Below are 66,638 nucleotides of genomic sequence, written 5' to 3'. Positions count from 1 at the left end.
TTTATGAGGCTTGTATAAGACAGTAGCTTGCCGAAAAAGTGTCTGATATTGCCATGTTGTTTGACAGCCAGCCAACCCATAACCAGGTTATGAAGCATAGTGCGGAATATTGCTTTTATAATTCTCGCTATTTTAAACAAGCTCACAGATTCCAGAGAACACTGTCCCAGCTTTCATCTCTCGCCAGTTTGTCTTTGAGTTTTGTCTGAAAACTCTTCAACCCTGATACCATTTACCCAAGGGAAACAGGACAGTCAGGCGTAGTAGTGTAGTGGTAGTAGTAGTAGTAGTATGTGTAGTAGTAGTAGTAGTAGTAGTAAAAGTAGTAGTAGTAATAGCAGTAGTAGTAGTAGTAATAGCAGTAGTAGAAGTAGGACTATTAATAGCAGTAGGACTAATCGCAGTGGCAGCAGTAGTAGTAGTTGTAACAGCAGTAGTAGTAATAGCAGCAGTAGTAGTAGTAGTAGCGATAGCAGTAGTAGCAGTAGTAGTATATACCAATAGTAGTAGCAGTAACAGTAGTAGTAGCACTAGCAGTAGTAGTGGAAGTAGTAGTAATAGCAGTAGTAGTAGTAATAGCAATAGTAGTAACACTAGTAGTGGTAGTAGTTGTAATAGTAGTAGTAGCACTAGCAGTAGTAGTGGAAGTAGTAGTAATAGCAGTAGTAGTAACAGTAGTAGTAGTAGTAATAGTAGTAGTAGTAGTAGAAGCAGTAGTAGTAGTAGCAGTAGTAGTAGTAGTAGTAGTAGTTGTAACAGTAGTAGTAGTAGTAGTAGCAGCAGCAGTAGTAACATTAATAGTAGTAGTAGTATTATTTGTAGCAGTAATACTATAGTACTTTATTGATCCCACAGTGGGAAATTCACTTTCTCACTGAAACTCCAACAGTAAAACAGCTGTGAGTTTCCCAGACTGAGCTGATCACTGATTGGCTGAAAGACAGAGTGATGTCCGGTCTGTCCAGTCAGGTCGTGTTCCAGCTGCAGCTGTGTTCACTCTCACATCCAGAGTGGTATCTCTCTGTCGGTCTCGTCGTGTTCTGTCGGTATCTCTCTGTCGGTATCTCTCTGTCGGTCTCGTCGTGTTCTGTCGGTATCTCTCTGTCGGTATCTCTCTGTCGGTCTCGTCGTGTTCTGTCGGTATCTCTCTGTCGGTCTCGTCGTGCTCTGCAGCCCGTGGGCGGCGGCGGGAGGCGGCGGGAGGCGGCGGGAGGCGGCGGGGGCGAGGAACGCTCAGACCTTGACACGCCGCTCCCAGCCTCCTCCTCTTCTTCTCTTCTCTATTCATCCTGCAGAAACACAATCTTGACGTTTACCGCTGACGCTGAAAGGAAGCTGAAGGTTGACAGACGAGTGCTTACAACACTGCAAAGAGCCGGCCTCCACCATTTCTTTTTTTTTACCAGAGAAGAAAAGCAGAGATTTCACATATAAAGTGTTAATCTTGTGAATGCCAACTTTTTCTTCTACATACACACGCATTCAGTGCACACTCACACACACACACACACACACACATATTATTTGTTAATCTTGTGATAGATGGGTTTTACAGTAATGTGACGGAGGGAGGGCTGAAGCTGGAGTCACATGCCGTACAGCAGCAGTGTGTTGTGTGACAGTGACAGCATGTCAGTGTTAAACTCTCAGCTGCTTTCTTTTCTTTTCTATTCGCAGGTTTTTTTTTCCTTTTCCTTGCACTGTACTGAGATCTTTTCCTGAAGTAAAAGTAGCAATACAACAATGTAAAGATACTCCATTAAGTAAAAGTCCCGCATTCAAAATCTTACTTAAGTAAAAGTACATCAGTATTGGCAGCAAAATGTACTTAGAGTATCAAAGTAAAAGTACTCATTATGCAAACTGTCCCCATTTAGAGAGTTATAATATTTTTCATAAATTATTGGAATATTAATACTGATTTATTGACATACATGTACATGTAAGCAGCATTTTAAAGTTGTCAACGTGAAGCTAATCTTAACAATTTAGCTATACTTTTGGGTAGTCTAATCTATAACAATGCTACTTTATAGTTATAAAGATGATCAAATGTTTTAAATATAAAATATTGATCTGAAAATTAACTAGTAACTATAGCTGTGAAATAAATGTAATGGAGTAAAAAGTACAATATTTCCCTCTAAAATGTAGTGGAGTATATGTACAAAGTAGCATAAAATGGTATAAGTACAGTAAGTAAGAAGTACAAGTACCTTAAAATTGTACTTACTGTAAGTACAGTACATGAGTAAATGTACTTAGTTACTTTCCACCACTGCTCGCTTCGTGCTTCTAATGTGAATTCCCACGTGAATAACATCACATCTTGGCACAGCAAATGTTAACATGTGGTTGTACATATGTTGCTATGCAGAATGGTATGGAACAGTAACACAGATACTACACACACACTGTACTACACAAAAGTAGACAAATGCCTTGTCTACTTCTACTACACATTAGTGATTTCCTACATTGCCCAGAATGCCTTTCAGCAACCTCCAGAGAAGAGGGTTCTAAGAGCAAGAGAGTGAGAGCTTTTCCAGTCTAGAAACAGTGAGAGTTTTCCCTTACTGAAACCCCAACCTGTCTCTCTGCTGCAGTGCATTCTGGTCTCTCTCCTGCTCCTGTGGGTGGAGAAATTGGTCTCTCTCCTCTTCTCCGATGGATCTCTCCCTGTATGATTGTTGAACGTCTGGCCGGTTATCCACAAAGAAGAAAAATACAACAAACTGCTGAATGGATCTAGAAAGACAAAGTAGGCCTATATCACCAATAGCTGTTTTAAGTGTTTTAGAGCAGTGATTCTCAACTTTTTTCATATCAAGAACCTCTAATGTAGTCCACATTAGAGCCACGGACCCCCCTTTGATGAGATTTTGCCTCTCAGCCCCAAATATTTTTATTGCTAGATATGATTTTGTCCAGAATTCCATGACTGTCTGTATTGCAGGTAGAGAAATAACATAGAAACTATGATCAAAACAGTCATTCCTCTACATTCTCTAATTGTGTTAACTTCTTGTAAATTAAATAATGCTGAAGTTTAACAATTCGTCAATTTTCTGGGGACCCCCTGGAAGCCCCTCAAGGACCCCTGGTGGTCCCCGAACCCCACGTTGAGAACCACTGTTTTAGAGGGATTTTTCCTAAATTTTTCCTTCAGACAGACTTTCATTGAGTAACACGGTCACATTAGATGAGATGATACCTGGAGTAGTATCTTCACAGCCTGGTGGAAACCTGAAAACCGCCTCTGTATTAAAATACAGATCACTCTATTCTAGATTCTACTGTAACTCTGTTCTCATTCCACACTGCTGTATTTCATTACAGTGGATTTGTTAGCAGTCTTGTTGTTGTGCTTTGTGGCGCCTCAGAGCTAGCAGCACCATTACTGTGTTTGGAAATATGTTAAGGATGTATGTTAATTCTCTATCAACATCATTTCCCCTGGAGTGAGGGGGGGGGGGGGGGGTTCTACTTCCTGAGGCGAGCTTTGGTGATTCATCGCCATGCAGATGTGATTTGCGATGCATTTATTCATGTTGAAGAAAAAATAGGGGCAGGATATAATCAAACTGGCACCCACTCACTAATTATAAATTAGGGGGTTGAGCTGCTCTTTAGTTCCAATCTGCTCCTCCTCTCAGCTTCAGCTGCTCAACTTAATCCACTTCAAGATAAAGTTCGAGACTTTGTTGTCTTTAGTGCTAAATTTAGCTTGCAGCAAGGAATACAGTACAATACAGTAAGAGCACTGTAGGCGCTGGGGAGTGAAGTGCAGAAAAACCACAGCAAGGAACGCTTAGCTCAAAGATGGAGACTAAATAAGCGAGTGCAGATCTGCACAGAAGCACCGCTTTGATGCGTAATCGATGCTGCTTATTTGATTATGTAGCAACTTTGAGGAAGCAGCTGTTTACTATGCCAATCTACTATTGTGACCAGACGTCCCGGTTTGTCCGGGATTGTCCCGGTTTGTCCGGGATTGTCCCGGTTTCAAGATGGGTGTCCCAAGTCCCGACAAATATCTGTAAAACACTAAAATGTCCCGGTTTTCAACATTCACTACCAAATTGTCCCGGTTTTCACCACAATTAAAATAATAATAATAGTATTATACTTGTTTTCAGTGCTTACATAGCTGTTTATCATGTTGTGTCCCGCTCATTATTACCTAACCCAATCAAAAAACAGAAACAATGCACCACGCATCTGAATTCAACACTGATTTGTCTGTATGTGTGTCAATCAATCAATGTGTCATTTTCAAGGCTGTTGCCTCTGACAAAACAAAGACAAAACATCATTTTTTGTTTGCTGAGCCTCTGTCCATGGTGTTGAAGGTGCATCACTAGGTGTGCTAAGCACTGAAATAATTGTCCCCCATCCTGATGAAAACGCCTGTGGTACATGCATAAGCACATACATGTGTGTGTGCATGAACCTGCACTACACTTCAGGGTTTGTAAATGTGGTCACCCTACAATCTACTATTGTGAAATGTACAAAATTTGTGCACCAACTACTAGCTAAACACTAGCTTTAAACAGCATGATCCTACTTGAGCTATAGAGCAGCAACAACAACCCACACTCATAACCCTAACCCTAACCCATAGCTAGCTAGCAAACATTTCCATCTCCCATTAGATAGCCCAAACTATCCAGTGATCCGACCCGACGCTGTGCTTCATCCTGTCAGCTGTAAAGTCATTTATCACAGTCAAGTGTCAAAGGGCTTTACATACCATCATATACATGTCATACACTACATCATACATATACATCCTATACTAGGTCATACATACATCATATACAGCACATATCATACTACACAGCTATGGGCAATCTTAGAGTCTTCAGTTCACCTGGTCTGCATGTCTTTGAATGTGGGAGGAAACCGGAGGAAACCCACGCAAACACGGACATGCAAAGTCCACACAGACCGGACCAGGGCCGGAGATTCAAACCCACAACCTTCCTGCTGTGAGGAGACGGTACGAACAACTGAGCCAGTAATGAACGCTTAGCACCAAAGATGGAGAACAAATCCCAAAACAGAATAAGGATCTCAAGGATTAGCACTTTAACCAAACCTTTGAGTTTTATTTCTAATGTTTAAGCCTTCCAAACCATTTCTCCTGTTGAAGGAAAGCAGTTATTGGCTGACCAAAAAGGAGCAAGAAGTCTTTGGATGATGTCATCCACTGATCTGTTCAGTCATTGGACGCTCCTCCCCCTCGCTCTCTGCACAGGGGGAGAGGAGCAGAGTGTGAACTTCTAACCTTTCAGTCTGCCATGGAGCTTCTGGTTCTGGTCTGGTTTCCTGCAGCACAGAGAATAATGAGCCAGCCGTGTGTCTGTGAGCATTACTGAGGGAATAAACAGGACATGAAGTCATAGTGATGTGTGTCGTTTCTGATTGACAGCTGTCATTTTGATTGATGTGTATCATATAAGAGCCAGTGTATAGCTGGAGGAGATGCTGACATCACATCAGTAAAAAACATTCGATAAGGCTTCTTTCTTCTTCTTCTATCACTTCATCATTCTACCAAACACTATTCTATTCAAAAACACATGATTGAAGAGAGGATGGGGTGAGGTGGGGGTCCAATGTCGATGATTTTGTTTATCTTATTAATGATGAAGACCTAAGACCGAAAGCTGGGTGAAGCTGCGATGGGAAACAGTGCAATTAAGCAAATTTAAGGAAAACCAAGATTTTAAGCCTCAGTACCAGACCAAAATGACCTTTTAAGATGGATATTTTTTTTTGCAGTATGCTGCAGATTTAATAACACACGTCTCTGCAGAGATGGTTTTTAATAACGCTCTCCCATCTCACCGGTGGGTGGGTGTGAACAGCGCCGGAGAGCCAGGTGACGGGGGAGGAAAAGCGAACGTGGCAGGAAGGGTTTTGTCATTTCTGGAGCCGTTTCCATGACAAGCCGGCAGGAAAACGGCTGTGATGACACGAGTCGAGTTGAGAGGGAAGCTGGTGTCAAGCTGACAGCAAAACCCGAGTGGATTTTACAGGAAAAAAAAAGATAGGAAGTAACAGGTTACTTTATTAAAAAGCAATAGAAAGCAAGAGCCGGAAGCCTTTTCGTCTTTGTTGACACGATGCTGTATGAGCAGCAGGCGGCTCGCTGGGCGCCGGGGGTCACAGGAGCAGCTGGTGACCGGGAGGTTGTCGGTTTGAATCCCCAGACTGTCTCTGCCGTCCCTTGTCTACTGCTGCAGAAGTGCTGTTGGGCAAATTAAGGCAGCCTCCTTTAACTCTGCTCCTAAACTGTGGAACACCCAAAGAATATTATATATCGGCAGGCTCTGAAAGAATGAAAGAAATTCATACATAGGATCAACTTCACTGTTTCTATTTGTCTAAAAAACTAATTTCAAGCATTTAAGCAGAAGCCTTTAGATCAGAACGGCTTTAAGAGAATAAAAAACACAGAACATTCAGTCAGGTGGGTCCAGTTTTTTCAGCTTAGCTTTCAAGTCTTCATTTTCATCAATCAATCAATCAAACTTTATTTATATAGCACATTTCAAACAAGTCAAATGCAATTCAAAGTGCTTTACAAGTGATTGACAAAACATAGGATGTTTAAAAATGGATTTAGAGACTAATGCAAACCAAAACATCCAAAAAAAAAACAAAAAGTTAATTGAATAAGACAACAATAAAAGATGGGTAGTTAAGATAATAAAAGATAAACAAGAAAAGATAATACGAGCAATAAAAATAACAATAAAAATTTAATTATGAAATACTTCACAAAATAAATTGATTACAGTAAAACAGTAAAATGTTAATAAAATAAAATAGAATAAAATAAATAATAATGATCAACAGTGAAATGTTGATAAAACAAAATAGAAAAAATAAATAATTTTATCAGTTTAATTTGATTGTGTCCTTTTAATGCAATTCACTTTGTCTATTTATTTGCATATTCTTATCTTTATATTTTTACTCGATTTGTTTCTTTCAACGCAATGCATCTTGCTTGTTCTTTTATATATATATATATATATATATATATTTTTTTTTTTTTTTTTCTTTTATCTGATTGATTGTAAAGCACTTTGAGCTGCATGTTGTGTATGAAAGGTTCCATACAAGTAAAGGTTATTATTAAAGGAGAACACCAGTCTCATTTAGAGTTAAAGTCTATTTACTTCTGTCTACGACTAGTTTACATTTTGTTTACACATTGTTTTTTAAAATCCAAACTTTACAGTGTCAAACCGAGCTTGAAATGAACTGCTGGATGTGACAGTAAAGTGTTTTGAGGATTATTTCCTGGAGGAGACGATGAAATGAGGAGGAAACACAAACTTTGACCAAACCAAATGAAGACTTGTGATGGATTCTCTCGCTCTGTAGAAGTTATTTTTCATAGTTTTTTCGTTTCAGCGTGCAGCAGCATCCTGTTCCACCTCCTGATCGTTTCACTTTCTGTCTTTTTTTTTACAGGAAGCGCCGGGACTCCCGTCATGTTCAACGAGAACGGCGACGCCCCCGGACGCTACGACATCTTCCAGTACCAGATCAACAACCGCTCCACAGCAGAGTACAAGGTCATCGGCCGCTGGACCAATCAGCTGCATCTGAACGTAAGGAGCGCCGAGCTGTCGGGTCCTGGATGAGGAAACCTTTATTTTGTCAGGATCTGTCAGACGCTGAGTCGGCCGGATGAAACAGATGATTAGTCATTCAATGCAAATATTTTGACAAAGACGTGGGAGCTGAGTGAGATGATGGGGATTTTAACACCGTGATAGAGTGTGATGACGGGGTCAGTAGTCATGATGATGATGTGGAAGCTGATGCTAATGATGGTTTTGATGATGCTGATGATTTTGGATGATGGTGAATGTGAATGTGTTGTATGTCCACTATTTTCTGTGCAGACGTGGAAAACTAAATTTGCCTGGGAACAGTAGACGGTACTGTATGATCTCACACAAATACGTGAAATGAACACAAACTCTGAAACGCCAATTTACGAGCTGTGGAAATTATGTAAAAATAATGTTTATGTTCCAAAGGTCGGCTAACGGTTCAGTTTAGGCAAGAAAAACAGCTTGGTTGAGGTTTGGGAAAGGCTTTGGTCAGTTAGGGTTAGGGATAGTTTAAGAAAAACTTAAAATGATGGAGACGGATGTATTAAAAATGAAATTGTGACAATAGTCGTGTCTCCTTCACATAACTGTAGGGCTGCAACAATTTTTTTTCCTTGTCGATTAATCTGTCGATTATTTTCTCAATTAATGGATTAGTTGTTTGGTCTATAAAATGTCAGAAAATGGTGAAAAATGTGGATCAGTGTTTCCCAAAGCCCAAGATGACGTCCTCAAATGTCTTGTTTTGTCCACAACCCAAAGATATTCAGTTTACTGTCATAGAGGAGGAAAGAAACCAGAAAATATTCACATTTAAGAAGCTGGAATCAGAGAATTTTGACTTATTTTTCTTAAAAAATTACTCAAACCGATTAATCGATTATCAAAATAGTTGCTGATTAATGTAATAGTTGACAACTAATCGATTAATTGATTAATCGATTAATCGTTGCAGCTCTACATAACTGTTTCATAACTGTAACACTTTATGTGCCACCAACACGTAATTTGGTTTTAACGAGTCAAGTTCATGTCACGTATTTTTGGATGATCGCGACAATGATGATGATAATAATGATGATGAATGTAGACCAGCCCGGTTGACCCCCCACCTCCCCTCTGCCCTCCCCCCCCCCCCCAGATGGAGGCCCTGCAGTGGGCCGGCGGTGACCCGTCGGTCCCGGCCTCGGTGTGCAGCTTGCCCTGCCAGACGGGCGAGAGGAAGAAGGTGGTGAAGGGCGTCCCGTGCTGCTGGCACTGCGAGCGCTGCGAGGGGTACCACTTCCAGGCCAGCGAGTTCACCTGCGAGCTCTGTCCCTACGAGCGCCGGCCCGACCGCAACCGCACCGGCTGCCAGCCCATCCCCATCATCAAGCTGGAGTGGCACTCCCCCTGGGCCGTGGTGCCCGTCTTCATCTCCATCCTGGGCATCGTCGCCACCACCTTCGTCATCGTCACCTTCGTGCGCTACAACGACACGCCCATCGTGCGCGCCTCGGGCCGCGAGATGAGCTACGTCCTGCTGACCGGCATCTTCCTGTGCTACGTCATCACCTTCCCCATGATCGCCGCGCCCGACGTCGCCGTCTGCTCCTTCCGCCGCATCTTCCTGGGCCTCGGCATGTGCTTCAGCTACGCCGCGCTGCTCACCAAGACCAACCGCATCCACCGCATCTTCGAGCAGGGGAAGAAGGCGGTGACGGCGCCCCGCTTCATCTCGCCGGCCTCCCAGCTGGTCATCACCTTCTCGCTCATCTCCGTGCAGCTGCTGGGCGTCTTCGTGTGGTTCGCCGCCGACCCGCCGCACACCTTCGTGGACTACGGCGAGCAGCGCACGCAGGACCCCCAGAACGCTCGCGGCGTGCTGAAGTGCGACATCTCCGACCTGTCGCTCATCTGCTCGCTGGGCTACAGCATCCTCTTGATGGTCACATGCACTGTTTACGCCATCAAGACGCGGGGCGTGCCAGAGACCTTCAACGAGGCCAAGCCCATTGGATTTACTATGTACACTACCTGCATCATATGGCTGGCCTTTATACCCATCTTCTTCGGGACGGCGCAGTCGGCGGAGCGGGTGAGTGTGTCTCCTTGATAAATTATGCACGGTGATGTTTTATGTAACATTCATCCCTCAAGGAATGTTTATATATGGAAACATGCTGCACGCTGTCAGCAGGATCCACCGTGTACAGTCCAGCTCTGAGTGGCAGCCTACTGTACATCTTTATGTAATACAGATGGTGCCAGTGTTAGAGGCCTCTGTGCTTTCTGCAGTACAGCTCCAGTGTTCAGGAATTTTAAAAATGTGTTTTCTTTTCAGCCGTTATTATAAAGTGCAAAGACATTTCAGACGCTGCAGCAGCTGCAGGATAGATGCAAGATGGGGACTTTTTGATGGCTATAGTGTATAAACAGATACACATTGGGCCTCATGCAGCAACATTCTCTTAAATTTCTCTTATATTTTCTCTTAATTTTCTGTTAAGAGAAAAAATAAGAGAAGTCAACTCCAAATCTGCTCTTACCCAGGTGCTGAATGATGAATCCCACTTGATCATAAATTGGAGGCGCATGGCCGATTGTTTGTTATTAGCATAGGTAACGCCCCCTAAACACCATATAAGGGCAGGTGTGCCGTGGAGAGGCGCTCTTGGCGATCTGAACCAGCTCAGCAGCCGTTCATCCGTCTCATCAGATAGATCTGATCGTTCTCTGTAAGGTCTGGATGGACAAAGCATCTCAGAGCAGCATGTAAGCCATTCAGAAGCTGAATGCACCCAATATCATCCAAGGGTTTTTATAGTCTTAATTGGGATCAATGGACCAATAGTATTTCTTTAGCCCACAAATTTAATAATCCAATCATTATAATTACTCTAAAACATATAATAATCTAAATTTGATTATATGATATTCATGCGTTTTTTTTTGTTTCCTTGCGTCGGACAAACAATTCATGGACTGTGAAAACGAGATGTTTTTTTCTTATCTTTGTAAGAGTCTCTCAGCCACTCGTAAAATTTTCTGTTACCTAAGAGAAGAGCAAAAATAAGAAAACATTGGTGAATCCCAGAAATCAGTGGGTACTAACAAAATAAGAACAAATCGTGGATACAAAGAAAAATACGAGAAAATTTGTTCATATATCGCTTCCTGCATGAGGCCCAGTGTATGTCTCAAGTCTTTGGCGGACCTGAACTGCATCAGTAAACAATACATGCGTCCGATCACAAGCCAGGCTGCCCCTCCGCGGGCCGACCCAGTTGGTTGTTGAACCTCCTGGACAGTGAAGCCACATGACGACCTGACGCTGCTGTTTCTATCACATGAATCTTACATACTGTGGGGAAAATAGCGGTTAGAAATCTCGGCTCACCCTGTAAGAGCTGGTGAACTGAGAAGTGCGGAGCCCGGGAGCGGCCATTGGGAGAGAAAAAAAGTTATATTGAGTCCATGATTTACTGCACCGTGCGTCACGTTTTAGTTCATTCGTGCGCACGAGATACAATTTGTTCCCTCGATTTCGTTAAACTGCAGTTTAGGAAAAAATGCAACTTAAAAGGAACCTTTTAGGTATTGCAGATAGGCCTAGTAAGGATTTGGTATGTTAATATCCATTGTCTGTTTACACTGAATAGGCAAATCCTCCAAATATTGCAACATATTTAGCCACTTAACCTTCAGGCCATGTAAACACAATCAGGTGCTGCAACACACCCAGGACAGGCCACATTTAAACATGATCACCAATATGTGACTGACTCTTTATAAGCTCGTGAAGAGTGCATGTATTATACATCGAAAGCACCATATCGCTATTTCGAGGACACGTTTTGGCAATTTGTGCACGTAAAGAGGAAATCGAGGGAACGAATTGTATCTTGTGTGCAGGAAAAAATAAAACGAGAGCTTGAATTGCATATTGTGTACGTTACAGTAAATCGTGGCCACGACATAAATTATTTTTCTCCCAATGGCCACTCCCGGGCTCCGTAGAAAACATAGAAACATTACCTGCTAAGAATAACTTTTACAATCTCTTAACATGCTGTGTGATAAAGCGTTAGCATGCGCACCGGACAGAGCGATCTACGGAGCCCCGGAAGTGACATTTTTTGTGCATGCCAGGTCTCTTATTTCTCCACTATTTCAGTTTTGCAAGTGTTTAAACTTTAGGGATGATGATACATCGGTTGGTAGAGAAACACATTTGAGTTTTCTACCAGAGCCAATCCTGGAGGTTTAGATGCTGGCGGCCAATCAGGAGCCTGGATTTTGGACCCTGGGAAGTTACTGTAAAGCTTTCTGGGAGAGCTCTGGGAAACAGTGAATACTTGCTGTGATATTGAGTCGGCTATATTGGCTTCTGACTGGACGACTGTTCAGTGATGCAGCTCAGGTGAGGAAATACCCGCAGCATCAGCGTGGGATTGGCCGGAAACACACACACACACACACACACACACACACACACCAGAGACAAACCAGGTTTAGTTTGATCAGTGTTCTGTCGGTGTGTGGACTTCATGGTGTGTGTGAGAGAGAGAGAGAGAGAGAGAGAGAGAGAGAGAGAGAGCAGTAGAAAGAGATAAGGAGAGTGAATGTGTGTTTGTGAGGTAGGAGTATGGATGTGATTGTGTGTGTGTGTGTGTGTGTGTGTGTGTGTGTGTGTATATGTATATATATATGTGTGTGTGTGGGTTGATCCACAGAAATGACAATATCTGATATATTGATCTGAAATATTGATCGGCTCCTATTGGTTACATCTGACACTGAGGCCTTTAACACACTGGCCGGGATTGATTGCTAATGAATTAGTTTCTAATCAAATCTAATCAGACCCTCGACTGCTCTCCATCCACCCAACAGAAACCTCATCACAGCTGAATCAAACTGAGCTTATTCAACATTTTTTTGGGTTTATTTTGCTGTAACTGAGCTGCCAGATGGAGGATTTTGCTCATTATCTTCTCTAAAGGAAGATCTGGTTAAAATCAGAGGATTTGACACACAGGTGGTGTGAATTACTGAGATTTTTTAATATTTTTTTATGAGTCTCCTTGCTGTGCTACAGTTGAGATACTGATGATATGGAGTGTTGTTTTTTGGGAGAGAGAGAGAGACTTGAAGTGATAATCTGTGAGTTTAATTTTGTCTCCGTCTTTGCTGCGAAGTGTTTCTGCTCTGCACTTCCCACAGATCACCTGTCAATCAAACAGTGTGGGGGGCGGAGCTTGGATTCTCTGTTGCTGTAGTTTGAGTTTCTCTTTTCTCTGTCTGTTCAGCCATGGTGGCTATCGCTGCTCATGCTAACTACCCACCCAGTGAGCACCAACCGGGATTTCAACGTTGATTTCTAGTTGAAAACTGGGTGATATTCGGTCTGAACGTCTCAGACCTCTTTTCTCCCTCTTTTCAACCAGCTAAAATGCGGTTACAACATCAACGTGTCACAAAACACAAATTTATTTAATCATTTGATAATTTGTTCAGTTGTAGCTTGAAAGAGAGATAATATTGATTAGTGTGAATGTATTTCTCCAAAGTCATATGGCACTGGTAGGTGAAATGTGGACTACACGAAGACGTAATTTCAACGCATTTAATGTTTCATTTAAAATGTCATAAATATGGAACTATACAGGCTGTGTGCTGCCAACAAGAAGCTTCAGGACATGGTAATGGGAGCACTTCTATACATTAATGTAAAATAAGAAATTGCGCTTACAGCTATAACGCGCATGAGCAAGTACTGAGGTGGTCCAGCTTCAACTACAACTGACACTGACATAGTTAAGTGGTGTATATACTAAGGGTTATATACTAAAATATTTAATGCAAAATGCAGCACGCTCTGGTAGCCTACTGGTTAAGATGCAAACCTCATAACCGCAACGTCTGCGGTTTGAATCCGGCTGTGGACTTTTGTTGCATGTCTCCCCCCATCTCTCTCTCTCCCTTTATTTTTCCTGTCTTTGAACATTGAACGTTCACATTTAGACCATATTTCACCGGTGTAATATCCCAGTGAAATATGGTCTAAATGTGAACGTTCAATCAACGTCTTCAAATAGTCGGTGAAAAAACTTTCACTTTTGAACCTGTTTTGAACGTCTTTTCACCGGTGACCATAGTCATTTTTTAAACGTCGTTTCAACAGAAAAATGCTCACTGGGCAGTTCTTCTTCTTCTGTTGATTCCAAACAAACCGGAAACGTAAAACGCATCACTTCCTGTGCGGCAGAGGATTTTTCCCAGGAAAGAGCAACCAGACACCGGACCAGATAACACAAAACAACTCTGAGTCTGTGAATTTCACCAAACAAGACCTTGAAAGTCATTGAAAAGTGCTTGAATTTGATGTTCGAGTGAAAGTGGAAACCCTGGAACATATCATGAACATATCAGTCTACATACAGACAGCAGACTAGGCCTGTATCTATATGATATCAGTGATATGAGTGTTTGATGTGGTGCAGGTCAGGCTGGTTTTCAGGGAGCAGAGAAGTGATGAGCTCATGGATCCTCAGATAACCTGATCCACAGTTATTCTGTGAAATCAATACAGGTGGAAACACGAACAAAGCAGCTGGTGAAGGAGAACAGAGCAGCAGGACTGGAACAGACAGTGCAATTAAAACACGCCAAGAAAGAAATATGTTCTCCCTTTTCACCGTGGCACTTCCCATACAAACACGTTTCATAAAAGTCATAAGAGGAACAGCTTTCTATGATTTATATGTTTTGTGTTTATTTATATGACACCTAGAAGTTTAATAGTATGGAAGTGGCAACTTATAAGCTTTTAAGCCGTATATAACTTACAAGATTCACACAACATTCATAGTAGACTTTGGTAAAGTCTCACTTATAGGTGGCTTATGCATTAGCCTATTTGCCACTTGTATATAGTGAGGAACATGCTGTAGCTTGACATATGAAAGGCAAAGAGGATTACTCCCTACAGGAGCATATTATTATAATTATTATTACTGGATGGCATTAAAACTAGCGTCCCACAAAATGAATCATGCCGCCTGACAACATGCTTCACATGGAGCGGACACATGTACATTTTATAGATTTATTTATAATTGATTTAGTTCATGTCATTGTCATGGACTCTAGGTTTACAACACACATCAATGCATCACTGACTATGTTTACATGCAGTCTAATAATCAAATTAATTTCACTATTTCAGACTTATTCCCACACTGCAAAAAATGACAAGTTGTCCAGTTATTTGATCTTGTTTCCAGGCCTATCAGCTTATGTCATGATATATTTTTTAGTCAAATTCTCTCACTGCACTGGCAGATAATCTGCTGGTTTCAGTAAATTTCACTTGATTCATGCCAATATGACTTCTTTCAAGAAGTCATCACAAAACAATGAAGAAAATCTGGAAACAAGAAACTTTCTCCAAGACAATTTAAATGTTTACCAAGTAAATGAAACAAGTTACATTCTCCTGAAAAAAAAGTCAAATTTGCTGAAGCCGGTAAAATTATCTGCCAGTGCAGTGAGATCATTTCACAAAAAAAATCATAAAATAAGCTTGATAAGTCTGGAGACAAGAGAAAATAACTGAACAAGTTTGTCAGTTTTTGCAGTCCAATGTCTGGATCTCATATTATATGAACACCTGATCATTTTAGAATAAACTGATCAACGTTAATCCGGTTGAAAATTATTGAAAAATATTGATTATCCTGCTAACGATCTGCTATCATGTGGCTGCAGTCATGGAAACCTTCAGTCGGCCTTCACATCACACAAACAATCTGAGGGAAGAGAGTTCAGACGGGACGAGGTCTACCTCAGGTGGTTTTTACAGGAGGGAAAACTTACTGACCTGGCAGATTCTGGACGGGACTAAAATTACAGACTTCCTCCTGTAGAAGTAATCCTGTCCAAACAGCTCTTCCTAAACAGACTCAGGTATCACATAAAGCTCGCTGGCGTTTTTTCCCCGGTTTGCTGCAGAATCGACTTTTTCTGAAACATATCTCAGGTCTGTCATAATAACTGAACCAAAGGAAACAGAACTTATTCTGCACACTCATCATATACACCACCAGTCAAAAGTCTGGACACACCACATTTTTCTTTATTTTGACTATTTTAGAATAATAGTAAAGACATCAAAACTATGAAATAACACAAATGGAACCAAAATAAAGTGTTAAACAAATCAAAACTATCTTATATTTTAGATTCTTTAAAGCCCTTTGCCTTTCTTTCTTTCTTTCTTAGGATCCCCATTAGCATCAGCATAAGCATTGGCTATTCTTCCTGGGGTCCACCACACATACAGTCATACACACTTATACACACTATAACCACATAAACACAGCTCATCTCATTGAATTAACAATCAAGTACAAGAGAAACAATATTGTCATCCAGACATCAAGCCAAACACAAAAATTATAAATCAATCACAATTCCACAAGAATTAATAGCAAACTTGTAAATCCTTGTCTGTATGACCTTCTTAAATTATATATTTATCCATCCTGCGCTTTCACACATGTAATTCCAAGAAACCAGGATATTAAAATACATTTCTCATTCTCTGCCAAGGGGATTTCTACTTTCACCCAGGTATACATTTTATTTCCTACACCATTTATTCCCTAGTTTACTCACACACAATTCAATTATGGTTCCTGAAGTATTTGAAGATGCTGTTTTAACAAATTCCACCTGACCATGGCTCTGTACACAACAGGTTTCTGTATCACACTTGTTTTCGCTTTAGGTGGCATGAACCTTCTTTCTGTTGCATATCGTGTTTGATAATTGTGTTTGAGCAAACTGAGAGAATAACCTTTCATATAATATCTTTGGCGATCGTGTCACCATTACATTTCTAACTTTCTAAATTTCTAAGTTTAACTAAGCATAGGAGGATCTCTGACTGACAGTTAGCCAACTCAGACTGTCATGCATGTCTATTGCCTTGATGGAAAGGCAAAGGCTTTGGAAAGAAATTCATACATAGGATCAACTTCACTATTTATATTTGTCTAAGAAACTTAATTTCAAGCATTTAAGCAGAAGTCTTTAGATCAAAATGGCTTTAAGAGAATGAGAAACACAGAACATTCAGTCAGGTGGGTCCAGACTGTTGACTGGTAGTGTAGTTCATCATATAAGGAACAATAAAACATTAAATTAATTTTCTGTTTTTCCCAGATCACACAGCAGAGGGATTGTCTCTACAGATCTGTTTTCTTGCAGATATCTGTGTTGTGTGGGAGCTCGGAGGGTCCAGGCTGTTAATTGCAGACTCGCTGTAAAACACAACAAACACCTCGGGTCTGATTCATTATTCATTGGACCGATGCGTCTGCTCAGCTCTGCGCTAACCGTCCAGCTGTGGTGAACGCTATTGACTTTCCATCAGCCTGCTGTGGAACGGACGCTCCAATCCCGTCCCTACGCTCTGTAAACATATGCAAATAGTGATACGCTTCATATCACCAGACGCAGAAAATCAATAAACAGCTGTAGCCTATGTCAAGTAAAATCTAAAATTCTGATCCAAGCCCAGCTCTCTTTCACGTCTGACTTCATTTATTCGGAGGAAAGCTGCAGCCAAAGTGTTTCTGCTGCTGGAAACTTTGTAAACTGTAAAGCAGTGCTGCCAACACTTTTCCAAGGAAAGTAGCTATTGGCTGCTCAAAAAGTCGCCGGATGACGTCATGCACTAATTTGCATATCAATATATAACCTACAGTCCCCGCTCTTAGCAGTGGAAGGGGGTTGCGCTGTGTTTGGCATGAGCTGTAACCATCACACCTGTTTGGTTTAGACAAACAAGAAGGGGAAATCTGTATCAGCGATGTCAATCTGTCGCAAAAAAATACTTCAGGAATTCAACACATTAATGTTGTTCCCCGTGGTCAGAAAAATTTGGCAGATTTGTCACTAGTCGCTTTTGAGAAATAAAGTTGGCAGGAGTCTGAAAAGTCACTAAATCTGGAGACAAAGTCACCAAGTTGGCGACAGCGGTGTGCAGCCAGGCAGAAATCTGTTTTGTCCGCTGATGATGCATTTTATTTAAAACACACTTTTAATTTAAAGTGTGTAAAATCTCAAGTGCAAGGTCTCAGTGTGGTGCTGGAAAAACGAGTGCAGATCTGCACAGTAGTGCGCCGCTTTGAGGTGTAACCGATGCTGTTGAGATCATTTAGTCGTGTAGCAATTTTGAGGTATTAGCTGTTTACTGTGACAATCTCTCCTGTTGTGAAATGTGCACCGACTACTAACTAAATACAAGCTTTAGACAACATAATACTACTTGAATATATTCATCTTAGAGCAGCAATAACAACCCGCATTCATAAAAACGTAGCGAGCTAGCATTAGCAAGCTAGCAAACATTTCCATCTCCCATTAGATCAATCTCTGAACCCATCGTCTATCGGTCTGACAACAATTAGACTCTGGGGGCGACGGACAATATTTGGGGGTTTCCGGTGTAGCCAGCGGACATCCGGACCAAGACTTCCTCTTCCGTGTGCCGGTCATTGTTTACAGTCCGATTAGCAACTTGAGACACGAGAATGGAGTCGGAGTTGAGAGACGACGTCTGCTGTGCAGATATCTGTTTATAGAGATTAGCCGAAATGTCGTCTGGACCTAAAACACCTACAAAAAGTATCGATGTTTGTGTTTTGTGTGGAGAAACGTTCGACTCTCGTATCTCAAGTTGCTAATCGGACTGTAAACAATGACCGGCGCACGGAAGAGGAAGTCTTGGCCCGGATGTCTGCTGGCTACACCGGAAACCCCCAAATATTGAGATTGCCATTAGATAATCCATACTGTCCATAATATCTCACTGTTACGTTTCTCTGTCCAGTGACCCGACACTGTGCTTCATCCTGTCAAGGCAGCTCATCCTCAGAAAGCAAACAAACCCTCACAAAGTTCACTCACTGAATAAACGCAGAGGGTTTGGGGGGGATGTGGGGGGGGCTTTTCCCTGGAAAGTCTGGAGAAGGGCTTTGAATTCAGTCCTGGAGGAAAACCGGAGCCAATGCAGAGAAGCCAGAAGGACTCTACAGCATTTGCTCAGCACTCTGGTGCCCAAGTCTAACTATTAGTCAACAGACGGGCAGCCAATGATCTTTCCACAAGACGGACTAGCTGTCCAAATCTTAAACGGTCTACAGACCCAATTAATCTTGTTGTTTGGCATTTTAAAAGTTGGTGAGGGAAAAAAATCACAAGTACAAGATTAAGCTGGAGGAAGACAAACATGGAACACCCAGAGAGTTACGGCCGTATCTTTCCCCTAAAAATTAAATCTAAGAATTAACCAAAATGAGTCAAATTCATCAGAAATTTGAATATTAATGATAAAATGTACATAATGATATTGACACATGAAGCAGGGTGCAAGGAACAGACAAGTTATTCATTGTCTTGACAGATTTGGGTTGGTGTTTTGTTTTTAATTTTTTATATTTGAAGAGAGAAGATGGAGTAAATCCCTGGAGGGGAATCCAAATATCTTCCAGACAGACATCGCTTCTTACATTAAATTAGGAGAAGTAGGAATCTCCTCTTCAGGAGCATGTGTGTGTGTGTGTGTTAATTACAAACTAGCAGGCTGGTAGAAGAGAATAGAATGAGAGTCTATGGAGTCGAGTCATGAGGAACCAGCGACTGTAATCAGCTGTTAAACTCTTCCACCGCAGCCAAGCTTTGTTCAAACCCACAGAACTTTATTTTAAATTCTAGTGAAGATCCAAAGGTTTCCAAAGACACCAAACATGTCAGGCTGAATTACAGGGAAATGTGTAGAAAATGATGTAATGGTGCAGCCATAAATAATGCCGTCTTGGATTTGAATATTTCACTCAGTATCAGCAGCTGTAGCTTCAATGAAGCGTTGGAACGAACAGATACAGAATACAGACGTGACGTTTTTGTACAGTATGGGAAAAAATAATTTGATTTTGAAGGTACTTGAGGGGAAATTTAAGCGGAAAGTCAGGGTGCAAGGGGTTAAAAAAAATACTGTTTTTGACACATTTAACGGACAGGTTGTGATTAAAATTCATTTCAATTTTTTGACATTTGGCTGAAATTTGAATATTGAAATTGTTTCCGGCAGCCAAGTGTTGTCAGTACTTCACTGCAGGATTAGGACACTCTTTGGGAACAACTTTCCAGTGCAAACTTGAGTTTTGCCGATTCACTACAAACTTTTGACTTGCGGTGGATTTATTCACAAATACTTTCCACTTTGCACTTTCCTCTCACCATGCAATCCCGACTCCTCCTCTCCCTGGCAGGCTCCTATGATTATTTGACTTTTTTCTTCATTTTTTTTCCAACTATCAACTGAGGAGCTGAGGACTCCATAATGCCATATATCCACTTTTGAAAAAAAAACAATCATTACCTGGAGTTTCATCATCTAGTATCTGTAAAATACAGAGTGTGTAGAGGTGAAGGGGAAGGTGGGGCCGTTATCAGTTTGCAAACCAAGGACTCAAGCTACTACTCTCCCCTAAAAAAGTACCATCATTTGTTCCAGTTTTGTGCTACCAGTACTCTTTCTGAGAGTGTGTGTGTCAAAACTTTTCACAATGATACGTCATTTGGAAACCCAAACTTTTAAATCAGTCATATGTCAGGCATGTGTCTGGCGGCGAGGCGGGGAGTCGATGCGAGTCTCTCGGAGCGGCGGACGAGGCCCGGGCGCCGTCACTCCGCTGATTAGCGCTTCTTCCCATTGATCACATCAAGCTGCGTAATCGCTGGGAAAAACGCCACGGCTCTGTCATTCCAGGAGCAGATGGCTGTCGCATCCGCCGCCGCCGCCGCCGCCGCCGCTGCCGCTCGGCTCAATACCCATGTGGAGGTGGAGGAGGGGGGTGGGGGGAGGGGAGGGGGGGGAAGCTGCACAATTAATAGCAGAGCATCCCAACCCATTACTGTTTTAAACCTCCTCTCCATCATTTCTGAATGGCTGCCACCGCTGCGAGTGGGAGTGACTTGTTCAATCGATTTCCTTTGCGAGCGGCCGGCGTCCGCTGAGCAGGAGCCGCCGCATCCGAACGTTCTCCTCTGACCGGAGAACATGGCGGCGGCGTTATCGGATGGAGACATCGGGATAGCGGCGGCATAGTTATCATCGGTGACTGCTGTCTTCCTGCTCAGTTGAACTGCCTCATCATGCGCTCGTCCAGCCAGACTCTCTCCAGGCTGCCTCCCATGCTGGATGTCTATTTGTGGAGTGAAATGTGCAGTCTGCTGTCTGCTGTCTGCTGTTTGTCATGCGATTTCCCCCTCGTTGTCCCTGAACCATATGTGTTAATATATAACATATATATATATATAATAATATATACTGATATCCAGGGTCTGATTTACCTGCTGCCAAACGCCAAATGACCGTACAGTTTGTCTTTGGTGGATAAATCAATGAGTCAACTTTTAGAGATGATTGATTTGATTTGTATCTTCCAAGAGTCCATCATCATACAAACAACACATATTAAAAACAATTATACATATAAAACATCAACATCAACAACAACAAGAAAGAAAGAGAGAGAGAAAGAGAGAAAAAAGACTGTAACATCTTAACGTCTCGGCTATATTCAGTCTTTGGTCTTTGCCTGTTCTCAAACTTTCCTGTTCTCAAACTAACTGACTGTGAGCCAATCAAATCAGAGCAAAACCCTGGCTCTGTATCAAACAGGCTCCTGATTGGCTGCCTGCTGAGGAAGCGTCTAAACTTCTGTGTCTCCGCTGCCTGGATGCTAACCAGACTAACGGTAATTGAAACATTATTCCCATCTGGCGACACAGAGCAGGTGTGAGGAAAAAAATTAAGATGAAGACAAAAAAAAAATCCATTATGTAAGTGAGTCAGCAAGTTTTAAATGAAATCTGCTGTTGTCTCTGTATTTCACACAGGATCTGATTCTATACAGGGAATAACTGTTGCTCCGGTAGAGGAGATTGGAGAATTGAGAGATTTTTTTCCGCCTATTTACAATTACTGGTAAACGTTTTATTTTCTTCGTTTTATTTCCATCATTCGTTCGTTTCCTCCGACTGGATTTCAGTGTCCCACTTGTTCAAACTGAAAGGTTTGATAAACATAAAGAAAGGGATTCACTTCAAAACAATTCAGCAGCATGACTAGTTTTTTATATATAGTCAGAATTTTGTCATTTCATTTCAGACTGTTCCTCCAGACAATGGCAGTGAATGGAGAGAGAAAGAAAAACACAATTCTCCAGTCTCCTCTACCGGAGCAACAGATCACAGAATCACTGATTTTGAGGTTTTATCATGGAGGAAGAGACACGACCCAAGACTCTAATAGAGCTACACAAACTTTTTCTAAATTTCATGTTCCATCCAATCCAACATGCAGCACTTATTTCAGTAAAACCTGGAGTTGGGGCCAAAAGAGAAAGAAACAGAAGCAAATCCAGGTCTTAGTGTCTGGTGAGCAGTGTTGGGCATGTTACTGAAAAATAGTAATTAGTTACAGTTACTAGTTACTTCTCTCAAAAAGTACTTGAATTACTTTACCAATTACTGCATAATAAAAGTAATTAGTTACCAGGGAAAGTAACTTTTGCGTTACTTTTAAATGTCTGCTTCAATTCTCTTATTACACATAGCTATATTATTTTAGTGTTGCTGTGGCACAGTGTGGGACAAGACAACTGTTAAATTTTATCTATCACTGTACCCATTATCACTATGATGAAAACTAAGTAGTGGAACAATAAAACACAATAGATATGATTTATTGTAGCCTCGACAGGCCTTCAAATCAAGCATTAGCACACTCTTCTGGAAGTGTAAAATTAAATAACAGCTGCTTCTCAGACATTTGTCGAGTTGTTTTGCTCGGTGCTTCAGATGATTAGATTTGCTCGTCTTTGATGTGGATAAAGTTTTCACACCTGCACATAGACCACAGCTCACCACTATATTTTTGTCCTTTATCTCGAGGAGGGAAAAAATAATGTCCGTATTTCCAGGACAGTAAACTGGTGCCTGAACTGTCGGCCATTGTGTGGCTGAGCTACCGGACCGGGAGTCTGTTGATTCACTTGCTCCACCGTAAAGTCGGATGATCATAAACCGGATAATCCTCTGAAGTTGTTTTCACGTAAAGTAACAAGTAACGAGCCCATTTAAATTTCAGTAATTGTAATTGCGTTATTTAATTTGAAAAAGTAATTAGTTACATTACTAGTTACCGCCAAATGTAATGGAATTACAGTAACATGTTATTCCCAACACTGCTGGTGAGGGAGGAGTTCAAAATACAATACAGTTTTAATGCAACATAACTGCTGTTTGGCAGACTGAAGTGCCTCACAGTACCATGAGTGCTTACAGTTTTAGCATTGGAGGCCCCAGTGAGAACTGAACCCCCAGCCTGGCAGTGTTAGTGCCTTGCTCGACCCGCTGAACTGCACAACCCCTCTCTCACACACACACACACACACACACACACACACAAACACTGGCCCGTCTTGTAGAAATCTCTCAAAAGGTGGAACTGGGAAGAAAGTGCAACTAAAAGAAAAATTTGGATTCAGCTCATACCTACTCATCTGTCTCCGTCCTGCACACTGGTAATATGTTCTTTTCATTTGGCCCAGGGCAGCCCCCCCCCCCCCTTTGCCTGGCGGAAAATAAAACCAGAGCTTAAATGACAGCTATGGATGGCAGGCAATAACATTGGTGGTTGGTATTGACTTTTCTCTCGACAAGTTTGAGGAGCATGAGAGAGATAAGCAGCGGAGCAAAGCTAATCGCCGCTGCCTTAGACTTTTCACAGGAGCCGGAGAATAAATTGGTAGGAGCGGGAAAAAAAGGGCATAAACAGCAAAGGCTGTACATCGTTCATCGTCCGGACACACGCCAGCGTCACGCCAGCGTCACGCCAGCTTCACGCCGGAGTCGAGTCGGAGTTAAACGGTGGACGACGACCTGTAAAAATCATCTTCAGGTGTTTGAATGAAGCTGAAGCCGAGCTGAAGCCTGTGCTGCTCCACGGGCTTTGGAAGGTGGCAGAACAGCAGAACAGCATCAGAAAAAAGTGATGATGCTGCACATTTTAGACATTTAGCTGATGCTCCTATCCAAAGCGACTTATAATGAGGTCAACAGTAGAATATGATTGATTGATTCATTTTATTCTGGTGTCATGAACCTGAAACTAAACAGTATCTTTTTCTTGTATCACAAAAAAGACAAGAAATACAACATGTATTAGACATCTAAACTAAGATAAAAAGACAAAAAAAACACTATTTCACTTATACATATAGTACACTTTTCCTTCTATTTCATGCTTCAAATAAGAAATGAGCAAACTCAGATATCTGAGATCTGAACACAAACTGTCTTCATCATTCAACCAAACACACTTCTGGATTCATTTTAGAGATTTGAATAGACGGTGCTGCAATAAACTTCAGGAGCCGGTTGCACAAAACACCTTAAGATAAGATTTTCCTTAAAGTCCGAGTTAAGGTTTCCTTAAAATAAAATCGGTTGCACAAAACACCCTTAAGTCTTCTCCTTAAAGTTTCCTTAAAATGTTCACTTAAGTATTTAAGGTTTTCTCCTTATCTTGGTCTTATACTTAAGGAGTCCCTTAAAGTTAGTTAAACTGTTAGCAGCCTTAGTAAGGAAAAAAACCTCTGGCTCTATCTTAACTGCAACATGGTTGAGTTTATGGCCATAAATGAAGAAGTTGTCGTATTTTTTTTTGACCTCTTGGATGAACCTCTCCACCAGACTTCTTGAATTAATTTTCGTTGCAATTTCCTCCCACATTCGTTGTTTTCTGTTTGCTGTTATTTGCGGATCAAATTAACTTTTTAGTATGTGCTTTTTCTTTTTTCTTTTCCTCCTCTGACCAATTTGGTGTTCTTGGTTCTTGGTCTTCTGCCATTTTTTTTTTTACTATCTATAGGCCAGGTCCCAGATCACAAGCATTTCAAGCAGCCAATAGAAAGGAGGAGGTGAAGGGTCAGAGGAGCTGGGAACAGACATAAAAATAAGCGCTTAAGGGAGGAGTGGAAGACTTTTTTTTTTTGCATATTTCTTGACGTCTGTGTTAGCAGATGAATACTCTCCCTGAGACGTGGGCTGGAGATGGCGATAATAACACAGTTAAGTATATTAATATGATAAAGTGCCTCGCCACGTAAGGTCAGAAAAGTTACATTCCCCAGAGGAGCATTTTTGGAGATGGGGCTCAAACGATGCGGGTGTGAGCCGCATCCTGATCCTCCGCGGGACGGTGCAGCAGAATATCAAAACGCCTGTTCATTATGCGAGAGAGAGACGCCGCCTCTCTCTACCTGCTCTCCTCCCCGGCCTCGCTCCCCCTCCGGCCGGCGCCCTGTGATGTGCTTATTACTCATTCTCTGCCTTCCCTCCGCGTCCCAGCTGCCGGTGCTACTGTAAATGTCAGCGAGCTTCGTGCCCCAGATTCCCGGGCTGACCTAAAAGCCGAGGCGACGGGTTCTTGGCTCCTCGCCGCTCTGAAGCCCAGCCGCCGCCGCCGTTCTGATTAAAGATCTGAGGCTGAGGCTTCTGCCGCCGCCGCTCCAGATCGAGCGAGGCCTTCGCCAGACTCCTCCCGTAGTCCGGCTTTGATCAGGCGGGAAGGGGTTCGCCGGGCCGGGGAGTTCGATTTCAAGAAGTCACGAATTCACGAAGTGAGTGTGAGCCACAGGACGGCTCTCTGTGTTCACCGTCTGATGAAAGGGAACGGAGCGACTTTTATGAAACCACAGTCGGTATAAAATAGTTTAGTTCAGTCTTTTCTGAGATTGATTTAATATTTGATGTCATACAAATCAAAACAGCACCACCGAGAATCAGGGGGGAAAACAGGGGGAAAAGGTGAGTGGGAGGATTTTCTGCCACTCGCACATCCAAAAAAAAAAGGTCAGTGCAGGTGTGTCGGAGGAATAGAATAGAATAGAATAGATTTATTTCGAACATGTTAAAAATATATACAGTACTGTGCAAAAGTCTTAGGCACATGTAAAAGAAAAAAAAGTAAAGCAAACATGCTTTCAAAAATAATTAAATGAAAAGTTTCTAAATATCAAAAAATGTACTATAAAGAGCAGTCTACTGACACACTAATGCAGAAAAAAAATGAATAAACATCTAAGACACAATTTATATAAAAACTCTTGGTGCCTAAGACTTTTGCACAGTACTGAATATATATATACATAAGAAAACAAAACAAGAATCACCAATAAAATTAACAGTAAACATATACAACAAATTCTCAACACACAACATAAATAAATAAATATTACATGTCCGAAATGGAGTAGGAAGAAGTAAAATACTTATTTGGTCCTACCCCAACTCTAAACTTAATCAATAAACTTAGAGTCCAACTATCCATCCCAGTGTCCATCATACACAACTTCAATAATTACTTCTGTGTTCATCGTCTTTATACAAACATGGAGGAGAGCAGAAGAGTTAACAATGGAAGAAACTCCCTCACTCTGCACCTTTTTATTACAGAGTTTCTGGAGTTTCTGGAGTAACGTTTCAAACACCTGGAGTTTCTTCTATTGGTTATAATCATGGCAGTAATAATAAAACAAGTGACATCTTGTTTCACCACCATGAAATAGATTTCTGTAAAAAAAGCTGAAACATTTCCACAAAAGTCCTGTCTGGGCAACATGAGTTTCAGTTGCAGTTGCCAGGAAAATAATAAATAATGATGTCACAACATCCATCCATCATTGTTATCCATCCATTGATCCAACATCCATACTTCCATCATCCACCCAGTTTTTATGCCTAGAGAGCTGCTATATGTAAAGAAACACAGTCCTGCTCCGTTTAATTCAATAGACTGTAGATTGTAGAAAATTATGGCATGATCTAAAGAGCCTGATCTGGGGTCTGTTTTGCCTTCTGGTTTGTGAACAGTCCTGTTCAGCTCAGGTACGCAACACACACAAACTTAGAATAGCAGTGTGATTTAGAGCAGTGGTTCTCAACCTTTTTCATATCAAGGACCCCTAATTTAGTCCACATTTGGGCCCCGGACCCCCCATTTGATAAGACTTTGTCTCTCAAACCCAAATATGAGAATATTTTTATTGTCAGATGTGATTTTGTCCAGAATTCCATGACTGTCTGTATTGCAGGTAGAGAGATAACAGAGAAACTATGACCAAAAAATCATCCGTCATTCTCTAATTGTGTTAACTTCTTGTAAATTAAATAATGGTGAAGTTTAACAATTCATCAATTTGCTGGGGACCCCCTGGAACTCCCTCAAGGACCCCTGGTGGTCCCGGGACCCCACATTGAGAACCACTGATTTAGAGTTTCATTTACTTCTGTCTACGTCTAGTTCTCATTTCCACCAATCACACTTTACTTATTCCAGTGTATTAAACTGTGTACTAACCTGGAAGTCTTGTGAGTTGATTAATGTAACTTGATGAGCAGCTGACAGAGGCAGTGCTGAGTGAAGTGCCATTTCACACTCTCATTCACTGAACTGATGTTATGTTGTGATGCCGATTCAAAGAAAAAACTCACACTCAACATAGACTCGTAAAATTCACATGAAAAGAACCTGAACTCTGAAGCTCCGCCTCCATGTTTCTGACAGGAATCCAGGTAGAGCTGAACAATTAATCGAAATTTTATCGAAATCGCAATATGGCCTACTGCAATTTTCAAATCGCAGGAGGTGCAATATTTGTTAAAGGTGAAATGTGTCAAAATACCATTTTAAAGTAAATATTGTGGTGCTGCAGAGATGTCCTGGCCTACACATCATATTCTACAGACTTAAGAAAACATCTTTGTTTGGTACAGATCCCCGCAAAAATCACACCATAATCATTTTAATATGTTTTTCAATGAAAATTAGAATAATGATGTAAAAATTATCATTCCCCCAAATATCGCAAATCATATCGCAATTGCAATATCAGTCAAAGTAATCGCAATTAGATATTTTTTCAAAATCGTTCAGCCCTAAATCCAGTTCAGATCAGGTTCCTCCTCCAGTAAAGGATTCTGGTCCAACAGCAGGAACTGGACCGGACATTTCCACCTGTTGGTCACATGAAAAGGTTAGCTAACGCCCCATGTGACCCCCGACCTCCACACCCTGACTCTCCACCGTCAAACTACTTCCTGTTTCCAGTCCTGTCTCCTCCAGCTGATCCTTTCCTGCTGGGAGACACATTTCTGTCTCTTTTCCTGCACGGCGCGACATATTTGCATTTTAAGACTTGTGCTCATTCATGATATTTTCCTGACAGAACAGACTCATGGCCTTCCTGCACCAGTCCCTGTTTCCACAAACGCCTCGCCAAACTCTTTCGACCTTGAATCGCACGTATCGCTGGCTTTGTAATAACAGCTTGCGGCGTCACGGCGGCATAAATCACTTCAGAGGTTGTTTTTCTCCGAGGCCCCGCAAATGGCTTTATGCTCCGGTGTCTGCGATACATTTTCATAATGACTCCTTGATGCGTCACCGGAATCGCCTCCTCGCCGCCGTTGTTCGGGCTCTCGGGGGGGAAACTCGCCATCTGTTGCCGGTTTTCCTTCTTCTGCGCGTCTTCCAAACCGAGCGGAGCCCCGCCGAGGATTCCCCGCTGTCAGTTTACCGCTCGATGAGAGGGCCATTAGCCGGGGCCTCGCCCTCGGCTTAGCGTGAGGCGGGGCGGGTTGCCATGGCTACGCGGGGGCGGTCGGCGTCGCGCGTTGGGAGCGTGTGCGCAGGTGTGTTCTGACAGATGCCGAGGGTGACGTGTGGCGAGGAAGTGAGAGGAAACAGAGGTTTGTGCTGCCTGGGTGAGCTCAGCGTGAGGGAGAGGGTTTAGTGTGTGTGTGTGTGTGTGTGTGTGTGTGTGTGTGTGTGTGTGTGGGGGTTTATCTATGAGTGTGTGAGTGTGTATGTGTGTGAATTAATCTGTGAGTATGTGTGTGTGTGTGTGTGTGCATTCATGTGTGTTTGTGTATATGCCTGTGTGTGTGTGTGTGTGTGTGTGTGTGTGTGTGTGTGTGCATCTGTGTAGGTGTGTGCACATGTTTATGTCTGAACGTGCATGTGAGAGTGCTGCATTTGCGTGTGTGTGTGTGTGTGTGTGTGCATTCACGTGTGTTTGTGTATATGCCTATGTCCAAGTGTGTGTGTCTGTGTGTGTGTGTGAGTGTACACTATGTGTGTGTGTGTGTGCATTTGTGATTTATGTAGGTGTGTGCATGTTTGTCTGAATGTAAGAGTGCTGCATTTGCGTGTGTATGCATGTGTGTATGTGTGTGTGTGTGTGTGTGTGTGTGTGTGTGTGTGTGTGTGTGATTTCCCGCAGAAAGCTGATATCTGAGGTGAAACGGTGTTTTCCTGCTGCAGTGAGCAGCAGACGGCAGATCTGACCTGTTCAGGTTTATCAGCAGCATGATGCTACAAGCACAAGTGACACTAGAGGTTCATGCATCATGTCTCTCCAACACAAGGAAATATATCGAACAGCTTTTTCAGAGGCAAAATACCATGGCAACCGTGCCAAGTCCCATGTTGGACCACTGAGTAGTTTGCAGCCACTGTAAGTGAATCAGCCAAATGACCAGTCAAGAGTGTAGATTTGAATGGGAATGAGCATCCTATCAATTCAAATTGTATGGTTTCAGCAGACTATCAGCTTGGTATTTTCAGTTGACGATCAACAAATGTTCAACAAACTATCTGTAATTTATGTCAACTAACTATAAGTTGATTGTCAAGTAAACCTGCTGAATTTTCTGTCAATAGACTGGGTTTAGGCAAATAAAACACTTGGTTAGTTCGGGTTATAGGACAGTTAGACAGTTGACTGAAAACATTCAATATGTAGGAAAGTGTTTCTCCCTGCTGATAGTTAACAGATGACAGATGACAGGTGATGAAGTCTGTTGTTTAGCACTAACCCTTGTTAGTTTATTTTTATTTCTGTGTCACGCCAAACATCTGGCCCATCCCACATGGGATTACAGGATTACAAATTTGTTTATCACATATAAATATCTTTCTTGTCAGCCTATTTTCTTCCATATCAAGTAACCGATTCCATAACTGGGCTATACATATCTTCCAGCGAGCCTCACATGGTTCCCAACCCACTATAGCTAACTTTGGTGCATAGCCTATTTGTGCACACCCAGAAAATATCTTATGGCACTGTTTTGGACTGATTCACACATAGAAGTATTTCGAAGGCCCTGAACCCCAGCAGAGTAATCAAGCACAGGACACACACACGCTTGAAAAAGTTTTGAGTATGTTTGAAAGCTCATATCCTTCAGGTTTTTACTTTTACCAATAATTCCTCCCAAGTCCCTCCCTTGTAGTCTGCTAGTGGGTTGAATGTTACTGTCTGTTGAGACAAACTGACGTGTTGAGAGTGACTGCTGAAATAAAATGTTACGAAATAATAATTGTAAATTTGGTCAAAGTTTAGGGAAGTAACGTTATAGTCATGTGTCTCCAATCCTGCTAACTAGCTAGGCTAGGTAACACTGGCTAAACCAACAGCTGTGACACTTCTTTTGTGTTGCTAGGCGGCAAAGCAGTAGATGTGTTGTGTGTGCTAGCAATCATTCAGACATTTCTTTCTCAAAAGTTGAGTCAGATTTCTTAACTCTCACTTGAGTTTCAGTCTTATATTTAGAAAGCTACAGCTAGCTGAAATGTCTCAGCAGATCTGAACTGATCTGAGCAGACTGGACTGATCGCTGTCTGTCTTCACGTCTTTCAGATTGATTGATTGATCCATAGTCATTTTCTTTTTTCTGCCAGCTGCTTTGGTTTGTTTTTTCTCCTTGTTTTTTGGAAGTCTATAAAATGATTTCTTCTCCCTCATTCTCAGCCAACCAGAAGTTAACATGGTGTTTGCAGTGTTGACAGCAGCAAGTCAGGTTAGATTTAGACGTTAGGGAGTTGTGCTGGAATTACTTACTGATCTTCCAACATGGCCGCCAGGGGGCTTTAGATGCTTCTGCAAGGCCTCTATTCTCTATTCCTTTTCATGTCAGAAACTGTTTCTGTTTGACCAGTTCAAACACAACAGACGTCAAGCAGAAATATGCTTAATTTTCTATTCCTTATGGTATATATGACAAGTTTTTGATATGTTCTGTCGGTGTCACTAAAGCCGCGGCCACACTGATCCGTCAGAAAACAGACAGAATTATTGAAGGATAGATTTCTGTCCGTTGGGCTGTTTTGGAACGTCAACGTGTTCACCGATTTAAAAAAAACAGTAGGAATGTCTCATATTTGCTAAACGGACGGTGACAAATCCGTCCGTCCAGAAAAAGTTGAACTGGGTTGAACTTTCTGTCTGCCAAAACAGACGGAAATCTGATGGAGACGGACGTGTCATCAGCGTTGCCCGGACAACGGACAGCTCTCACTGAAAATGAATTGAAATGAACGGAGAAGGACAAACACAACCAGTGTGGCCGTGGCTTTAGAGTCAGCATTCATTGCCCTGCTGAAAACTCTTTGTTTGACCTGGATCTGACCCGAGATCAGTTTAAAGACAACAGCACTAGTGATAAAGGTTATGCTATATATTGTGACAAGGGGGAATATGCTTCACCCAGAATTACTGCCTCTATTTCCCTGCCAAAGACTTTCTGTTCAACCTGGATTTGACTGCAACAAAGAAGAAAAACAGAGAGTGCTACAAAAATGGTGCAAAGTGGTTTGGCATATGTAACTGAATGAAACAAAAGTCCAAGGCACTCTTCTTTGAAAAATAGCATAAAAAGCCATTTATTTTATGGGCTCATCCTAGGGACATTTAGAAACACTCCAGTGCGTTTCGGCATTGGCCTTCATCAGGGAGTTTCAAACAATAACAAAACCAACATGAATTGTTGGAAGCTCCCTGAAGGCCAACGCCGAAACGCGCTGGAGTGTTGTAATTTCTTGGTTTTTGTTCTTTCTAATTAGTTTGTTGGGTCTTGTTTGTCTTGGTATGTCTTTGGTATTGTTTCATGCCTGTTTCTTTCCTGTTCTAACCCTGTAATTAATCCAAACTGGAGTTACGAGGTTTTCACATGACAACAGTGATTTGACACTCGCAAAGAGTTTGGTAGCGTAGACAGTGAGAGTTTACCAGCATCTGTCTGGAGGCTGCTGTTCATTTCCCCGCATGCTTATGGGATGTTAAAGACGGCCTCCAGCTGTTCCTTTGAAGCTCACCAGCCTTTCTCATTGGTCCATCCCCCCCCCCCTCCCCATCTGTCCTCCCCTCAGATGTACATCCAGACGGCCACGCTGACCGTCTCCCTCAGCCTGAGCGCCTCCGTCTCCCTGGGGATGCTCTACATGCCCAAGGTCTACATCATCATCTTCCACCCGGAGCAGAACGTTCCCAAGCGCAAGCGCAGCTTCAAGGCCATCGTCACCGCCGCCACCATGACCAGCAAGCTGTCGCAGCTGGCGGCCGAGCGGCCCAACGGCGAGGTGAAGACCGAGCTGTGCGAGGGCGTGGAGGCCAACGGTGAGGACCGGGGTCTGAGAGGGGGGGGGGGGGGGGGGGGGGTTTATATACGCAAGAAAGGGGCATTTTTACCCCACAAGGGCAGCTACTTTAAAGAATCTAAAATATAAGATAGTTTTCTTTTGTTTAACACTTTTTTGGTCACTGCATAATTCCATTTGTGTTAAATTCTGGTTCATACCTGCTAACAATGCTAGAATATAAATTTAATTTTGGTGTGATAACGCAGCATCTTAAGGCTCCATAAGCCGCTGATTTTACATCCCAGTCACATCACAGGTTCAAGGTTTTCGCTTTAGGAAAGAGTGCTGTGAAAGTTCATAAACACTGACTCAGCTGTCCTGGGTCTCAGAAATAGGCCTTTGTTTCTTGTCCTACAATGTTTTTTTTGTTTTGTTTTTGTATTTTGTTTTTTGGAAATGCGGGCATTCAGTGAGAGCCTATGGCCGAGTCCACACTAACCCAGGTAAATTTGAAAATGCTGTTTTCATGTTGAAAGTTTTCCGTCCACACTAGCATTTTCTAAAGGTCCCCTGTCCACAGTAAACTGAACAAAAACACATCATTTCTTCCAGGACACTTGGGCTGGACACTTTACTCCTTTATTCCTGCAGGCTTTCCACCACCGGCAATTTTTTGAGGTTGTTGTTCACAGAGCGATCGATAACAACGAAGCCCGTGAGCAAGTTACCTTTCCGAAAAAATGCCCCAAAAAAAGTGAAGAGTTGTTCTTCTCTAAATTTAGGGCGGCTCTCCAGCCACAACCAGCATGCCTTGAGGCACTGAAACAGCCGATGGATCACATGACAATGATACGCCTGATATCTCCCCGTTTTCAGTGGTTGAAAACGCAGAATTTGTGTGGATGAAAGGCCAAAACGGAGAAATAAAGCTGTGTTTCAAATTTACCTAGATTAGTGTGGACTAGGCCTATAGTTCCTACAAGGCAATCGGAGGCTGATTGGAGCAGCAGTCAGTCTCTGTCTAATCATCTCCACCTGTGTCTGTTGCCTCCTGTATGTTTCACTGTTCTCTGCGGTCAGAAGAAGGTCGGGTGGAGCCTCAACGCGTTGGTCCGTTTTCATGAAATAGCCGAGAATAATGAAGGCTTTTTAACTTTAAACGATACATTATGTTAAATATTCTCTGACAAAAGGTAGGAGGAAGAGAGGGAGGAGGGAAAGGAGTCATTCCTATGTTCCCCAGTTCTAGGGTTAGGGGTTAGGGTTTAGGGTTAGTGTTAGAGACCTTCAAAATCAAATAAAATGATAACCATTGGTTTTGTTGTGTTTATACAGCTGTTTTGAAGCCTTGTTCAAATAAAAAAAAAAACTGGATAATATTTATGAAATATTTTAACTTGAAATGGGTCAAATTTGACCCGGACACAATAGGAGGGTTAATGTGTGTTAACAGAATATTGAACTGGGGAACATAGGACCCTGGGAACATAGGACCCTGGGAACATAGGACCTTGGGAACTTAGGACCTTGGGAACATAGGACCCTGGGAACATAGCACCCTGGGAACATAGGACCTTGGGAACATAGCACCCTGGGAACATAGGACCCTGGGAACATAGGACCCTTGGAACTTAGGACTCTGGGAACATAGGACCCTGGGAACTTAGGACCCTGGGAACTTAGATACGCTCCCGAGGGAAAGAAGCATCTTCAGTCCGTCAGTAAAGTGAAAGTGCGTTCTGTTGTCCTGAGGACGAACAGAGCCGGCATGAGGAGGCTCGGCAGTAACGGGGATTTCGGGGAAGTTGGCTTCGACTTCGCTCCTCGGTTTGTTAGGAAGTCACCTGAGACTGGATCTGATGAAGCAAAATTGTTTACTGCTCAGATTTAAACTTCAAAGCCGTTTCTTGGTCTGTCAGCAGAAGTGTGGGAGGCGTTTGCTTGTTTACTCATCAAAATAGTGCTGACTGAACTCAAATCTGCTTTATCTAACAAGTAGCAACTCTCAGATCGGTTTACTTCTGTACCTTACAGAAGACTTACTTTCTCTTTTATCTCGCCGTCTTCAGCCGCACTGCACGCAATCAGCAGCCGAACTCAGTTTGACTCGCGGGACCTCGGGGGGATTGTGGGTAATGCGGCAAGCTATCAGTAAACTAACCTGCTGTGTTTTCCCTCCCTCTCTCCAGTGCCATCAACCAAAACAACATATGTCAGCTACACCAATCACGCCATGTGAGGAGCGAGGAGCTCTGAGACGGAGGATTCCCGGGACATTTCGCGAGCAGATTTGGTTTTCGTCAGGCTCAGAGGAGACGTAAGGACGTAAAGAGAGCTGAGACTCTGCCGTCGCTCTGCGTCTGAACCATCAGGACGGGGGACAGACTGAACCGACGTGTCTGTGGGGGGGGGGGTGTGTGACGGCGAGGAACGAGACCTGCTGCAGACAGACGCAGCAGCAAGAAGAAACCTGACCGGTCGCTAAAACAAAAGCGTCCGAGAGACCGAGAGGGAACGAGGCGGAGAGCCGAGAGAGGGGAAACTAAAAAAATATAAATCTTCAAAAAGAAATACTAAAAAGAAATTGTGGGGACCAACCATGTTTGTTGTTATTCTAATTGTACGTAAAAATTTGTGGTTGTGAAAATTTCTGATTCTTGTCTCATGTCGTCCGTCCGTCGACCTGCATTATGAGATGAGTTTGTCGCTGTATTGGCTAACTGAATGGTAGCTTCTGGTTGTGAAATCTGTAAAATGCCATGGTTTAAGCATGCCGATTTTTTATACAAATGCTCTATTTATAATAAAGGAATGTTTCACAAGTGTGTAGCATGGTTGGATCTCTGTTTCAGGTTAAAGTGAGTGGAAAAGAGAAAGGAAAACTCCTCTGATCCTCTTCCATTGTTAGATCTCATCAGTCTGTGATGTTCAACACATTCCAGGAGTTATTTAGTGATGAAATAATGTAATTTATTGTTTTGGTGAACCCACTTTTCCTCAACCTGCCTCGTCTACTTCTACTGCAGGTAGTGATTTACTACATTTCCCAGAACGCCTTTCAACAACATCCAGAAAAGGGGCGTGAACTTGTTCCCATTCAGTTGTGGGTTTTTAGATGTAGTTTTAGAGAGGGATAGGGTTAGTGATACTAAAAGCAAGAGAGCAAGAGTTTTTTCCAGTATAGAAAAAGTGAGTATCCATCTTACTGAAACCCCAACCTGTCTCTCTGCTGCATTGCATTCTGGTCTCTCTCCTGCTCCTGTGGGTGGAGAAATTGGTCTCTCTCCTCTTCTACGATGGATTTCTCCCTGTATGATTGTTGAACGTCTCTCGGTGCAAAATGGCGGCTCTAGAAAGAAGCCCTCGCTCTTTGATTCTGAGGGACTGACACCAAAACCTGACGTTTACCGCTGAGGTTTTACATCCTGAAACATTTTCTCATATCAAACTCCACTGGAGCTGCTGGAAACATCTGGAGGTGACGTCACCTCGTCTACGATTGGCCGGTTATCCACCAAGAAGAAAAATGCAACAATGCAGAAATGCAAAGTACATCACCAACAGCTGATTTTAACAGTGGTATCCCTGTTTGGAGTCATTCATATGTTCCCAGGGTCCTATGTTCCAAGGGGCCTATGTTCCCCAGATTTATGTGGCACAATGGGAACATGACAAAGGGTCCTATGTTCCCAGGGTCCTATGTTCCCCAGTTCAATATTCTGTTAACACACATTAACCCTCCTATTGTGTTGGGGTCAAATTTGATCCCAACACAATAGCACATAATGGGACATAATGGGAACCTGAAAAAGATGTTCCCCAGCTCTGTATTCACTTAATATGGTTGGTTAGGGTTAGGGTTGGGTTAGGGTTAAACATAGGACCCTGGGAACATAGGACCCTGGGAGAGCACATATGTAGACCTGGGGAACATAGGACCCTTTGTCATGTTCCTATTATGTGCCATATAAATCTGGGGAACATAAGACCCTGGGAACATAGATATGCTCCCAAGTGTTTTATGGTGGATTTATACTTTAATAAGAAAGGTGAATTTTCATTGCAGGTGGAAGAGGAAGAGATGGGGGAGGGGGGTGTGACTCAGGGTGAGAGGAAGGTCAGGCAGAGTGAAGACGTGACGTGTTTCTTGAAGAGATTTCAGCTTTCAGGTTTCAACAGATGGAAACACAATTCCTCAAGAAATACATAATACTTTACTTCGCTTCAAATAGTAGCAGTTGGTGTCCGCTCTCCAATCCACCGTGTCCGCAGGAATACAACTCGTTACAGGCTGAAGGAAAAAAAAGAAAGTCAAGCTAATCAATAAAGCCACTGGAACAGGAGAGGCTGGATCAATAAAAGCTGCGAGTGAGAACTCCTCATGCATGTAATGAATATTTCTGCATCTCCTGGCAGCAGAGAGAAGAGAAGACAGGCAGGAGTTTGACTGATGAAGCTTCTGGGTTTGTTTCCCTCGTCGTCGGGTTCATTTCTCATGCATGTAACCGACCGAAAGAAAAGGATCGTCTCCACGGTAAAATAAATACAGAACATGAAACAGCTAATCTAAATTTCATACATTCACTCTGTTAGTTTTCAACTTGCTCTGATATTGATATAGATATTGTCCTTGGGCTGAACTATTTAAAAAAGATTTCCTGTGGTTTGCTGGAGATCCCACAGCAGTTTTTAGGTAAGAGTTGGTAATTCCTGACAACTCACTTGGTCCGTGTTCTTTTAAGGCTGCGTTCAAATAAGAAATAAGAAGCAGATTACAATAACATCATCTGACGTTAGCTGAGCAGCTGCTAGCTCGCTAACCAGCTGGTTAGCACTTCTAGCTAAAACAGTGTTGTGCAACAAGCACAGGCTTACCAGATATTTCCAACACACGTCCAGTCTAATCCACACTGTCTCTTTATGACCGGAGTTGCGGAAATTCACTCACTACGACCAATTCACCTTATTCACACGGTGGCCATTTTGAACTTGGGGTGGGAAACTCTACCTGGATGATTGGCATAAATCTAGCGTTACTTCAATACATAGGACTTCAGATAGACCAAACAGTTAACAGCTAGCAACATCGGGAACAACAAGGACAACGACTGCCTGAATTCAGCAGGAAGTTAGCTAGCTTAGTTAGCAATATACTAGCTAGACCCTTGGGCTACACTCTGGTAGGTAGCGATAATGGGCCAAATATATAAAAATGTAATTGGATATCCCTCTGATTCTTGACATACATTTGTTTTTTTTTCAGTGGGGAATCTGTGAAATACTAAATGTATGATGTATCTTGGTTCACAACAGCAGCACAGAATGGGCTGGACTCGATCTTCCAAATAGAGTTTCCCACCCTGAGTGTTCAAAATGGCCGCCATGTGAATAAAGTCAAAGTCTCCACCGGCACTTTCTCCATCTTTGTTGTTGTTGTTGTGGGAAGCCCCGCCTCTCCTTCATCGGGATTGGTTGGTTGAGAAAAAAGCGGTTCACGTCACCTGCCGCTTTTATGAAAAGTTGAACATTTTTCAACTTCTGAAAGCGCTCCGCTCTGTCAAAAAAAAAAGCCACCAGACACAGCGCTTCTTCAGGAGTGGCCACCTTTTGTGCCCCTTGCAGCTGCTCCCCATATGTTTTAATGTAAAAAAGGCGATGGCAGTGGTGGTTCTCTATGTGAGAACGCAGCCTAAGAATGTTGCAAAAGAACAGAAACGCTTTAGGCATTTACATGTTCTCACAATGAGGGTGAGGGTTAACAGTTCATTTCAAGCTAGGTTTGACACAGTAAAGTTGGGATTTTAAAAACAATGAAAAATGAGTAAATGTTTAAACTAGAAATAACCGCCTCGTGGTTGTATGCCAATAAACTTTGTTTTATCATTGCAAGGACAGTCTTTATTTATTGAACATATATAATTAATGTGATTATTAGGTCAACTTCAAGGATTTTGGTGTCTGCAAAAGTAAGTGACAGCACTTCCACCGTTTCTGTAGAATGACCCAAGATGGTTTTCTCACCTACAGTGGTAAGATAAACATTATGATGTCACAGTGAAGTTGACTTTTGAACTTTTGGATATAAAGTGTCATCACTTCATCATTGTATCCTATTCGACATTTGTGTGAAATTTTGACATAATTAGCGTATGAATTCTTGAGTTATGGCCAAAAACGCCTTTTGTGAGGTCACAGTGACCTTGACCTTTGACCTTTGACCACCAAACTCTAATCAGTTCATCCTTGAGTCCAAGTGGACGTTTGTGCCAAATTTGAAGAAATTCCCTCCAGGTGTTCCTGAGATATTGCTTTCATGAGAATGGGACGGACGGACGGACGGAAAACATACTGAGAAATATCTAATTACTTACAGCATGAATTGCACAGTTATTGAACTTTATTGAAAGGATAAACCCCTTGAGATGAATCATCTCATTTTCAAGAGGGCCCTTGAAACCAAATACAACAAAAATTTAATTACAAGTAGGACACATAAACACACATGAAGACAAAGGCTCTCACCCCACATCACCTGCACCAGGATGTATACTGTACCAAGAACAGATAATGGGCTAAATGACAGCAAGGAAAATACAACAAAAAACGATTATATACAACATACAGTATAACAACTGCAATAAAGTGATGAACTTACACAAACAGCAGAAGCACACAAGGAGAAATGCATGTTGGGAAGCGATTGGTGGAAATGTAAACTAGATGCAAATGAAGGAAATGGACTATAACTCTAAATCAGTGATTCTCAACCTTTTTCATATCAAGGACCGCTAATTTAATCCACATTAGGGCCACGGACCCCAATTTGATGAGATTTTGTCTCTCGCACCCAAATCTGAGAATATTTTTATTGTTAGATATGATTTTGTCCAGAACTCCATGACTTTCAACAGAGATAACAGAGAAACTATGATCAAAACAGTCATTCTTCTACATTCTCTAATTGTGTTAACTTCTTGTAAATGAAGAAATGGTGAAGTTTCACACTTCATCGATTTGCTGGGGACCCCACGGAACCCCCTTGAGGACCCCTGGTGGTCCCCGGACCCCACGTTGGGAACCACTGGTCTAAATGACTCCGCTGTTCTCCTTTAACTGCCTATTTTTTTCAAGCTAGACTTGTGAATGTGAACGTATGAATCCACCACAGACAGTCTGGTTCCCGCTCTTTACTTCTCAGCCGGAGCCGGCGTGGCGGTTGAGCGTTGATGAATATTGACGGAGCGATCCCACAGCGACCCATTAACTCCACCGCAACTTCTGTCCTACTTCTCCGTGTTTCACGGGCGCGTGTGTGATAACGCGGGAGGCGGTGGCGTTTTCCAGCACGGAGACCGCACAGCGAGTCTGCTGGGTCCGCACGCCTCAGCTCCTCAGCTCGATGAATAGAACATTTTGTTTTTCTTCCATTCCAGATTTACTTGATTTGTGACCGACTTGCAGCAGCCAAGTGTTCTCCATGGAGTTTTTTTTTCAGCTGCACAAGTACCATACTGGGCTTACTGCTGTGGTTATGGTGCAGCATCAGTACCTGCAGTATCAGTACCATATGGTCCCATATTACGGCACTAATGCTGTGTTCACACTATTCTGCTTTTTTCAAACTGCCAGCACTTTATCTTTTTTTTATTATTAAATTCTAAGGGAAACAGCAGATCTGGAAAAAGCACTTTTTTTTTTTTTTTTTGGCCGAGCAGAGCGTTTTTTTTTTTTAAAGTTGAGAACAGTTCAACTTTCCACAGGAGACCACACAGCGTTGACCTCATTTCCTGGGAGCTGACCAATCACATCAAAGAGGAGGCGGGATTTTCACAGTCGGCCGCTGACAGCTTTGTACGACAACACCGAGAGTTAAAATAGAGAAGGAAGCTGTAGAAACGTGGGTAGTACAGTCAGTTTGGAGCTCATTGGCTGGATTGAGAGTTTTCCCTTCCAAAAAAGTCATTGCGAATTGTCTTTTTGCATGTGAAATTAAGTTTTCACATGTGAAACAAATATTGTCATATATTTTGATGGCAGGTGAAAATGTGGAAAAAGATTTTCACATCTAAAGTGAAGACTGTCACATGAGAATACAATGTGAAAACCACTGTTCACATATGAAAACCAACGTGTCCAAAAAGCACATGAATTTGAAAGCTTTGAATCCATGTGGGTTTCACTCTGAGTCATGTTCTCAAGGTCCTATGTTACCAGGGTCCTATGTTCCCCAGCTCTATATAGCACATAATGGGAACCTGAAAAAGATGTTCCCCAGCTCTGTATTCGCTTAATATGGTTAGTGTTAGGGTTAGGGTTAAACATAAGACCCCGGGACCATAGGACCCTGGGAGAGCACATATGTAGAACTGGGGAACATTGGACCCTTTGTCATGTTCCCATTATGTGCCATATAAATCTGGGGAACATAGGACCCTGGGAACATAGGACCTTGGGAACATAGATACGTTCCGTTTCACTCTATTCTGACCTCTGACTGGGGCCAGAGACTCCGATCGCATATGTGTAGTCGACTTTATACATTTGAATATATTCCAACAGTGATTTTGTGTCATAACTTTACACTGTTTTGATGAGCTAACATAGTTAGCTATCAAGTGCTACTTAGGCAGCATTAATTGTAAATACACAGAAGATGTCGCAGGCAGCAGTGGGGTCATCCCTATGTTCCCTCAGACCTATGTTCCCTCATGAATTATTTTCCCCATCCAAATTAGGCCCTATGTTCCCTCATGAATTATTTTCCCCATCCAAATTAGGCCCTATGTTCCCTCAGACCCATGTTCCCTCAGCATCAGAGGGTTAGGGTTAGGGGGCAAAAGGGGCGAAAACACTACCTCATTTGCGGAGGTACTGATCTGAGGGAACATAGACATGCTCCCGTGGCAGCATGCTTGTTGCATGGCTCGCTTTTCATTATAAGCATAAAATATGGTTAAGGCAGCACTTCTACAAAAAGCTGCAATAGTGTGAACACTGCTGAAGTTAGGGGGTTTCCCTTCCCACCAGGACCACCCACGGTTAAAGTCTTTGCTCTCCTGGTTCTGTCAGATCCTTTGGATAAAACACAACCACTTATTTGTATAACACAGTGCTTTATGCAGTGGGTAAAACACAGCAGCATCCTCCTGGCATGTCAGAATAGACAGGGTGCATTTCACAGTTTTTTTTTTTAAAGCAGCAGGGAGGTGTGGAGGGCAGGACGGTCCTCACCTGCCGTATCTGTTCAGAAAGCTTCAAAAGAGGGTTTGTTTCCTTTTGCTCCATCCGGCCACATGATGCGTCTGTCCAGTGAAACGGAACTAATGGTGCGGCAGGCAGCGACCTCTCCGACCCCACGGCTTCGAAATAAATGCAAGGTTGCAATTGTGCCTTGACACGGAAATTACAGGTGTACTTCAGAGGGAAGCGTGGCAGGGCTATCACAGAAAAAAAAAAAAACACGTAACAGCAGTTCTGTTGAAAGCTGACGTTCATTTATGTGTCGGGTGAGTTTCTGGCCCTTGAAACCTGTTAAACCGCATCGCAGCGTGTCGCACGTACACGGACGCCAAAGAGAGAAAATAAGCTTCTTTTCTTTCTCTTCTATTCCTGAAAAGACTTCCATTTCTGCAGATGTGTACTTTTTGTCTGACAGCTGTGATATGAGACTGACCCCGACCAGGAACATTGAGGGCCGTTATTTCTCTCACGGCTCCCATCCGGCTCCTCCACACCAGCGTTGCCCAGCAGCAAACGCAAAAAAAGACAGCAGTTCAAACACGCCGATTCCTCTCTCCGCGTCCCTCTCCCCCCACCGGTAGTAAGCCAATCACACACAGGCTGGGGAATCTTGCACCATAAGCTTAATTGGCTCTTTGACAGCCACACTGTAGGTTTTTCCCCATTACTAAGCACTTTTATCCAGCCTCCATAGGCGGCTCCTGAGCCAATTACTCACTGAAAGTTTACATTGTTGTAACGAAGCTGCATGTCATTCCAGAGAGGAGGACGATCTGACTGACTGGAGATCAATTAAAATGTCTCTTTTAAAACATGAATCAAAACCTTTTGGGTTTATGTTGAAATGGCACAGTGTTGAGAACAGTCATGTTTTATTGAATTAACATTAATTAGAAGCTGAACAGAAGCTTGATAGTGTGACAGAGGGAGGGAGGGAGGGAGGGAGGGAGGGAGGGAGGGATCAGAGCCGGTGTTAGATGTGGAACTCAAATCCTGATTGGCCGACTTTCTGCCCCTTCAATCAAATTAACATCAAATTATATGGGACGGCATCCGCAATCAGCTGTGCGTTAAAAGTATGCGAGCGGCTTCTTCCCAGTTAACTTTCACTGTGTTTTATTTCGCAGCAAGTAAAACTATGAACTCATCAAAACTTTTCGTGTCATCAGGTTCACTCTCCACTTTGTCCTTTGTTGGTTCAAACAAAGCCCCAATTAAAGCTCAGACCGCTCTAACTCTGCTAATCCAGCTCCTGGAAACATAATACTATCACTATCGATTCCCATTTTGGTGTCTTTTCAGAGGAACCTCCCTGTCTTAACCGTCCCGCCACACTGTCATTAGCTTTCTCTTTTTTTTTTTTTCTTACCTCTTGTCGACCCTGATTGATTCTGACACACAATGAAAGTTTATTTTTTGCCCTTCGAGGCGCTATTCTCAGGTATTGATCTGCGGCAGGCGCTGGCCACAGTTCTGTGGATCGCAGCTCTTTCATGTCTGAGCCTGGTATTGGAGTGGGGGGGGGGGGTGAAAGGGAGGGCTGGGGGGGTCAGGTCGGGTAAAAGGGGGCTGCAGCTTCTCTTTGAGTCGCCAAAGGATCAATTGGCTTCAGGCTTGTGGAGTCCCAGGTGGCCCCTCTGCTGCAGCGTGACAGATCGTGTGCCACTCGGCCAGAAAAGGTTGCCCATCTCGCACTTTACTGCTAACCCAAAACGACCCCACAGCTGTGTGTGTGTGTGTGTGTGTGTGTAGTGTAGTGTATACCAGAGAGAGAGAGAGTGTGCATGTGTGTTTGTAGCAGGGTTCGACCAACATTTGTTTTGAATAATACCCTTTTTTTTTTTATTAAAGCTGCCAATAGCCATTACTTTGTCCAAATAGATGTTCATGACGGCCTTTCTGATGCCTGTGCAGTTCCTTTACCCCTTAAATATATATGTTAAGTATTTTTTCTTTTCTATTTTCTAGTTGTTTGTCTTTTTTTTTGTCTTTTTCTGCACACTGATTGAGTGTTCGCACTTGTGATGCAGATTATACATCCTCTTGTGTTCCATCTAGTTAATGTATGTATTTTCTTGTGTGCATCTAGAGAGGACTACACACTGAGTATCTGCTGAACTACACTTCCCATCCGAGCAAGAGCAATACAGCACAGGTGTTATCTGTACAGCTGATTGCATTGATGATCATATATGGATCTAGTTCATTGTGAAGGCCGCTCTGCCCTGATGAAGGTCTTGTGACCGAAAGCTTGGCACTTGTTTTATTAAAGAAACTTGCATGGATCTAAGTGTGCAGAACCTTCTTCCTTAATACTGTTCTTCGGTCTTCTGTCGTGAGTGCGATGATCTTCTCAAAGAGATGTTCATGACCTAAACCCTCCCAAACATCACAAGTGTTCAGTGTTTCCCTCAGAACTTTAATCTTGGCAGAGTGGAAATATCTCTAAAACCACGTTCAGACCGATAAGACACTAAAACTCTCCATTGAAACCCATACTGAGTATTTATTTTAGGTGTGTTGGCAGCTCCCTGAGGCAGGATGATATGGAATGACATCAGTGACACAATTTGAAAAAAGGAAGCTCAGTTTTGAAAGGTTGAAGCTTAGTTTTGAATCTGTAGGAATGAATTTGTACTCAGTTTGTACAAGAAAAGAAAAAATATTTTATTAAACTTCTACTGTAAGATTTTAAGGTGCATGAGATTTTTGCCAGATGAGAATAAGAATACCATTGTTTGGTACAACTAAATCTTATTGGAAATTCAATTGATTTAATCACTGGCATAGCGGTTTATTGTTTTCAGATGGCTAAAGAGAACTTTACCAGTGGGATCTGTGGGATGAACTCGACTCACAAAAATAACCGCCTCCACAGAACTCGATGTCCGAGGCAAAATCTGTCTCCATCTCGAGAAAACAAAAGGCCGATTTCTCGAGATAACGAGATAATTTATCACAAGAAAACGACTTTTGTTTTCTCGAGATCACGGGATAATTATGGAGAACTCGAAAATGAGTGTCTGGTTCATTTGATCACACCTGATTTCAGCCTTCAGGATCACTGTCATGACTGTCAGGGATGATTCATAACTGCTAGTCTTCTCCTTAAATGACGAGGACTGATCTGAATGTTATCTCACACACAATGCAATTTCTGCAGTTTCTGCCTGTGTTAGACCTTGATTGAAGTACAGTCTGATGCGTTGATCAATAATGGGTAGGCCTACTCCTTGATCTGACATTTTCATCTTAAATCAGTTGCTACAGTTGTCAAGACGCCATCTATGCATGCTGGCATGGCACTCCTGATCTCTGGTGAACATTATAAGTAATAAGAGGAAACGAAATTTTGTTTTCTCGTGATAACGGGTTGATTATCTCGTTATCTCAAGATAACAAAGCTCGTTTTCTCGAGATAATTAACTTGTGATCTCGAGATAACGGCATTAAAAAAAAAAAATTTGTTCTCGGCTTCCGTAGTCTTGCGCTAAAATGTGAACATAACTTAAGACTCACATGTCAAGCGTCTCTCCTCAGGACGCATCATCCCGTCCCATGATCCCGCCCTCTGCCGTCTTGACAATGCGAGCCTCACAATTGCGGCCATTTTCAGCCATCACACTCTATGGAATGGCTCCAATTGCACTGATGGGTTGAAAGCAAAGTTAAATGGAAACGTCCCATTCTCTCTTCCTGACAAGCTGATTCTTCAAAACAACAAAACATGCATGTGTTAAAAAGTGTAGGGGCATCGCATGTGTCTGCAAAAAGTCTGTTTTTCAAGAAGAAAGAAAAGAATGCTCCTTTTCCCACTGAAAACCATGTCATCTTATGTAATGTGATGAAATATACAATGGGGTTTTAACAGGTTTCAAAGGTCCAAACTTCAATGCAGAAATGCGACAATGGAAACTCTGCAGTCAAGCTGATCTGGAGGCAGCAGTAAACATTTATACATCCATTATGCGGCAAACTCATTTTCAGCAACTAACAAATAATTCAAATTGCCTTCATTAATCCAAGTTTTTCTCTTCTTCTCCTCTCACCCTCTGCCTGGACTTTATGCACTGTCTAATGAACCTGAACGGTGAACTTCAAAGAGATTTCTGCTAAAAAAAAAAGTGAATCCCAAAGAGCTAAATATGCTGAGTTGTACATTTTATACTCATGATTTATGACCTAAGCCGACAAGTCCGTGGAAAAAATAGAATTTTTACCTGAACCCAAAATGCCATCTGTGATAAAACTGCAGGATGGCTATATGTAAAGCAGGGAGTGATCTTTTACACTGTCAGGTCTGCAGCAGTCTGAACAGCCGCCCCGCCCACGTTAGAGAGAAAGGACACTTGTGCCTGAAGTGACAGCTCGCCTATTTATGCCTCACCACCAAGTGTCACAACCAGTTCACCAAACCACACTGTCACATTTCACTAGTTTTGTTGTATTTTTAAACATGTTATGCTTGTCATTTTCCGAGCATAATGCCCTCACATTTGGAGGAGGCGTTCCCTCGCCGTCTGCAATTTGTTTTGCAAATCGTTGCCCTCGGAACATATTCATATTCAGATAAGTCTGCTCACAGATCATTTGCATTGATTGTTTTGTAATAATGACATGTAAATCAGAAGAATGAGTGGCATGTGAAATCTGTTGTTCGGATTTAATATTCCTCCGTGTCAACATTTTTAGAGTCGCAGGCTGGAAAATGTTTCCAACCAGAAACAACAGAGAAAAGAAGCAAGAAATTGAGCTGGTGCTTTTAAAAATGCATTTACTGTATATGCAGTAACATTATAGAAACACTATTTAACATTAACATGCTGCCATTGCAAAGATCTAACTTCATGCATTTTCCTGCATCTATCGTCCATTAGTGCTGCAGACAGTTGTTTCTTTAACGTTACACAGTAGAACCACATCAGACTGTTCCTGTCTGACAGGTGAAGAGAGCAGAAGCGACTTTCCAAAGCTTTCAAGCATGCGGCAGAAAGTGGGAGTTCTTCTTCTACTGTTGCTGAATCCAAATGTCCACCCTGCCGACTTGTGGACTGAGCCCTCGCAGACTTCAGTCGTCCGTACCGTGATGTGTTCAACGTCATCACATCAGACAGGCCTTTAGTGTCTGCTCATCTGTCCCTGCCGATGACAAGATATAAATCCCATTTAAAGGCTTGTTTTGTGATACTCATACATTTCTATACAGCATATAGGCTACACACATTCAAACACAGAAATGCTTGTAAATAAGGACCGGACTATGGCTAAATAAATTGGGTATTTCTTACATTGGAACACCTTCTTTTGTGGTTTTTCGGCCATTTTTCATAGCCTGGATATTTGGCATTACACTGCACAGCTTTTATAGGCTACCATCACTTAAAGACTACAATAATAAAATGCATTTTGATTCCCTCTATAGCCTATACTTCTACATATTTCTGTGTCATGATGTGGTTGAATATTATTTCTGGCCTACATGATTCAAGTAACGTTTTAATAAAGTCATTGTTTTACACATTCATAATAGGTTCTTTTTGTTTTTTTGTTCAGCAATTGGAAAAACTACAATGTCACGTCCGTAGTGCAATGAATTAAATCAAATCAGTGAAGTCTGGTGAAGTCTGCACCCCGAGCAGACTCTCTGGAAGTCTGCAGAAAGTCCGCTTGAGGCCCCTTGTGGACTGGATGGATTGTGGATTTGGAGCCTCAGCACTCGCAGACTTCCCGGGAACGCACCGCAAAGTCCACGAGTCTGCAAGTCCGCTGAAGTCCGGACATTTGGATTCAGCTTGTCTGAGAGGGAAAATCCTCCCATCGGTGATGCACGACACTTCCTGGTTTTGCCCACACAGGAAGTGAGGAATCAGAACTGGAAAATGTAGGTTTTATCAGCATCTTTTAAACAACTAGAAAATTACGAGGTATCAAGTTAAAGGAAGACACTTCTACTCTTTTTCAGAAAACTGAAGATCTCTCGCCTCTCATCCCTTTGGTATAAAGCATCACAGACGGATTTACTGACACAGGATTTCTGGGTATTGAAGTCTTCACAATTCAGTTACCTCTCGCTGCAGCTGCACCGTCAGGGTGCAACAAATAAAAAAGCTACAGTAGTGATGGGAAATTAGTACATGCACGTATATTCCCTGATTCATCGAACAGCAACATGTAAGTCTGAATGGGATTTCCTCCTTCATTTGGCCAGACTGGTTCGTATAATGAAGTGTGAGAGGAGAAAACAGCTAACACTGAATAGGGCTGAACGATTTTGAAAAAATATCTAATTGCGATTATTTTGACTGATATTGCATTTGCGATATGATTTGCGATATTAGAGGGAATGATCATTTTTACATCATTATTCTCATTTTCATTGAAAAATGTATTAAAATGATTATGGTGTGATTTTTGCGGGGATCTGTACCAAACAAAGATGTTTTCTTGAGTCTGTAGAATATGATGTGTAGGCCAGGACATCTCTGCAGCACCACAATATTTACTTTAAAATGCTCCTGCGATTTGAAAATTGCAGTAGGCCATATTGCGATTTCGATAAAATTTTGATTAATTGTTCAGCTCTACACTGAATGTTCCAGACAGACACTGGTGAAGAAGACTATACGGTGACACTTTACATGAATTGTTGGTTATAAGACATTATAAGTCATCGTGCGAGCATCACAAGCTCATTATATTACATCATAACTGCATCAGGCAATGTCCTAATATAGTATAATGCATAATGAATGTGGTACAAGCAGGTAATGAGGTTATTATAAGTGATGCATTTACCATTACCTACACATTTCTTGTGTTTATAAAGGCAAAACACTGTTATGATATAAATGTGATGTGGATATGATGAGTCATAATGTCTTAAAACAAACAATTCAAGTAAAGTGTTTCCAAAGATAAACATGGGCAGAGAACACACAAACACACACACAGTCAAACACACTCATGCTGGCATATGCCTACACACACACACACACACACACACACACACACACACACACCACTCATAACCAGCAGCCTGCTACTTCATCATCTCTCTGCTGAGCGGAGGCTATAATTAGCCGGCGGCTCCCGGGGCGCTGCAGGCAGGCTGACCCGTCCCGGACGCTCTGAATTAATGATCCACACGCTGTCTTGTCACGCACCCAAAGCATTATTTACTGTTAGCTTATCCTCCGTTTGGCTACAGAGGAAGGTGCATTTTTCTTCATTAAGGCGCCCCTCCGAGGCAGCGGGCGGATCCACAAATATGCCCCGAGGAATCTGGAAGATAAAAACCGCCTCAGCTACCAAGGATGCCTTCGAGTGCTAATAGCTGTGTGCTTTTTTTTTATATTTTTTTTTTGTTGTTTTTTTTTTTTCCTCCTCACAGTCTTGGCAGCTGTGTGCTGACATCATTATCAGGACGTCGCTGCAGGAGGATGATGTGGTGTGAAGTGGATTTCAGCGGGAGTCGCCTCGCTGCAGCTCTCTGACCTGCAGGTCTTAATGGTTAAAATGGTCAGACACCGGTGCTGTGATAAGGATTAAGCACTTAGAGGCATACTCAGTAGGATTTTGCTGGTTGTGGCTTGTAAACACTATTTTCAGAGTTGACCCCTCCTCCCTCGCTCAACAAGACAAGAAGCCACGCCCCCTGAGCACGGCTGCCACAATGGGAGAAAAACACGAGTACAGTGAGCCTCTTATGTTAGAGCTCCACTACCAGCAGTCAGTTTTATATATGCATAGTTGTCTACATACTGCAGATTGCACAGGCATTTTCTTTCTTTCTTCCCCAGTCTCTGCCAGGACTGGTTTTTATCTCTGTTTACTCCTGTTTGTTTTAGTCTCTTACTGTGTTTTTTAAGAATTTATTTATTGTACCTTCCTATCCTGTAATGTACACGTTGGAAGCTACTGTACACCAGAATTTCCTTCAGGATCAATAAAGTATTTATCCATCTATCTATCTATTTATCTATCTATCTATCTATCTATCTATCTATCTATCTCAGCGTCGCATCACGTCTCCCTACTCCACAAATCGCATTGACTTTTGAATGGATTCACCAGAAAACAATCAATTCAACTTTATTTCACTGAGGGAGAACGCGTGCGTCAGCCATCGAGAATTGAACCTCAGCGATTTTTCCGCTTGGACGCAACGCGAACGCAACGTGAGCAGTGGAGCATCTGTCAGTGCTGGTAGAGGATTCACTCCTTCAATGGCTGACGGCTGTCATGGAGCAGAGCCGTTAGCTAGCTGGCTCGCTAGACCAGACCTGTCAACTCTCCCGTTTTTTCCCGGGTTTCTCCTGTATTTTCACCCCCTCTCCCACCGTGATCCCCGTAATTTTCCCTGTAAATCTCCCGTATTCCCCTTTTTTATTTTTACAGTTATACAGAATCCTAATTGGCCCAATCAAGTTGTTTACGTTAGATCCATAGACTTATATGGATATATAATATGCCAGCAAAGCCCTGCTATACCCACACCTGTGCAGCAGGTGGCAGCTTACAGCATAAAAACAGCAAGCAGCATCCTTGGAGAACGAAATCAGTGATCAGACAGCAGCAAAAAAGCTAAATATCTGTGTAGATATTTAGACACTTGGGAGACTATTTTCCCATTCCTGACCAGAAGTATGTTGGGAAACAACCATGTGATTTGCAAGGTTTGTAGGATGGAGTTTAGTCTTGGTCACGGTGGGAAAAACGATGTCAACCAGCATGCTAGGTTGGTGAAGTGCGCCCAAAACACGCCCAACCCCTTTCATAATGTAAAAATTATGGTCGGGTGGGGGTCCCGGAAAATCTCCCTTATTTTCAAAGCCCAATGTTGACAGGTATGCGCTAGAGTGAAGCTTAATATCAAGATTACGTTTTCCATATGTATGTTAATGGATTATATTTGAGTCTATATTTGAGTCTCTATAAACAATGTGACACAAATCGAGAAGTTGCTCGGTTGTTTGTCCCCAAAACACCTGATGAAACGCCACAAGTGGCTCAGAGCAAAGTGTTCACGCTCTGTCTGCAGGTCTGATCAGCTGCAGTGATTTCCTCATCAAAGGCTGTCTCTTTCTCCCATTAAGAAATGAGAAACTCTTCCATGATACGATCTCATTTCACAGAAAGGAGCAAAGTCCTGGAACTCACTGCCTGATCACTTGAAATCTGCTGCAAACTTCACCACTTTTAAGAAAGTTACCAAATCCTCCTGGTTCATTCAGCAACAAACTTGTACTCATGTATAGTTTTCTGTAGTTATGTTACTAATAAATGTGTGTATTATGGTATCTTGTTTTTGTCTTTTTTTTTTTACCTTGTGCTCTATTGTATCTTGCTGTACTCGGTTTACCTTCTTTTTACCTCACTGTTTTAATCTCTTATTTTCACAAAAGCCCTTCTAGGGACGGGTGTTGCAAATTAGCATCCGCTATGAACACTATGATACTTGCATCGGATAGCTGTTCTCAGTTTGTCTATGTATATTGTATCTGTCCCTATTAATAAACCATAAGTAAATAAATAAATACACTTAACCTTTTCTGAAGACAGTCAAAGACAGAAGAGAAGGGAGAAAAATGTAACGACATATGTGACAGAGATCAAGATCCGGATTTGAGCCTGTGGGATCAGGAGCACACGGCACACGCCTCAACCCGCTGAAACACTCTTTCAATTCTGACCTTGAGACAGTCATTGATTAAGATAACCTTCCCATATTTTCACATTATTGATTTAGATACTGGGGGAATCCAGCCAAGGTTTTCTCCAAGTGTTTTTGAGATCCTGCAGATAAACTGTGAAGGTAATTTGTTCCTCGGAGGTCAAAGTCTTGTCTTCACCTTGTTGAGTCTGAGTGCTGAGGAGTAGATTGTCACAGGCGGGGGGGGGGGGGTCTTTACCTAAGTTTCAATTTCCTATGTAGAAATCTGGATTGGATATTAGAGGAAAAGTGTCGGGGCAGAGGTGGGGAGTGGTTGGCTGGGAGCAGGTACTCCTCCCATCATGCATTGGTTGAAAAGGATTTCTATGCGGCTGCCGAAGATGCATTTTTGATAACAAATGTAAATGTAATGTGGATGTGGGGTAAAAGGTCCCATGCAGGCCAGATTCAAACCCAGGTCGTCATGGTTACAGGGATCTAAATACCGATGCTGGACATACTAAATCATACTCAGTTTTACACGTGGTAAAAGGGAATGCACTTTTTAGTAAACACACAGAGAGTGATTATTGGACAGTAGAAATGAAAATCAAAGCTGGTGCAACAGATTGTAGAATTTTTTTTAAATGTATTATTATTTATTTATTTGTTCCGCTCATGGTAATGCACAGCTCCAGAAAAGAAAAATAAATAAATAAAGCAATTCACAATCAAAACACAACTCAGTTTACACATTCCATGACCGAAAATAAAAGGAGCAGGGAGAACTCAAAACATAAATAAACAATAGAAATAGATGGTCTGTCAATTACAGTTACTTAACAACCAATACTTACCAATACTTAACATGAGAAATAAAAAAGAATCAAAAGCCATACACAATAATTCACCATCAACTAAGAAAACCCATTACCTGACAACTTCATATAGTCTAATTATTCTTTCTTTATACATTTTCTTGAACTGAAAGATATTTCATAAAACCCTTTAAATCATTCTGTAGAGAATTCCACAGTTTAACGCCAACATCTGAAATACACATCTGCTTTAAAGTGGTCTGTGCATACTGATGCTTCAAATTAAATTTCCTTCTGTGGTCCTCGTCCTCTGAACTAAAAACAAAAAACTTTTGTAAATTGTCTGGTAATACTCTGCTTTTTGCCCTGTACATAAATAATAATGTCTGTAACTCAACTAAATCTTTAAGTTTCATTAGTCCTGACTTAATAAACAGTCTGTTGGTGTGTTCTCTTGGATCCACTTTATGAATAATTCTTACTGCTCTTTTCTGTAATATAAACAATGGCTTTATGTTTCTCATATACGTGTTGCCCCACACTTCCACACAGTAACTAAAATATGGCAAAAACAAGTGAACAGTACAGAGTTGGCATTGCCTTGTAATCTCAACACATACTTTGCTTTGTTCAAAACAGAAATATTCTTAGACACCTTTGTTTTTACATATGCTATATGAGATTTCCATGTCAGTTTGTCATCCATTATTATTATGTTATGTTCAGGAACGCAGAGGAAATCCCCCTAAAACGTCCTAAAACTGTCCTACTCCACCAGGCAGGAAAAACTCAGTCTCTCTGGTGGATCTGACTGGAAGACAGTTGGTGTGTTGATATGCGCTACTGGTTCTTTTGATTTTTGTAAACACCAAGATACACAAGACACTTTCAAACGCTGGGCTGCAAGCCTTCCTAGCTTTTTGTTCTCCGCTCATAAAAAAATAGAAAGAATACAAATTGGAGAGAGGGATACAAGAAAATCAATGGTGTATCTGGACATACAGGTGTATTGTTTGACCGGGGATAAATGTTTTCTTGTAACGTATTCAGACTGGAGCAGGAGTGGGGAAGAACACATGCGGTGGAGCAGATAAGAGTGATGAGTAAAGCCAAAACAGATTCAACAAAGAAATGCTTCTGTGATTGTGCAGCAATCCACCTTTCACCAACTCTAAGCTCATGGAGTCCCACCCACCAATGCACTTCAGTTATGCTTTGGCATAATATACAGTCATTTTCAATGGATCTTCAATGGGGAGATGCATATGGGCGTATATCAGGATTTGAGCTGCTAAATATAAACTTAAGCACCTCAGGCTTGGTGTGCCGAAATTTCATGAAGGAGCACGATGTCTTAAAATGCAAATAACTCGCTCTGTGCAGGAAGAGAGAGAGAAATGAAAGGATCAGCTGGAGGAGACAGGGCTAGAAACAGGAAGTAGTTTGACGGTGGACAGTCAGGGTGTGGAGGTCGTAGGTCGGGGGGCAGATGGTTCAATTCCCAACTCATGACAATAAGTTTTCATTTATTGAACCGTGAGCAAAACCTGAAGCTAACCTGAAGCTAACTGTTTTAGCTGCTAATCTGAAGCGTTAGCTAACCTTTTCATGTGACCAACAGGTGGAAATGTCCAGTCCAGTTCCTGCTGTTGGACCAGAATCCTTTACTGGAGGAGGAACCTGAACTGAACTGGATTCCTGTCAGAAACATGGAGGCGGAGCTTCAGAGTTCATTCAGTTTTATGAGACTGTGTTGGTGTCTCTGCAGTGTTACGGCTAAAACCACGGCCTGAATTCACATAGTGACAGAAACCTGAATGTCTACACTGCAATAAATATTAAGGTTTCCTTGATGCCTTAAAATTGTGAGTTGACTGAAGTAGTGCTGAATAGTTCGGTCAAAGATCATTAGTTAGTTGTTCTAATGTAGAAAAGCTAACTGAGTGAACTTAAGACAATAAGTTCAATCAACAAATGTCGTCATGCTGATCCGTGTTTCCAAGTTGAATGCAATAATTGATGAACTGAAATCCAGTGTTGTTTATTTTTTCACAAGGTTTGCTAGGTTTAAGTTCGAGTTCCTCTTGTATCACATGATTAATACACAGTTCAGCATACAGTCTGCAGCTGCAATACACTTACTTGTAGTGGATTGTACTTGCCATGTGCATCAGAGAGAAACTTACTTGATTGTGAATTCCCGGATACATAGATAAGATAGATAGTAGATTTTATCATGGTTTTTTATTTATTTATTTATTTTGAATCAGAAATTGACCTATGATTCACCAAACATACATACATAACAAGTCTCTATCCTGTAACTTCATTCAAACCAGAAGAAGGAAGAGTTTCTGGAGAGTTAAACCGAATGCAATGCATACTCAACAGTGTTGAGTTTAGTGAATGCTTTATAAGGTGTTCTTTCAACTCACAACAAACACATCTACATTGTGTTAATGGATAAAGATGAGTTGATTTCACTAAATTGCACTATGAGTTTTTACAGTGTATATGTAGACTGATATGTATATTGTCTCTGTGCAAAGTGAACCAGTGTGTAGTTGTTGTGTTCGCGCACCAGTCTCACTCAGATGAATTCCTGTATGCAACATGCTTATTCACATCCTGAACCTCTTCAACCAATAACACGTGCTGTTTGTTGTTGTTGTTGTTGTTGTTTTCTTCTTCTCCTCCTCCTCAATACGTTGCTTGGATCTTCCGTCCTGAATCTGTCGCAGCAGATGAGGCGCCGTGCCGTACAGGAGCCCGGAGTTCGGCGGTTACTCATCAGTCGTCTCCTCCTGTCATGTGAGATGTTCTCCTCAGACGGCGCTTCATGCTGAGATGAAGTGGTGAACCGGATCGTCTGTCTGCGGACATCACATCACACGCGCACCTTCTTTGTAAATACCGCTGTGTCACATGCAGCGGCAGCCAGAGGAAGACGTCCCTCTCGATGCGTTCAGCCCTACAGCTATCCTGCTTCAGTGCTGATGACAGTCTTTCCTGAGCGTTGTACAGTAGATCCAGATTGGTCTGTTCCAACACAAAACCCATCTTCTCACTCAGCGAGTCTCCAGACCATTCATTGTTTACATTTGTCACTGTGTCGAGTATAAATTGGCCTTAACTTGGAGATGAAGAGAGGCAGAATGTTCTGGTAACACTTTACAATAAGGGTATGCTCAAAAAGCATTAACTAACCCTTAATAACTAATGTGTCTGGTAATAATTTACTAATGGTGTTCATGTTAACTAAGGTATTCATTTATACATTATTTAATAGTTTATAAAGATGACTATTAAATAATGTATAAATTAATACCTTAGTTAACATGAACACCATTAGTAAATGATTACCAGGAACATTAGTTAACTGTTAATTAAGGATTAGTAAATGCTTATTAAGCATTACTAATAATGCTTATTAAGCATTAACTAACCCTTAATTAATGTACCCTTATTGTAAAGTGTTACCAACGTTCTTTCAATCATCACAGTTTCTATTACAGGGACTTTGTCAAACAGTTCCTCTTGGGGGCGGAGCCACAGCTGTAGTTCAGCCAGCATGCAAATAAAAATCTGACTTTTCCAAATGGCTTCATCTCTATTCAGTCTCATGTGCCTCCACTTCTCTTTCTTGAATTTATAATGATCAATGATAACTGCAGACTTTTTGTTCAGAAAAGAACTTCACCATGTGAAAAATGTGATACCCACTCTGACAAACTAGCATGAAAGTATAAGTCACAACTGCATATTATTGAAGTTTTTAGCTATTGCGAGGCCTTGTATGACAGAACAGTAACATGGAGGATGAGATCATTTGCATTATATAAATTATTATTATACTGCATCTATAAATATTGAACATTGAACATTAGGTAACAGTGGACATCTAGCATTTTGGAAGGAAACCCTTCAATTGTTTGCATTCTCTCTAGTAGTGTCACATTTCAATCTGCAGTGGCCCAACACTAATCAAGTCAAATTTTATTTATACAGCACATTTCATACACAGGGCAACACAGTGTGCTTTACATAAAAAGACAATACAATCGCAACACAATCATAGAAGGGCAAGTGCAGAAGATAAATATGCATCAACAGGTGTTAGTGCAGTTATACAAGAATCGGTGCAGAATATGCAAATGTCAAAATATACAAAACACACACATACATACAATATACACCCACACACACACACACACACACACACACACACACTAAGAACTTAGCCATAGACTGTTGTGAAAAGTAAGGTTTTCAAAGGAATAGTTCACCCAAAAATGAAAATTCATTCATTATCTCCTCACCCCCATGCCGATGGAAAGTCAGGTGAAGTTTCTTAGTCCACAAAACAGTCCTGGAGCTTCACAGCAAAACAGCGTTGCAGCATTCTCCTAAACAACCAAAGCTGCTGGGGACTTGTCTTAAAACATAAAAAAACAACCGATAAAAACCCATAAAATGGCTCCATACAGCTCGTCTGTCGTAACCCAAGTCTCCGGAAGCCCCGAGATCCCAAGTTGACTTGAAAAGACGTCATTTAGACCCTTTTTTTAGCTGAAATCTTCACTGTAGCTGCTGAGCTCAAAGCCGCGTTCATGTTAGCGCGCACCCCGTCTGAAGTGGGTGTATTATCTACTCACCCCCTGGGTGAGTAGATAATGACTGAATTTTCATTTTTGGGTGAACTATTCCTTTAACCTGCTTTTAAAAGTGTTCAGTGTGGGGGCCTCTCTCAGGTCCTCAGGCAGGGCGTTCCATCTTCTTATAAATACAAAAGGCCGCATCCCCTGCTTTAGAGTTAGTAGGGGGGACGGTTAAAAGACCACCACCTGTGGACCTGAGAGTTCTTGCTGGTTTGTATATAATTAGCATGTCTTTTATATACTGAGGTGCAAGGCCATTTAGAGCTTTGTGTACAAGTAGCAGAATTTTAAAATCGATTCTAGTCAGGGTTTCTGTTATCCGGTAATTACCGTTTTCTTACTGGTAAAATCTGTTGAAGTCCAACATATTTAAATCTCTCCGGTCATAATGTCCGGTGGAAATAATTCCCTCTAAGCACAATTATTGGAACATTGTGCTCCTTGTTTTACTGAGACTGAGTTACAGCAACAGGTTCTACTCCCAGTCTGTCTCCAGACCTGCTCCCGACGAGTCGCTCTGAGTCTCTTTCAGTAAAGTAATAATAAATATTGCACTACGTGAGTTGATTTAAGTGTCATGAGACACAACTGGGGAGGATTTACTAAATTGTTTTGTAGCGTAATGTATTAACCAATCAAGGGCGATGTGTGTGTGTGTCAGGTGAAGGTAAAATGCCTTTGCAGTTTATTTTCATGACTTTTTGCTGGGCTTTGCTTTTTACATATTTACTGTGTTGTTTTTCTTGGTTGTCGGTTGCGTATTTAGCAATTGGCAACGTGTGATGATGGTTAACGGGACATGCACGTTGCACATTTGGCATTGCGTAATGGTGAGAGGGACACGTAGTTTTTGGCATTTGGCATTGCGTAATGGTGACAGCATATGGCAATTTGGCAACAAAATACATGTCAGGAACGAAGTAAAGTGCAAATTTTCATAGTAGGTGATCCTATTTTTCTATTTTGCATGGTAACGTTGTGTGTCTGTGTTTGAGAGAGATAGTGTTATGCACGTGAGTCTATTGACGGGACTTATATTATTTGGAATATAATGTATAAGCAAAAGTAGCCTACTACAATAAAAAATATAATAAATCTACATGCCTTGATGATGTCATTCTTTATATAGCCTGCCTTTAAGCTCAATAAACACAGATAATATTTGACCGGAATTTCTCCCATTTGGCCGGGTCATTGAAATCTTCCAGGACACGTGGACCGGCACCAATTTTTTCCAACGGAAATCCTGATTCTAGTTTTGACGGGGAGCCAAGGCAGAGATCTAAGAACAGGTGTGATGTGTTCAGACTCTTTAGTTCCGGTGAGAACGCCTGCAGCCGCATTTTGAATTAACTGTAGTCGCCGCACAGCTGATTTTGGGACCATTACAGGAGTCTAGTCTACTTGTTATAAATGCATGAATGAATAATGAATGAATACAGGTGAAACTCTGTATAGCAGAGTCAGATTTGTCATTTTCTGCAGTTCAGCCCAGATCCTGAGGGGTTTCTCCCGGACAGCTGGTGCTCCTGGGTGTGTGTCGGTCTTCCCCGGTCCTTCAGTCAGGCTTCTGATCAGGAAGAGTCCAGACCAGAAGCCGCTCGCTCACATCATCCCGACGAGTCAGCCGGGGTCAGCTGACTCTCGGCGGGGCTTCGGGCTTCTCAGTGTTCAGCTGCAGCGGAGCCGAGGTGTGAAGCTCCCACCGTCCCTCCAGACTCCAGAGAATCAAACGCCTCCGAACAATGTGACCGCAACTACAGCCGACCGTCCGCTCATTATCCAATCAGAGGCCACGGAGTTATATTTGGCCGTGTGATTAGCACCCGGTCCAGACAGGAGGAGACGGCTGCAGGACAGACCGCATCAGTCCAGACCACATCAGTCCAGACCGCCTGCTGCAGCGGGACAGAGACCCAAAACACTGCGGCGTCTTCCTCCTCCTTGTCCTCGTCCTCTTCCTACTCTTCCTCTTCCTACTCTTCCTCCTCCTCCTCCTCCTCCTCCTCCTCCTCTTCTTCCTCCTTGTCCTCCTCCTCTTCCCATTCTTCCTCTTCCTCCTCCTCCTCGTCTTCCTCCTTGTCCTCTTCCTCCTCCTCCTTTCCTTCCTTCTCCTCTTCCTCTTCTTCCTCCTTGTCCTCCTACTCTTCCTCCTCCTCCTCCTCCTCTTCTTCCTCCTTGTCCTCCTCCTCTTCCTAATCTTCCTCCTCCCCCTCCTCTTCTTCCTCCTTGTCCTCCTCTTCTTCCCATTCTTCCTCTTCCTCCTCCTCTTCTTCCTCCTTGTCCTTCTCATCTTCCTCCTCCTCCTCTTCTTCCTCCTTGTCCTCCTCCTCCTTCTCCTTCCTCCTCCTCTTCCTACTCCTCCTCCTCCTCTTGTTCCTCCTTGTCTTCCTCCTCCTCCTTCTCTCCTCCCTCCTCCTCTTCCTACTCCTCCTCGTCCTCTTCTTCCTCCTTGTCCTACTCTTTCTCCTCTTCCTCTTCTTCCTCCTTGTCCTTCTCATCTTCCTCCTCCTCCTCTTCTTCCTCCTTGTCCTCTTCCTCCTCCTTCTCTCCTTCCTCTTCCGACTCCTCCTCCTCCTCTTCTTCCTCCTTGTCCTACTCTTTCTCTTCTTCCTCTTCCTACTCCTCCTCGTCTTCCTCCTTGTCCTCGTCCTCCTCCTAATATTCTTACTCCTCCATCTCCTCAAAGACTCCACAACACTGCAGACACCTGGGGGGGGGGGGCACTTAGGCCTGAGGAAGAAGAGGAGAAGGAGGAAGATGAAGAAGAGGAGGAGGAGGAAGAAAGGGAATAGGAGGAGGAGGAAAGGAAAGTAAACCTTCAGACAGAAACTGTTTCCAAACCCTGAAGGGAAACAGCAGCTCCAACAGAGAAATCTGACTGGATCAAAAACCTGCAAAAACTTCTGCCAAGGTGTTTTTTGTTTTCGTTTCATCGTGTTTTCATCAATACTTGGATGAAACTAGAAATAACCGCCTCGTGGTTGTATGCCTCCGCCAATAAACTTTGTTTTATCATTGCAAGGAGAAGTCTTTATTTATTGAACATATATAATTAATGTGATTATCAGGTCAACTTAAAGGATTTTGGTGTCTGCAAAAGTAAGTGACAGCACTTCCACCGTTTTTGTAGAATGACCCAAGATCGTTTTCTCAGCTACAGTGGTAAGCAAAACATTATGATGTCACAGCGAAGTTGGCCTTTGAACTTTTAGATATAAAATATAAATATGAAATAAATAAATATTTTAAAAAAATTGTGTGAAATGTTGTCATAATTAGCGTATTAATTCTTGAGTTATGGCCAAAAACGTCTTATGTGAGGTCACAGTGACCTTGACCTTTGACCTTTGACCTTTGACCACCAAATTCTAATCAGTTCATCCTTGAAGAAATTCCCTCAAGGCGTTCCTGAGATGGAGGCATAAAAAAATAATTTCAAATATCGTCATGGGACAGAATATTTACTCATCACAGTCTTTGTTGATGAAACTGCGAAAAGCCTTCGTCAACGAGCGTTTCAGGCATTAATTTAGTGAAGATGAACGCTGTCTGGGAGAGAGAGAGAGAGAGAGAGAGAGAGAGAGAGAGAGAGAGAGAGAGAGAGAGAGCGCTGTCTGATCGTCTTACTGATGCACCTGTGTGTCGACTCAGCGAAACAGCCGAGTCAGCTCTGCCGCGCGTCACTGACAGCGTTATGAGTGTTTATGAATAAATCATTTCCTTATAAATCACAAGACGACAAACACGATCACACACGAGAGTCACGTCTCTGCACAGATCATTTGTCGACAGTGAGGAGAGAGAGAGAGAGAGAGAGAGAGAGAGAGAGAGAGAGAGAGAGAGAGAGAGAGAGAGAGAGAGAGAGAGAGAGAGAGAGAGAGAGAGAGAGAGAGAGAGACAGAAAGAGAGAGATGTTCCTTCTGTATTACATTGCCAACAACTAAATAGAGTTTTTGAATGGGATTGAGTTGCTATCGGATGTTTTCTTTACAAAATTATTATCCATATGTTTAAAGTTGATATACTACTCTGCTCTTCACCATCTAGCTCCACCCATCTTCAACACTTTCATAACTAGACTTCACTATACTGCCATTAACACCCGAAATACATCAGAAGGAAACTGTAGAGTTAGACACTGTAAGACTTCCTTTGCACAAACTGCATTCTCAATTAAAGGCAAAACCCTCTGGAACTTCCTACCTGCCAGTTCAAAGTGATTTTAAAACGTTTTCTACAACAGTCAAGTCCTGGTTAAAACTCGGCCAGAACTGTAATCATGACACCAACTAGTCATTATTTGTGTATTTGAGTTCATGCTAAAAATGTTTTGTGATTTGTTTTCTCGATGTTTTGTTCTATTTGTCTTGTTTTGTTTTATTTGGTAAAAAAAAAATGTTTGTGTTTTGTTTTATTTGGTAAAAAAAAATGTTTTGTGTTTTGTTTTCTTTGTTTCATGGTTTGTTTTGTTTTCAGGTTTCAGGTTTTCTTTCCCTATCATGCCAGTAAACTAGATTTGAATTGAATTTCGAGAGAGCAACATAGATTAGAGATTTGAACAAACTGTAATACAATTATACAGCAAACCTGTAGAGGGAAGGAGATTTCTCCTTTAATACAACAGGCGAGTGGATGTTTAGCAGCAAACTCCTCCATCTGTTGTTTGCGTCGGGGTGTGAGTGTCTGTCAGGCCTGAACACTGACGCTTCATCTGACTTGATCTTTTTTAGGTTTTGCCAGATTCAGTAAATCTGTCATGATGGGTGAGTTCAACTGAGGTAAACTGGTGGTCAAATATTCCTCTGGGATCTGCACAATTTCAAATGTGTTTTTGGACGATCCTACTAATAAACAGAATTAGAGTCGACTCCTGTTGCAATCTCGACTCCAAACTCCAAAAGAAGCTGTTCAATTACTTTATAGAACATTTGTACCAAGTGTTGTACCATTTTGTCGTAATGTAATAAATTTGTTTTGTTGTACAACTTAAATTTTTGTGTTGATTTTCATTTGGAATTTGGATTTAGAATCGATTCCATCAATTCCATTACAAGGAGTCGGAGTTGGAATTCACTCCGTCTCTACTGACCAGCCGCAGCAGCCTGAGAGCCTCAGAGAAGACGAGGAGGAACTCCAAGAAAACATCATGAGGAAAAAACAGGAACTTCACCTGGATCAGTAAACCTTCAGACAGAAACTGTTTCCAAACCCTGAAGGGAAACAGCAGCTCCAACAGAGAAATCTGACTGGATCAAAAACCTGTGTTTTTGTTTTCGTTTCATCATGTTTTCATCAATACTCGGATGAAACTAGAAATAACCGCCTTGTGGTTGTATGCTTCCGCCAATAAATGTTGTTTTATCATTGCAAGGACAGTCTTTATTTATTGAACATATATAATTAATGTGATTATTAGATCAACTTAAAGGATTTTGGTGTCTGCAAAACTAAGTGACAGCACTTCCACCGTTTTTGTAGAATGACCCAAGATCGCGCAGAGGCATAAAAAAATCATTTCAAACATGGCAGAAAACTCGGGCAGGACGATTAATAAAACTTCAACAACACTTTACCTCCTCCATCCACCTCCATTTTTCCCAGAATCCCCTTTGAATTGATTTGAATGGAAATTACCATTCTATCTATGGAAGTTCTGTGGTTCAGTCAGTTTCTGTGAAGTTGCACCACTCCAGTTTCCTACAGCTGGAAACTGGAGAACCGACCCTTGAACCTGAGATGTAAAATCTGGATCTGCTCCATAGACAAGGAATGGAGCACTGACTTTGTTGACCCATTAGATTTTGCACCAAAAAAATGAGGTATAAATTCTGGTTCATACCTGTTAGCAATGCTAAAACATAAACAACTCACAACTCAACTCAGCATCTTATGGCTCCACAGAGTCAGAGCCCCATTCATCGTCAATGGAACAGTGACGGATGTAAAGGGTTTTCTCTCTGACTGTGGTGCAAGTTCACAAACACTGTTGACAAAATGATGACAGGTCTACAGACTGGATCCTCCAGATTTTAGAGCTATCAAATAATGAACTTTACGTGATGATATTTTTCCAAAAATGGATGCATTAGTAGTAGTAGTAATTTATTTAGGTCCTTTTTAACAATTTTCCAAAATGTATGTACATAGAAATGAATAAAAAACAATAAGGCATTAAATTAAATGGAAAACAAAGAAAATTGACCGAAAAGGTGTAGGCTGAAGCTTTAACTTATTATGCCTTCCCTTTTTACATGACATTCTAAGACAAAACAAAACAGAAGCAAAAACATAAACAAACAAAAACAAAAACAAACAGTCCCAATCATTTCATACACAATAATGATCATACCTCAGTTTTATATTTATTTACCACCTTATTTTTAAATATTTTTTAAAATTTGCAAATTGAACTACACATTTTTTTAATTCGTTGTCACATTTATTCCACAAGTTTAGCCCTTTGACAGATATACATCTATTTTTTAATTCTATTTATACTGGCTCTCTCTAATTTCAAACAACCTCTGAATACAGTTAGGAAGTAAAATATTTTGTGCTTTGTACATTATCTGTGCAGTTTTAAGATCAGCTAGATCACAAAATTTTAACACAGGTAAGTTAGTAAAAAGTGGTTGGTTGGTTCATAATAATCTGATCGATTTACAATTCATATAGCTCTCTTCTGTAGCATGAAAATTGGATTAGTGTTGGTTTTGTATGTGTTTCCCCATACCTCCACACAGTAGCATCATTTTGGAATAAAACTCAAATCAGACTCTGCCTCTCACACATGTATATGCGTGGTTCAACAGGCCCAGGAGACACAGGATATTGATTACTATTGATTGCTGGTTTGAGACGGTCGTAAGGCTTTACAACCCTCTTCATCTCATTCACAAGATAATCAATAATCACGTAATTACTTCCACAGAGCCACTGACCCTTTTTTTTTTTAGAACAATGGGAAGCTCTTTGACCTGTACAGGTGTAGCAGCAGTGGATTTAGTACCATGTGATGTGGGTCAAAGGGCGGCAGAGTCACAGGCCTCCATCTAATTGCTTCAATAGCGGTTTAATGTTTCAATAAATAAAGAGTAATTTGGTGTGGAGGAGATGCTGTGCGGTCCTGTACGGGGGCAGAAGGCTGGTGAACGGGTGGAGATGCTGTGCCATAAACAACAGGTCACAGGTCACAGGTTCGATCCCCACAGGAGTCCATCAGTACCCATGTGTCCTGTCAACATGTCTTTACTGAATTTACTGATGCTGAATCCCTATCTGCTGCATTATAAGTCACTCTGGATGAGACTGTCAGGTAAATATATAAAATTTAAAATTAGGGCGTTACAGTCCAAAGAACCAATCTTGTTTTGTGATCAATTGTTTTTTTATGGATTTATGACATAAAATAAAACAGTGATCAACAGAACACTTCTGCTTGGTACCTTAGTACATAGTCGGAGACATTACACCTTCCCCAATACACGCCATTTATTACTTGCATTATTCACGTTAATAGTATGCAATATTAATAATAAGGTAACACTTTACAATAAGGGTCACTAAGTTAAAGGTTAGTTAATGCTTGATAAGCATTAACTAACCCTTAATTAACAGTTAACTAATGTCTGGTAATCATTTACTAATGGTGTTCATGTTAACTAAGGTATTAATTTACACATGATTTACTAACCCTTAACTTAGTGTACCCTTATTGTAAAGTGTTACCATAGTATGCAATATTAATAATAATACTAATGTATTTTATTTATATAGCATATTTTAAAATACAACAAAATGTCAAGGTCCTTCACAGAAAGAGAGTAAATCACTCATAGTACAACATTAAAAACTGGTCAATTTACACAAAAAAATCATGCGATTATAATAGGCATAAACCAAAATAAGGGTTAAAATAAGGTGAATATAAGATGAAGAAAATTATAAAGAGACTAAAATTTAGAGACCCAAGTTTAAAAGGAAAAGCACATATGAACCAGGAAAGCAGAGAGGAACAGGTGAGTCTTAAGATTTGATTTAAAAACAGCGAGTGAGTCTGAGGCCCTGATCGTTTCCGGGAGCTGATTCCACAGGCAGGGCCCCGGAGACGGAAAGGCACGATCCCCCCATGCTCGTCAGCTTTGTCCGCGGCACAGCAAGGAGGTTTGAGCTGCCAGACCTGAGTGTCCGGGGTGAGGATTCAGGGGTGAGGAGCTCCTGAAGTAGGCTGGACCGGTATGGCACTTGAACACCAGGAGGAGTAACTTGAAGATGATCCGTTGGTTTATTGGGAGCCAGTGAAGGGCGTGGAGGACTGGGGTGATGTGTTGTGATTTAATATTCATTTGATTGATTTGATATTCAAGATAAAAGAAGGCATAACGCCTGCACACTTGCTCCATGCCACAAAAGTTTAATAGTGACAACGTTTCCATCCTACTTGGATCTTCGTCAGGTCAAAATGTCTGAAAAATGGAAACCACACCCATATTTATACATCATGCTCACCCATAGGCTGACAAGCTCTATGATGGCAGGTATGGTTAACCATCCAAACCGCCCAGGGTGATAAACCTCCAAAAATAGTTAACAATTCAATAAAGTACATAGAAAACAGATACATAGAGAAAAAAACAGTAGTACAAAAGCCATACTTCAAAACGATCAAACATACATGTATATCTTATATATAAGCATAAACATAATATCAGATACAACATCCCATATATCAAAATCTACATCACCTACGTTCAAAAATATTGTATTAGATTAGAGGAAAAGAAGAAATCTTAAATTCATGTAAGAAATTGGGTCTTAACCCTTCTATAAAAAGTCAGCTAGATCAAATCACAATAAGGAAAAAATCACAATAAGGAAAAAAAGGAAAAAAGCACACAATAAGGAAAAAAGACACACCTGTTGTATTTATATAATTAAACATTTTTTCATTTTTACAGATATGTGTGTCTGGGTCTAGAGAAATACCTATATAGGTAGGGAGAGCCATCATGATACTACCACCATTTTTATTTTTTATTTTAGAGAAAATGTTTGATCTCATACTCCTCTAGGTGTGAGAGTCTGGAGAGTGAAACTGTAAAAACTTTCTCTTTGGAGTAAGAGGGTATTTAAATCGCCTCCTCTTCTCGGGGTTCTATTGATCTTGATATCTGTATATCTTGATATTCAAGATATACAGATATTAAACAAAACAACAGAAAACAAAATATTAGTGAGGCAAGACACATGAGAAAAGCTAATGTCAAACAAAAGCTTTTTCTCTTTTTCTAGCTGCTAGAAAAAGAGAGACGAACTCGGGAGGTTACATTTTAATTGGAGATCTTGGAGTAAGAAGAGCATCTTGTCCCAAGACGTCCTGTGAGATGAAAACTCCCCTGCTGCTCCATTCATACAAAACAATGGGCCAGCCTCCCACTGGGACATCATGATTATGAAATATTGGAGCGTCTGTGGGCCATTTATTTTCAATTAATTTAAGTTCTTGGTTTACCAAGCGCCACACCACAAGAGTGCTGCAGAAGACGGGCCCAGACTTAGCCTCGGCTGATTTCAAGGGAATATTGGTATGAATTAGATGTTGCAGCCTGACAGGATGAACCATGCTCACTTCAACAGAGCGCCAAAGAACCATTCTTTACTTCCATTAAGCAGCTTTTCTCCTGAGAGAGTCATGGAGTCTACAGAGTGTGATAGTTGTGTTTTGACTGATCTGTGGTTGGACCCAAGCCAATAAGGAAGTGGCGGCAAGCAGTGATTCCTCTAACATCCGCTAGAGTCCGGCTCCAAAAAGACTCCAAATCGCCCAACTCCATGAAGTCAGTGGGACCACAACCCAACTTCTGATAAAATAATAAAGTCAATACAGTTTTTACACAAGAGACTAATTTCACTTCTTCTAATATGTGTCCATATGGCGATTTCTAAATAATTGAGTTAACGAGATATAACTGTTATAAAATGGGGTTGTTTTCCGAGAGATTGACAGGTCGTCTGTCCAGTGATTGACAGGTCGCAGATCACGGACCAATAGCAGGCGGAGCTGTGGCTCTGTGTCGA

The 66,638-nt window shown here is 41.8% G+C and overlaps 1 protein-coding gene across 1 annotated transcript; it reads left to right on the top strand.

The window, feature by feature from the left end:
- Positions 1–6,134: 6,134 nt before the first annotated feature.
- On the top strand, positions 6,135–34,429 carry LOC139640516 (metabotropic glutamate receptor 8-like). Its single transcript, XM_071514687.1, has 5 exons — positions 6,135–6,207; positions 7,435–7,634; positions 8,785–9,720; positions 31,981–32,227; positions 34,380–34,429. Exons 1-5 carry the CDS (start codon positions 6,135–6,137, stop codon positions 34,427–34,429), a joined length of 1,506 nt encoding a protein of 501 aa, XP_071370788.1.
- The last annotated feature ends 32,209 nt before the right edge of the window (positions 34,430–66,638 follow it).

Source organism: Centroberyx affinis, unplaced genomic scaffold (genome assembly GCF_046629955.1).
Source record: "Centroberyx affinis isolate AG114_WGS23_722 - 3 ecotype Tasmania unplaced genomic scaffold, CSIRO-AGI_Caff_v1 ptg009622l_1, whole genome shotgun sequence".
Taxonomy (NCBI): Eukaryota; Metazoa; Chordata; class Actinopteri; order Beryciformes; family Berycidae; genus Centroberyx; species Centroberyx affinis.
This window is presented reverse-complemented; position numbering and strand designations above follow the sequence as displayed.

Coding starts and splice junctions, on each gene's coding strand:
- LOC139640516 (XM_071514687.1), top strand. CDS start 6,135: ATGCTGTATGAGCAGCAGGCGGCTCGCTGGGCGCCGGGGGTCACAGGA. Junction 6,208..7,434: donor TGGTGACCGGGAGGTTGTCG/GTTTGAATCCCC, acceptor TTTTCGTTTCAG/CGTGCAGCAGCATCCTGTTC. Junction 7,635..8,784: donor CCAATCAGCTGCATCTGAAC/GTAAGGAGCGCC, acceptor CCCCCCCCCCAG/ATGGAGGCCCTGCAGTGGGC.